This window comes from Arvicola amphibius, chromosome 11, assembly GCF_903992535.2.
Source record: "Arvicola amphibius chromosome 11, mArvAmp1.2, whole genome shotgun sequence".
Lineage (NCBI taxonomy): Eukaryota > Metazoa > Chordata > Mammalia > Rodentia > Cricetidae > Arvicola > Arvicola amphibius.
In genome coordinates, this window is record NC_052057.2 from 44,289,826 (window position 1) to 44,360,465 (window position 70,640).

At 43.6% G+C, this 70,640-nt stretch overlaps 1 protein-coding gene and 1 long non-coding RNA gene across 2 annotated transcripts; both read right to left on the reverse strand.

Moving 5' to 3' along the window:
• Window positions 1-2,679: 2,679 nt before the first annotated feature.
• Window positions 2,680-14,530, reverse strand: LOC119826436. The gene is made up of 3 exons (XR_005287421.1): window positions 13,629-14,530; window positions 5,403-5,582; window positions 2,680-3,205 (listed from the first exon to the last, which is right to left on the reverse strand). It is a non-coding gene; the product is annotated as an uncharacterized LOC119826436 (long non-coding RNA).
• A 4,769-nt stretch (window positions 14,531-19,299) lies between these two features.
• On the reverse strand, window positions 19,300-60,200 carry Mccc1 (methylcrotonyl-CoA carboxylase subunit 1). Its single transcript, XM_038346911.1, is given in 18 exon segments — window positions 19,300-19,621; window positions 20,309-20,380; window positions 22,886-22,993; window positions 24,204-24,341; window positions 27,421-27,470; window positions 31,593-31,679; window positions 33,750-33,966; window positions 35,992-36,101; window positions 36,824-37,007; window positions 39,454-39,581; window positions 49,748-49,829; window positions 51,202-51,262; window positions 51,264-51,294; window positions 51,297-51,310; window positions 57,308-57,429; window positions 57,513-57,660; window positions 58,149-58,270; window positions 60,105-60,200. Coding segments are annotated over 18 exon segments (1,830 nt in total). The 5' UTR covers window positions 60,147-60,200; the 3' UTR covers window positions 19,300-19,507.
• Between the last annotated feature and the right edge of the window lie 10,440 nt (window positions 60,201-70,640).

The following is a 70,640-nucleotide window of genomic DNA, read 5'->3' on the forward strand; positions in this document are numbered from 1 at the left end:
CCATGCACACTAACTTCAGCCCAGTTGCTCTCTGTGGGAGCAGCTCCTGCCTTGGTTAGCTCAGGCCTGGGCAGTAGTTGGCCTGAAACAGATACTCAACAATCCTGGGAGGTTAGTATTCTTTTAAAATTATTATTATTAAGTTTTTAAATTTTTATTTTGTATGTTTGGGAGTTTTGTCTTCAAATGTGTCTGTGCACCGTGTGCATCTAGTACCCTTAGAGGTAGAGATAGGTGCTGACTCTCCTGGGACTGGAGGTACAGACAGTTGTGAGCTGCCATGTGAGCACCAGGAATTGAACCCAGGTCCTCAGGAAGAGCATCCAGTGCTCTTAATCACTGAGCCATCTCTCCAGCCACAAAGTTTTTACCTTCACAAAATAAACAGAAATCAAAGTAAATCCGGAATATTTGTATGTAACCAGTAGAAAGCACAGAAATTTAGCACTTGGGAAGTTCTGACAGTTCAATTGGAGCCAAACTTTGGACAAGAGAGAAATAAAGTATAATAGAAATAAGCGTCTCAGAGCTACAGATGCAGCTCAGGTAATAAATGCTTGCCTACCACTGCCCCGGCTCTGGTTCAGTCCACCAGCAACCAGAAACCAGGTGTAGTGGCAGCCCTCCTGATACCATACTCAAGGAAGAGAAACCAGGTGTAGTGGCAGCCCTCCTGATACCCACACTCAGGGAAGAGAAACCAGGTGTAGTGGCAGCCCTCCTGATACCCGCACTCAGGGAAGAGAAACCAGGTGTAGTGACAGCCCTCCTGATACCCGCACTCAGGGTAGGCAGAGGAGTCAAATGTTTATTGTCACTGGGTGTATCCTTAATCGAGGACAGGCTGGGCTATCTGAGAGTCTGTCTCAAATGTGTTTGTGTGTGTGCATCTATACGTCTGCCTTGAATACGTGTTTTTATATGTATAGCAAATTAGGAAGACCACATACACAAAACTTATTTTGAGGTAGTGGGAATTGAACCTAAGGTCTGTGTCCAGACAAACAAGCCCTCCATATCGAGCTACATTCCCAGTCCTCTCTTCACAGTTTAGTTCTGAGCAAGCCTCCTATGTTACCAGCCTGACTGGCCCCATCACAGTGGTAATAACTTCAGAGAAATTACTTAGGATTAATGAGAAGGGTTTCTAGAAAATTTTTCTTTGCAAATATTAGAAAACAGAGAAAATACCGATATCAGAGTCAGGTGAGCATAAATGAATGAGAATAATCAAAATAAGAATGTTTATATTATAAGATGATCATTTTGAGGGCATGTCTATACAAAAGGAATGCCAATGGAGAAATCAAAAGCAAAGTCCAGCTGCGTTAATGTGGTGTGAAAAACTAGGAGATCCTTTTAGGGCAGCTGAGCAAGGAAATGACTGGGCTGGATTCCTCTCGGGGATGTGAGACGGCAGCTTCTAACTGACCTCCTGCAGCACTGTGAGCTAAGGCTGCGACCACAGTTCGCTAGGTGGGACCCAAACCATGAATCTTAGAGAATTTGATGTTCAGAGGTTGTCTTTGCTTTTGTTTTCTGCACTCGTGGTTTTCTTGATAACCTTGACTACTCGGGATGGGCCAGGGTGGGTGTTGAGTGGGAAGGAAGGAAGCCTGAGGCCTGTGGCTGGGCAGGCCTGGTGAGCTCTGGGGTGTGGGGGGAATGACAGCAGGACTAACAGGTCAGGCCTAGCTGGAAGGAGCAGCCATTGGGAGGGGTCGAGAGAGTCCATCCATAGGACTCAGAGCACAGTTGTGGAGTAGGAGAACACCATGCTTGTCTATGCAACTGTGCTGGACTGCACATCTTGACTGAATTCAATGGCCCACATCCAGGCTCTTTGTTTACTAGCACTGAGGAAGGGGTTAAGTTGGCTGGTTTGGGGTCTGAGAGAGGCCTCCATTTCTTTCAGGTGGGGGGCTGATCTTCAGAACTAATAAACAGCTTTGATAGGCATAAAGTCACCGGCTGGAATTTTCCACAGCACCTCTGATATCTTAAGTTCAGATCCCTTAGTTTTTTAGTTTTGTTTTTTTTTACATTATTTTAAACAACTTACAAATTGGCATACAGCATCAGCTTTGCAACTTCTGACCCGAAAACAGTCATGGACAGAAAACATGTTCCATTTCATCACTGTGTGACTGGACAGATGCCACCTTCCCTCTTTGGTAGCAAAGTCTGTATTAACTACTTAGTTCCCTTCTGTGTCAGAGTCCCTGGATGGATAGCTGTTGTCAGTGAGTCACCTGTTGAACACAGAACCTGTGTGTCACTACACTTCAGAATGCTAGAAATACAAAACAGAACCAATCACAGTTCTGGAAGCCTTCCCATGCTACTCATCCCAGAGTTCTGTGTTAAGCCAAAGGGAATCTGTGAGAGGCGAGGTCTCTGAGGAAACTGCAAGTGCTGGGGCAGGGGGTGAGCGGCAAGCACAGGGCTAGGCTGGCTCAGCCACAGGAGAGGCAGCTCGAGTCACCCAAACTGGTCATTTCACTGTAGAGGTGGTAATGGCTTAGTTCCTAAACTCTCTGAGCCTCATCTATAAGAGGTCCACCGCATAGCCTGTATGACGGATAACGGAGACAGCACACATAGCACAAGAAGATAAGTAGCGGCTGCCCATTCTAGAAGAGGTGACATGTGAATTGAGGTTTGAAAAATGAACAGCAATGAATATCAAACTGAGGTGATTTTATTTTCAAGAACAAAGTTTTTGAAGTAACCTAATAAATTATATACCAAAATTTGGAAAGAATCAGTTCCTTCCAGAGGCCTTATATTTGTACAACACTACACCACACAAATTAACAGTAACCCAGATCAGTCATAATAACAAGTATCATGGAAGCATAAGGAAGTCAACAATGACTGGACAGTCTGATCCCTCAAAACAGCAGGCTGACATGTAGCTTCTTCTGACAGCTGACTGGCTCTTGGCATCTAGAGACACTAAACAGCAGAGTTAGCCAGTTGTTCATAAATATCTCTGTACATTATCACACATCTCCAGATCTCTAGAGAATGTGATCTCAGGATAAGAAGCTGTGACAACAATGGCCAGCGACAACTCAGGAAGTATCTTTTAATCACCCCATGATGCAGAAGAAATTAGGAAGCAGCACACTCCTCTCCTTTCTAGACAGTGGAGCTGATGCCGAGTACGAAGTCCTGGCATCTCATCTGCCGCTCTTCTTGTCTACAACAAGACACAATAAGAGACTCAAGACATGCCACACGGATTAGATGGTGGACAGACTGTTGAGTGAGATCTGGCTTATTCCTTAGCAGTAACTTGGGTTCAGACAGGGCACTCTAGCACACTACGTACTAGGTTCAATCCAGCCCCAGATGATGATGGTAGCCATTTGACTCACAGAGAGTGAAACATTACAATTTATAAATTATAGCAGTGAAAACTTGTTTACATGTCTGTGGAAGCATTGCCATACTAGGAGCCAAGAGCCCAAAATGAAAAGACAAATATGAAAATAAAACTAGAGACTAACATCCCTTTTAAATATACATGCAAAAAATAACTTGAGAAGTATTGGAAGACTGGCATGAGATGCATTCTTGGGCTCTAGTACTTGGAAGGCTGAGACAGGAGAATCACAAGTTCCAGACCAACCAAGTGACATAGAAGATCCTGTCTTGAAAATAATAGCAAACAGCTTAGAGTGTAGCTACTGGTGCTGGACATTTCTTTTTGTTGAGGTCTTGGACCGAATACCTAGCACGCACAAACTTGGCATATTGAATCTAATACTATATGAAACTATTTACACAGTAAGACCATGTACCCAGAAAATCAAAGTTGATTTTATCATTGAAAATCAACTGAGGTCATGAATGATTTTTTAATGGAATCAAAGACAAAACTTCATAATCATGCAGAAACAGCATTTAATAAAATCTAACACCTATTTAGAAAATTAGAACTGATGGAAAGAATATATATATTCTGTGTGGTGTGTGTCTGTGTGTGTGTGAGAAAGAGAGAGAGAGAGAGAGAGAGAGAGAGAGAGAGAGAGAGAGAGAGAGAGAGAGAGAGAGAGAGAGAGAGAACATATTAGAGATTTATTAGGGTGGCTTACAGGCAATGGTTTAGCTAGTCTGGCTGTCCCCTGACAGAAAGGAAAGAATCTAGTGGTTGATGGGTTCATGAGACTGGATGTCTCAGCTCAGCCTGTGCTGAAGCCCAGACCCGAGTGTGTTCTAACGGCAACAGAGTAAAGCCTTGACTGCAAGGAAGGTGAACTTGCCAGAGAGAGTGAGGGCAAGCAGGCAAAAAGCAAAAGCTTCCTTCTTCCATGTCCTTCTATGTAGGCTGCCAACAAAAGGTGTGGCCCAGATTTAGGGTGGGTCTTCTCACCTCAAATTATCCAATCAAGGAAATTTCTTCAGAAGCATTCCCAGCTGCTTGTGTTTTAGTTGACTGCAGATGAAGTCAAGCTGACAACCAAAATTAGCTGCCACAAGTCCACCCCTTGTCAGTTTGTCACATTTTGCCATGCCATGCATAATTTACAAATAGAAACAACAACCAGGCCATAATTACACCTAACATGATGTAACTCCCATGAACATTCACAAAGTACCCCATGTACATCTGCAAATGAATTATATATTTTAGAATAGGTGCCAGTGTCCCTTGAGGGACATTCTTTAAGTGTCTTATAACTTAAATATGGCAGCCATTGCTATTATATCAATTGATGTTACACTACATGATAAAGAAATAGAGAGGAAAACCCCACAAATATATGGTTTGTTTGTGTGTGTGTGTGTGTGTGTGTGATACACTCAGCATGTCTTGGATTTTAGAGGCTTGACCCATCCCTTCATTCCTTTAGAGTCTGAGTTCTTTGTCAGCTAGCTTGGATCGCATTGTTGCAATTTCCCATTGACTTTAATCTCAGGATATTTTAACACCAAGAGAGACTCCCTGATGGACCACCTTCATTCTAAACATAATCTTCCTTACCTTCTTTGTGGAGAAGCAATCCAGTTCCTCCCAGAAGTCTGAATCAATCACCCCATCCTAACACTGATACTCCTTTTTTAGCCCAAAGTGACTAGGGGGATGTCTGAGCTTCCAGTTCAATGAAATGTTTAGTGTGTCTCCAGGCAGGAGTGCTCACCCATCCAGAGCTAAACTTCCAGGCCATCCAAACTCAAGATCATGGAAACAAGAAGCAAAAAGTTTCATGCTGGGTCACTGGGGTAATAGTGAGTGCAATGAACCCCATTTTCACCCCTGCATCCCTGGACCCCATGAGTCCTGACTAGAAGGAAAACTATACTGTATATTGGACGTTGATTCAAAGAATATACAGCCTGCTTGAGACCCTGCCACAGCCCTCCAGGCCACTGCCACCTAAATGGTGCTGTACCTGTGTTTTCCAAAGGTCATTCCACTGTTGTATCAAGCCAGCTGCTTTCAGATGCTGGGGAATATGGTAAGCAGGAGATTCCACGAGCGAGGGTTCACTGTGGCGCTTCTCTGGCTGTGAAGTGAGTTCCTCGGTCAGAAGCAATACCGTCTGGGATACCATGATGATGGAAGAAACATTCTGTAAGTACACAGATGGTGGTTTAGGCAGAAGTAGGACATGCAGTAAAGGCAAATCAACAATCAGAAGAAATTGTCTACTCCAGTAAGGACAGAGCATTGTCCTTTCCACAGAGGAAATGCTCCAATGTAGTCAACTTGCCACCAGGTCACTGGCTGGTCACCCCAGGGAATGATGCCATATTTGAGGTTCAGTGCTGGTGTCTGTTCTTGGCAGATCTGGCGCTTAGCAGCAGCTGTAGCTAGGCCAGCCTTGCTGAGTGAGTGTTGTCCATGTTGTTGAGCCCACGCATAACCTCCATCTGCCACCATGACCACTTTGTTCATGGGCAACTGGGAAATTGTGACTAAGGTGACCAGGGAAGAGACTGGCTGTCCAAAGAAGGGGTCATCCTATCTACTTGATTACTGAACTCCGCCTCAGCAGGTCACCTTTTAATGAGCATTTAAATGGCACATAATCATCTTCACATCCTTTGCCCATTGAGAGAGATCTGTCCACATACTGTTTCCCCAGATGTCTTTCTCACCCGTTTTCCATTCATGCTCTTTCCAAGTCTCTGGCCATCCCCCCAGCCAGTCCATTGACTACAGCCCATGAATCAGTAAACAGTCACACATCTGGCCATTTCCTCTTCCAAGAGAAACATACAGCCATGTGTACTGCCTAAAGTTCTGCCCACTGCAAAGGTTTCCCTTCGCTGGTGTCTTTCAGAGTTGTCCCAGAAATGGTTTGTAATACTGCAGCTGTCCACTTCTGAATGGTGCCTGCATAGCATGCAGAACCATCAATAAAACAGACCCTAGCCTTTTTTCCCCCCTCAGACAACCCCTGAAACCTAAGGTGCATAGTTGGGAGCAGAAGGCCCTGTAACAGGAGTAGAACCCATAGGTGTCGGAACATGGTCCAAGAATGTAGTGGGAGATTTCTGAGTGCTTGTGAGAATACTCCAAGAAAACAAGAGTCTTAGGACCTCAATTTCTTTAAAAACATGAAATTGTTTCTTGTATTGTGCTTTCATGTCCCCCCCCCCTCCAGGTGTAGCAGATAGGAGTGAGTCTACTTCAGATTATTCATTACAGCTGGGTGTGGTTATTTGTTTACATGCCTCTGCGGGAGAACATGTTATTAGTCAGCTTGCCCTTGTGATTGTACTTATGTGACTTACGTGACTCTTTATCCTTAAAGTGTATATTGTCTGATGTTCTGAATAAAGTTGGCTATTGCATGAGACTTTAGTCCGCCTCATTTCTTGCTTCCATTCTCCCAGGCCCCACCACTTCTGAGTGCTAGATAGTAGGCATTTGGGCAATAGATTCATGTAACTTTCTTTTTCCCTCAGGATCACATATATACCACTTCAATTTAATAACAGATTGCTGCTGTGTATATCCTACTTTATGGCTTGGTAGGTCGGATAATACCCAGCTTGGGTTGCAGAATAACTTGGTGGCCCATTGGCAAACGTTCAGTTTCCACTAAGGCCCAAGTGCAACCAAGAGCTGTCTCTCAAAGTGGGACTAGTTGTCTCCAGATGATGGTAGAGCCTTGCTCCAAAATTCCAAAGGTCTCTAATGTGATTCATCTATAGGAGCCTTCCAAAGGCTCCAAACAGCATCTTTATCTGCCATCGACACTTATAATACCACTGAATCTACTGGACCGTATTGTTCAAGTGTTAGAGCAGTCTGCACAGTGCTTGGACTTTTTGAAGAGCCTTCTCCTGTTCCAGGCCCCACACAAAGCTAGTAACTTTTTGAGTCACTTGGTTTATAGGCCAGAGTAACACACCCAAGTGTGGAATGTGCTGCCTCCAGATCAAAATGAGCCTAAATATTCTGTGTCTTTCTTGATAGTGGGAGGTGCCGAGTGCAATAACTTTTTCTTCTCCTTAGAAGGAATATCTCTCATGTCCCACACAACTGGACTAAGAACTTACTTAGGATGAAGGCTCTTGAATTTTGGTTGGATTTATTTCCCATTCTCTGATTGTCATATGTGTTACCAACAACTCTAAAGTTGTTACTACCTCCTGCTCATATAGACCATTCGTCATAATGTCATCAATACGGTGGACCAGTGTGATATTTGTGGGAGAGACAGAGACCATAACTATCCCTTCAAGCTGTGTTATGACACAGGGCCAGAGAGTTAATATAGCATTGAAGTAAAACTATAAAGGTATAAAGCAAATTGCTTCTGGTGGTCTGTACAAACAGGTATAGAGAAAAAGGCATTTTCTAGACCAGTAGTTGTATGTCATGTTGTCTTTTGGGGGGGGGGGGGGCTGCCATCCAGCTTCCAAAAAATTCACACAGTCTTATTATTATAAATGCCTGGCCTTTGCTTGGCTTGTTTCTAGCCTGCTTATTTATTTATTTATTATGTATACAATATTCTGTCAGTGTGTGTGCCTGCAGGCCAGAAGAGGGCACCAGACCTCATTACAGATGGTTGTGAGCCACCATGTGGTTACCGAGAATTGAACTCAGGACCTTTGGAAGAGCAGGCAGTGCTCTTAACCGCTGAGCCATCTCTCCAGCCCCTAGCCTGCTTTTCTTAAATTACCCCATCTACCTTTTGCCTCTGGACTTTTCCCTTTTCTTACTTCTGTAATCTGACTTTCACTCTTACTCTGTGGCTGACTCCTTTTCTCTCTCCTTGATCTCTCTTGTTCTCTCTTGCTCCTTCTTCTTTTCCTGCCAGATTTCTCCTTTATTCTCTCTACTGCAGCCCTGACTCTCCTTTCTCCTGCCTCACTATTGGCCATTCATCTTTTTATTAGGACCATCAGGTGATTTAGGCAGGCAAAGAACCACAGCTTCACAGAGTTAAACAAATGCAACATAAGAGAATGCAACACATCTGCATCATTAAAACAGATTTTCCACAGCATAAACTAATGTAATACATCTTACTCTTCCACAATATCGTGTACCTGGAAATGGGTTAATTTGCTCAATGTAGATACCACATCTGGTAGCAGTTAAGAGTTGCTGCCTATGTTTGTGATGATCAGCTGTCCCTCGCCACGGCCCATTTATATCCTGCACAGGCCAGTCGGACAGCAGAAGGGGCATGTGCTGGGAACCACCATCCCTGCAGCTTTCAAGTCTTTGATGCGGCACTCATCTCTACAATTCCTCCAGGTTCAATATAGTCTATGGCTCACTCTTTTCCCTAGTAGAGGGAATTCAGATGGCTTCCGGTCTTTCCAACCACAATAGCCCTTACTTCACCCCACAGGCCAGGGAACCGGTGTGGGAATTTTGCCAACTCGTAGTTCTATCCATTTCAATTATATATTCTGAAATTGGGGAATAACCGCAGGCTTAGCTCTGAGACCCACTGGAACCAAAACTCCTCTAAACACTGGACCTCCTTAAGCCCCCCTTCAGCTGGAGCGTCCCGGTGCTGCTTAAGGTTTCCCCGAATCAGCAGTTTCAAACCAGTGTCCAGTAGACCCCGGAAAACAATTGCTGCCTTTCCCCAAGTGTACGGCTCTCCTTGTAAAGGTCCTAGGTCCCTACAGGGAAGGATGGGAGAGAGGCTAACAATAAAAATCCTTTTGGAGTTGGGAGTAGAGAGCTTTTGAGACAGAGTTTCTCTATGTATTGCTGGCTGTCCTGGAACTCACTCTGTAGACCAGGCTGGCCTTGAACTCACAGAGATCCTCCTGCCTCTGCCTCCCAAATTCTGGGATTAAAGGTGTGCACCGCCACCATCTGGCTAATGATAAAACTCTTAGAGATTTTAGCAAGGTCTTTCCTCAGGCAGACCTGGCCATCCCTTCACTTAGGGAGTTTTGGGTCTGCAGACTGGCCCAAGTCTGGAAATTGGCTTACAGGCCAAATTCTTTCATACTATGATCCAGTGTAGTCTTCTTCCATTTGCTCCAGAATTTTTCTGCTTATAAAATTAAACAAAAATGTAGTGGACTTACCTGTTTGGCTCTTGGAAACACCATGACTTATTAGCCAACACCAAAGGTCCATACAAATCATGCCACCATAAATAGTACTCTGCCTGTGCTGCCTATTAAGATAAATACAGTCACCTTGCCTTTGACAACGCATTGCTGCCACCCTGCTACGCTGGACCCAATTAACCCATCATATGTATTTAATTCATCCATCTGAGCACCGGCATCTCTAACCCTCAGGTCCGGCACAAGGAAAAGCGCCACCAGAAAGAAGCTCTTGCGATGTGCTGATGCCCCCTCACTATTTGGGTCTTATAGGATTGGTGAAGGGAATGCTTGTGGGCCTTCTCATGGTGGGCGGTAAGGTTTCACACACCACACCCACGTTGTCACTGTTGTTTCCTGGAGCTTTCAAATCCCTTCATCAGTCCTAAACCAAGCCACATCAGGCATCTCCAGCTCCCATTCAATAGGCCGTCTTTTGATAAATGCTTCAACCAACCAATAACTCAAACCTTTGGACACCTTAAAAAAAAACTGATCAATCTTCTATATTAAACTGAGAATCTCCACTCAGTGTGATGGCCAATCTTGGTTGTCAACTTGACTCCATCTGAAATCATCTAAAGCATGCACCTGAGGAACTTTCTTTATTGGATTTTTTGAGGTAAGAGGAACAACCCTAAATCTGGACCACACAGAAGGACATGGAAGGGGAAAACTTTCCAGTTTTATCTGCTTCCCCGCGCCCCCTCACTGCCACGTTCATCTATCGTGCTGCTGAGACATTACTTCTGGGCATTGGAACCTCCTTCGTTGAGATTTCAACACAGACCGAAGAACAAGTAAGACTTTGAGTCCTGTAAACTGAACAGCGACTGGATTATTGGCATCTCCTTTGGGAGTCGGTCATTGCTGAACTAGCTGGATTGTGCAGCCTGTGAGTCACTCTCATAGCTCCCCAGCCCCCGTCTGTGTGTATTCAGTTAGTGCCAATCCTCCAGAGAACCCTGACTAATGCTGATTGTGGTACCAGAAGTGGGGTGGGTCTTCTCACCTCAAATGATTCAATCAAGAAACCATAGTGTGGCAGCCGCTTGTGTTTTTGGTTGATTCCAAATGTAACCAGCTTGACAACCAAGATTAGCCATCACAGCTACTTTTTACAGTAAAAATGATAATAAAAGGAAACGCCATGCTTTACAAAGGGCACTAAGAAAAGTCCTAGCACCAACATCACACTTCCTGGTGGATGAAACCACAAAACCACACCACAAACCTGAGTGCATCTCCCTACAGCGGCAAGAAGAAGAGGATGTCTGGTACCACCCTTTGTGTTCATCTAGTTCCCACTGCTGTAACAATAGAGTTAAGGTTAGCGTATTAAGGTTCTCTAGAGAAAAAGAACGAATAGAACAACTCTATATATTAAAGTACTGAGGAACAAATTTAACAAATTAAGTGCAAGACTTATAATCTGACAATGAAAAAAATTGCTAGAAGTTAAGGGTGATGCAGGCCAATGTTATCCCACACTCATGAATACGCAATGTTGCTGACATAGTTCATTCCCCCCAGATTAATTTTCTGGCTCGATATAGTTTCCTACCAATATCTTAGTATGATTTCTAGAAATTGATAAGGTGAATCTATGAAAGGTTTATATGAAAATTTGAAGGACCTGAACTAGCCAACACAACTTGGAAAAACTCTAACCGAGTTCGATGACTTATGTTTCCATATCGTGGATCTTATTAATAAAGCTGTAGTGACCCAAACATTTTAGTAATATAAAGACAGACAAGAATCAATTGCCCATAACTGAGAATTCCCAAATAAACTTTTACATTTATGTTTAATTGATTTTCAACAAAAGGATCCAGGCAACTCAGTGGGAAAAATAACATTCAACAAATGTTGCTGGGACAACTGGATTTCAAAGAATTAATTCAATTTTTCTTTGTGCTTTAATAAAATAAATAAAATATGGATTACAGGCTGAAGGTAAGAGCTAAATCTATGAAACATTAGGAGAAAACAGAAGCATTTGCTCATAGTTTGGTGAGTTCTTAGAAATGACACAGAATCACAATTTATATAAAAAAGACTTACCAAAATTTAAAAAAAAAAATACACACACACTTCCAAAGAGAGCAGTAGCTCAATGAAAAGATGAGTCACTGAGCACAGGAAGCACCTCCCTTGAGTTATCTCTATCCTGTTAGATAAAGGATGCCCAGACTATGTAAAGAATTCTTGCAGGCAAAAGGTTAGAGACTCAGCCTTTAAATGGACAGGAGTTGAGTAGACATTTCACCAAGAAAGGTACCTGAGTGGCTAACAGGATATGAAAAAGTGTTCATCATTAGTTGCTAAGGAATAAAATCCCCATAAGACTCCATTACTTGCCCATCAGAAGGGCTGTGGAGAACATTCCTTGTTCTGTGAAGGGAGGGAGTTAGACTGCATTGTTACCTGCTTTGTGAGTGTAATGAAGTGCCCGGATACACAAGAAACAATAGTGCTTAACTGCTGATGGAGGTGGAACTGGGTGGGTGGATTATTCCCTACACTTATTTAATTTCAAATGATATTTTCATTCTTTGAGAATTTGTATATGTGTACCATGTATTTTGAACATATCCACCCCCTCTGCCCATTTGAACTTTCCCTGGATCCCTTTCCACCACATCTTCTCAACTCCATTATCACCTCCTAGTCCTCCTCCACCTTCTCCTCCCAACCCAGTGTGCCCATCAGTGCTGCCTACATGCACGTGTGTGGAGCCATCCACTGGCACATGGGCAATCTGTCAGTAAACAGACGTCCTCAAAGTGGGATGCTCCCTCCCAGAGCACCACCCACTGCCAGTAGCTTATCAGCCCGTGGTGAGGTCTCTGGAGCCCCTCCCTAGCCTTGCTGTTGTTCCGCTGCCTCACGTGTGCAGGCAACTACGGCTGTGGTAAGGTAAGCTTGTGAACGCAGCTGTCACATCATGTCTACCAGGCACCATTTTACACAATTTCCCCCACCCTTTAGCTCTTAGGCTTCCCTCCCTCTCTTCCATGATGTTTTCTGACCTTGTAGGACAGAGTTGATATAAACGATCCATTTAGGATTAATCACTCGGTCACTTATTCTCAGCACTCCGACAGTTATGAGTCTCTGCATTAACTATTACCCCCTATAAAACACTTCTCTCACAGAGGCCGAGAGCAGAACAGATCTATGGGTATAAGCATAAATATTAAAAGGTAGTTTGACAGTATGACCATTTAGCAAAACAAAGTGGTGAGTCCTCCCCTAGAGCCTATGATTTCCCCAGCCATACACGGCATTTTGTCCAGCTTTACTGATATAAGCGAGGGCCATCTGGGAAGAAAGAATTTTAATTAAGAGAATGTCTCTATAGCATTGGCCTATAGGCAAGTCTACAGGGAATTTTCTTGATTAATATTTGATGTAGGAGGGCCCAGATCATTGTGAGCAGTTACACCCCTGGGCAGGTGGTTTTGGGGTATAGAAAAAAAACTGATAGCCAGGCGGTGGTGGCACACGCCTTTAATCCCAGCACTCAGGAGGCAGAGGCAGGCGGCTCTCTGTGAATTTGAGGCCAGCCTGGTCTTCGAGAGCTAGTTCCAGGACAGGCCCAAAGCTTGACCTCTGCATCAGTTCTTGCTTCCAAATTCTTCCCTTGAGTTCCTACCCTGAGTCCTCCAGATGATGTGGTGACAAGCTATACAATGAAATAAACCCCTTTCTCCCCAACTTGGTTTCGGTCATGGTGTTTTATCACAGAACTAGAAACCCTAAGACAGTACCAGGCATGAATCTTCTTTTGTAGGACAGGCCTTAACTCTTTAAAAAAAAAAAAAGATGATTATGCTCTAATCATTGCCATTCCTATAAATCGTTGTGCCTCTGTTTTATCAGAAGGTATTGCCTGGCATATCAGTGTTGTGGCACAGAGGGTCCAGCTCTGGGTAAGATGATTTTTTTTTCTTCCCATGGTCTTCGGACCTTATGAAAGCTAGCCAGGAAGGAAGAGGCTTTCTGATCATTTCTAGATGAATTTCTCTGTCCTGAAACCAAAACGTGTGTTAGCTTCAATTATAGGATCTTACCCTCTGGTTCTGGTGGGCAGCCAAGAGCAATGACCATAGCGTGTGCTGATTTGGAAGTCTCTAGGGCCTCCTTGATCTACAGCTTGCAAGGCGTGTCCCATGTCTGCTGATGAGGTTGTCTTTTGGGGACAGTATCGTCCACTCATGCTGTGTACTATCATTCAAGTTCCCTTTTTAAAAATATTTTTATTAGCTTATGATGTTGTGTGTTTCCATATAGCTTTTCATATATTCTTTCTCCCTTAAATTACTTTTATTTGGGTATTTTAAAATAGCAATAGGAAAATAGCTAACACAGGGTTTGTGTTAGGGATTAACCCCGGACCATACACAGACTAACCACATACTCTCCTACTGAGCTACACTACCTAACTCCTCGAGAAATATTTCCAACCTAATCTAAAGGCTTAATAATGCAATGATGAGGGTTGTTATGTATGAATAATTGAGTTGACTATAAGGGAAAGATGGCATTTACATTATCGCCCGAGTGCATACTGTGGTAACTAAGGCACTCTAATTCCTGAAGCCGTGAGACAAATGTCTGGTGATGAAGGTAGACTGGGAATCCCATAGCCCAGAGGAACAGTGCCCTCTGAGACATTTTCCCAGGACATTGCAGGGTCCTGGGGAAAGGGCAAGATGCCTCCACACAGCCAATGGATTAGAGCTTTGAGCAGGGCTGCCAGGGGGCTCTGCGGGACTTAAAAGTCTACTATCATGGCTGTAACCTGTGAGCAAAAGTGTGTTCAGCAGGAGAGGAGTGTTGTGCGAAGGCCACCTGTTTGTTCCCAGCTGCTCAGCCCTGAAATAATCACACAGAAACCATCTTATTTGCAATATTGTTTGGCCAATAGCTATAAGCGTATTTCTGGCTAACTCATATCTTAAATTAACCCATCTCCATTGATCTGTATAGCGCCACGAGGCTGTGACTTACCAGGTAAAAGTTCTGGCATCTGTCTCCAGTGGCCTACATGGCTTCTCCCTGACTCTGCCTTCTTTCTCCCAGCATTCAGCTTAGTTTTCCCTGCCTACCTAAATTCTGTCTTGTGTAGGCCTAAGACAGTTTCTTTATTAACCAGTGGTATCCACAGCTTACAGAGATGAATCCCACATCTGAGGAGTCATGACCAAAGGTTCCTTCCTTGCACTGGGCATTGTGGCAGTTTGGGAAGGGTTAGGTGTGTCCTTGTTAGAGAAGGTGTGTTTCTTGGGTTGGGCTTTGGTTTCAAATGACCCTCACGATTTCAGTACTCACTCTGCCTCTTGCATGCTGACCAAAAGATGAACTCTCAGCTGCTGCGCCTGCAACCATGTCTACCTGCCTGCTGCCATGCTCCCCAGCATGATGGCCATGGCCTCTATTCCTCTGAAACTCTAAGACCCATATAACTTTTCTTTTTATGTTGTGTTGGCCATGGTGTTTATTACAGCCAGAGAGAAGTATCTAATGCAGGCACAAAGCAAAGCACCTGGAGGCCTCCATCTCTTCTCCTCTCGCACGTAATTCAAACCACATTTTCCGTCTTCCTGAAAATTGTAAGCACTGTATAAAAATCTAGAAGTGCTTCTTGAGGTCCTCTGATGAAAGGTGCAACACAAGCCAAGCGTTGTTATGAACCTTGCAAGCAGGTCAGGGAGCGAGTGATGCTACCACTTCTGACATCCCCGAGGGTTTTGTTTTGAGGGTTAAGCACAGCATGTGTACAAGAGCAGGAAGAGCTGACAGTGAGAAAAGGCAATGAGTTCAGCTACAAGCCAGCCCTACTCTGTTGTCCAGAGAAAGGATTGATGTCCCCACACTGAAGCCAGACACAACAGCTTCCCTCCCATGACAGCTATGGGTGTGCTACAGCTAACAGGCAGATAGAACAAATCCAGGCCCAGTCTTCAGGCCAGAGATGAGCTGCCCTTGGTGTCGACATACTGAGATCCCTTTAGCTCACAGATTCCAGTGACATGCCAGCCTAGCAAACATTGGAGGCTTTTATACAGAGTCATCTAATCTCCTGTGATTGACAGGTGTCATGGTGTCACTGGAATAGACTAGAGACAAAGGGGGAAGAGAAGGAACTGGCTGATGCATGTTTAACCAAGGCTCATCATCACCCAAGAACCTGATGCTTGCAAGAGCAACCAGCCAGGCTGAACTTAGCTCCCTTTTCCAGCCCTGACCCTTCTTTCCTCTCTTTGTGTGGGCCCCAGAGCCTTGTTCATGCTGGGCTAGCATTCTACCCATGAAAAACACCTCTAACCCAGAAGAACTTTTAAATTAAGGACATGTAGCTGGGTATTGTGTTTCAAGCCTGTAATCCCAGCATTTGGGAGACTGAAGTAGAAGAACTGCTATGAGTTCAAGGCCAGCCTGGGGTACAACAGAGAGATCCTGTCACAAAACAAATACAAGAATAGTAGCTCATACTTGTAATCTTGACCCTTGGGTGCAGAGACAGAGGACTGCTGCAATTTCAAGGCCACTTGGTCTGTGTTGTGTAACAGTTTCCTTCCAGATTGAAGCATTCTGACCTCCGGGGAATCTCCTTAAACAGGGAGGTTGCATAACTCAAAGTGGCTTCAGGAAGTTCCTGAAACTGACCAGATTCACAAGGCCCCTTCCTGCCAGAGTAAGCAATAAAAGCTGAGAGTTACTCTCAGACTGTCTAATTTAAACTGCAAAGTCTGTCAAACAAGCCAGTGTGCTAAGAAAACAATGACATCAGAACTGTTGCCTAAAAACAAACAAAACAAACAAAAAACCAGAAGTCAGCCTGGGAGAGCTTTAGACTAGAGTCATTTGGAAAGGACACCCTCCAACCTGTTGAGCTCTATGTAGACTGTGCAGAGTGCTTCAGGTTCCTAGTTTTTGTGGTCTGGGAAGGGCCTTGATGATGCAGCTGTCTTTGCGTCATTTCTGCTCCTGGAAGTAACCCCTCACCATACTTCTATAACCCCTGTAAAACTCATTGGTTCACCAAGTCTGACTTTGGTGGTCTCTGTGCTTTGGTCTGTACTGGGATTCCTATCTAGAGTGAGCAGCTGTGTAAGCTGCATCCCCCAGGAAGTATTTTGCCACACAACAGTTTACACAGTGAGTTCAGGCCAGCAAGGACAACAAAGCAAGACCCCGTCAAGATGTGTATATACCAACGTTTGTCTTCCCGACTCAGCCCCCAACCTTAGGCCCTGCCTCTGGTCTCCTCTGGACAGCCTCCACATTCTCCAAGGTGAACTTGGAATTGTGCACAACTATAGAACTTGTAAACTGTAAGCTGTTAGGAAGTCTCCAGCAGCCCCCAGCACCAGGTACAGATGGAGGCACAAGAAGCGTTTGCCTCCGTGGGCAGCAGCTTCCTTGTCTGTTGTCCAGTCTGTGCTGGAGCACTCTTCCCCAAACACTGTGCTTTCCTGTTTTCTCCTAGCTTCAGCTAGTCCCGATGCCTGGTGTCCTGATACTACCTGCCATCTCTTTTCTCTGTGCGGCAAGTGGCTGGCCTTTAAAGCTCAGTCAAAATGTTACTCCTTCTCTCACAGTCTTGGTCTCCACAGTAAATAAACTTATTCTGTAAAATACAGTATAATGGCCCCTGCCTTCAAAATGGAGTCAGGCAGGTTCCTCAATTCATTGCTTAAAAAGTAATTCTATATAATTCTATACAATCACTGTAATGGTCTGTCCTGTCCCTTTAAGAGACAAGCCCTCCCCCCTCCACTTAGGCAAGCCTGAGTTCCTTCAACAGTATTCAACAATTCAGAGAGCATAATACCATACAGTATCCAGACTCTCCATGTATTTTTCATCTTTGCATGGCTTTATTTTAACCTCTATTTCTTTTATTTTAATTTTTGGCTTTTTGAGACAGTGTTTCTCTGTATATCTTTGGCTGTCCTGGAACTCCCTCTGTAGACCAGGCTGTCCTTGAACTCACAGAGATCTGCCTCCCTCTGTCTCCCAAGCATTGGGGGGGATTAAAGGCATGTGCTACCACACCTTGAATTCACAGAGATCTGTCTGCCTCTGCCTCCCAACTGTTTGGGGGGATTAAAGGCGTGTGCCACCACACCCAACTACTCCTTTTTTTATTTTAAGGACTTTAACCTTTTTATTTTCTCTCCCAAACCTGCATATATTTTTAACATACTGTAAAACATTTAAAAGTTTTCTTTGTCTTTGAATCTCACTTTACTGTATCTCTCTCTCTTTTTCTGACCATGTGAGTCTTTAATTTGCTAAGCAATAAAGAGAGGATTAAAGCCGTGGCTTTGACAGCTGGATCTAGCCCATTCCTTAGCTTTCTGAGATTCCAGCCTCATGGCAGAGGTACTGGCTGTAGCAATGTTTATTACCACAACTCTATGGTGTTTCCAGGTCCCTGCTAGCAAGCAAGCTGTAGCAGCCTGCTCACAAACCACACTCAAATGCTCTGTAGCCAGGCCTCCTGCCTGAAAGAGTCAGAGTTTGCACTGGAAGGATGGCCCAGAAAGCCCACATTTTAAAATGGCATGGCTTTTTTCCTGCTACAGCTGAAAACCAAAAAACATGCGGTCAGCTTTTCATCAACACCATTTAAGTGTTTCATGGCAGGACCTCTTAAAAGGGCTGCAAGGTTTTACAACTAAAGCTGAGTCAGGAAGCTTCTATTAAATGAGAGCACTTGCCTCTAACAAGCAGAGCCCACGCAAGAAAGTGCTTAACTCTATTATTTTATGTCTAGAATTACTTCCCATCTCTCAGGCTTTATGTGGATGCAGTTGTCCATGTGGGTGCCATTTGTTGACTAAGTTTGTTGTAAAGAGGTGCCCACTTGTGCCTCTGAGTTGCTTGGAAGGTTTGTTCCGGCCGCCCAGCTAGCTTAGCCCTGAAATAACCACACAGAAATTATATTAATTAAATCACTGCTTGGCCCATTATTTCTAGCCTCTTATTGGTTAACTCTTATATCTTGATTTAACCCATTTCTATTAATCTATATGTCGCCACGTGGCAGTGGCTTACCGGGAAAGATTCTAACCAGTGTTCATCTAAGGTGGAGGATCCATGGATCTGCTTTCTTCCTCCCAGCATTCAGTTCTGTTTTCCTCACCTACCTAAGTTCTGCCCTATCAAAAGGCCAAGGCAGTTTTGAAAGCAACACATTAACAGAAGGACCTCCTACACCAGGTAGAAGGCTAGGTGGACAGTTTTTGCACACAGGATCAATATACTGCACAGGAAACAGAAATTCCTTTGAGCCTCACTCCCTACCCCCCCCCCCAAAAGGGGAATCTCAAGATGGGGGAGTGAGTGCCATTTTCCTTGAGTCTAAGGCTAAGGTCCTTGACCTGGCTGTGCACAGGTCAACAGCACACATTTAGTCAAGACTTTCACTCACTCGGGGTTCCCCAGACTCCCCACAAATACAATAAAGACAGAAGACTCTAAAGAGATACGTTCCAAATACAAGGTCTAGAAACAAATAATGCTCATGTCTTAAACTATTCAAGGTACCCTTGGCTGAGTTCAGCTCGGGAGCCCTGCCTCTGAAGGGTGTTTCTGTGTTTTCATCAGGGTAACTGGAGCCATTCATTTACATGACTTTTCCTTCTGACTCCTCTCTTGATCAAGCTGACCTCTACCCTAGTCTTAAAAGAGTAAACATGTAAGATTTAAGGCAAACATTAGTTCCCAAAATAAAAAAAAAAATACAGCTCAGTTTTATTTCTAAGAAATCTTTTGAGATAACTTGTGAGTACGAAAGGGCTTTCATCCAATCCCATCATCTTATTTAATAAAGCTCCTCTTTCCGGGATTTAGACTGAAGAGGCACTTGCTGTATCCAGGCATCTGAGATGCTGTGCAGCCGGCTCTCTGTGATGGACACAGTTCATTATGGCGTGCGTCAGTCTGATTCCTCCTCCTCGAACTCCACTAATGGTGCATGTCTGCTGGCCTGGGCCCCTTCTCTGAAGAACACCTTTTTTATCTTGCCGTCCTGTGGAGCTTTTATGGTGTGCTGTAGAGACACAAACAGCCACGGTAGTCATGTCAGCGGGGGCCAGGAGTGGGAGGAAAAAAAGTGAAAACACAGCTAATACCTTCAATGCTGTGTTGTTTCCCAGTTTGTTTATACACATCCCCATCCACAGAGAAAATGGAAACACTTGAATGTGACCCGGAATCTCGTCTAATGATCAATCTCAACCAGGTTATACACCACACTTTCATGTGAGAAGCTTACATGAAGTACTAGGACTTGCGGTGCCAGTGAGTGTACCCCACTAGCTGCAGAGCCCTGGGATCAATCCCAGCATTACAACTAGGCCTTCCTGCTGGAGGTCCCAGTTCAATTTGTCTCCAGAAGCAGGTCTACAAAGCTTCCAGAGTGAATGTAGTATTTGCCTAGGGCCAGGAGCTGCTAGCCTACAGTCTAACTAACTGTCATTGTAATTCAACTCAAGGAAACAGCAACAGGGAGTGTTCAGTGAGGATACTTCAGTAAGTTTACAAAGGCAGGGATGGCTTCACAAGACAAAAATGTATTTACCAGAAAGATTGTTGCTTTAGCTTCTTGAGATTAATACTTAGCCAGTTCCTGACGCTTAGTATTTAAAATATTATTACCCATCAAATAAAGCAAAGAACATCTAGGCTGGGCTGCTCTGGAGGCTTACTCGGCACCTGGACCTGGGGCTCCACCCACCTCCATCTTCATGGCGATCATAACCAGCAGAGAGTCTCCGGCTCTTACTCTGTCTCCAGCTTTCACCAACACCTAGAGATTGAGGGACGCATTAAAACGCAGGTCCTTCTTGCTCTCCAGAAATGGTATGTGAACAAATGGAACAGAAGAAGCACATGCCTACATGTCTGTGTGTTTGCCAAGGGCAGATGTAGCAGGTAAACTGGAGACCACCAGTTCCACCCGGCACTGCCAGCGCTGTTGGCTGTATATGCTTAGTCTCTTAGGTTATGGCCTAGCTTTGTCTGATTCAGATGAATGGGTTTTACATAACTTGGTGCAGCTGTTTTGTTTTTCATACATATAATCAGGACAGACCTGGATGTCTGATACAGGAAAATGTACACATAAATGACACAGGCAAAGACGGATACCCGTAAATGTCTCATACAGGGGAGAGGATGAGGCTCTTGACTACTTCTCTAGTTTGGGAGTTGCTGAGTCTGTGTTACAAATGTGTAAATAGTTCTCACATGAGAATGGAACAATTAGCAACACCAACAGGCACCCCTCTCCAGTTCTCCAAGACTAATGAGCGAGTATAGGCCAAGTGTCTCCTTAGTTAATAGTTACCAAATGTCTGTATAGGCATCGCTGGGAGAGTTAGACCTCACAGTCATAGGCAACACGCATCTCTGGATGCTCCAAAGATCACCCAGTCATTGGTGATACTTCTTCAGGACAGCCACCCAAAGCCACTGTGTGCCCGTCTTCAGATGGAAGATGAATATTCTCTGCAGGCATCCCTCACTGTGGCAGGCTTGAGGGAACTGAGATTGAGCTAAATCTGTCAGCTCACACAGTAAAAAACAGTGGGAGACTATTCTCTCTCTCTCTCTCTCTCTCTCTCTCTCTCTCTCTCTCTCTCTCTCTCTCTCTCTCGTTCCAAGAATGTACAGCTGGACTTTGTTTTTGTAGTCTGGTGAATGAACCCAGGACTTCACCCTATGTGAGGAAGGCTTTACTCTCTCAGCCAGTCTTCAGCCACAGTGGGGTTGCTATGACTTAATGTCCCGGGGAGACCAGATATCCATCCCCATAGAGATTAGATTGTCCTGGGCCACCATCTGAAGTCTGTGTCCTGCTGAAATTCATGTTGAAATATTAAACCCAAGGTTTAGAGCTAGGGTTTTTCGAGGCTGATTAACTAGGTCACTGGGGGTTGGTGCCCTCACAGAGAAAGCCCAAGAGAGGTCCTGTACCCTTCGACCATGGGGGGCACTGGGAGGAGATGGTGTGTCCACCGTAACACCAACAAGCCGGCTTCTCACCAGCCAGTGATCTGAGATTCTCCCAACCTTCAGAACCTTGAAGAAAAAACTTACGTAGTTTCAATTCCTCAGAGTATGGAAGTCGGTGCTGGCAGTCAAGTGGGCTAAGAGAACGAATGCCCTGCACTATTCTCAGACTGCTCGGACCATGTGGTTTGCTGGCTGTGGAGGTGTGTGCTTGAGCAAGACAAGTGCTCTAAGTCTGAGCGCAGCCCGGCTACATAATGAAACCCTGTCTCAAAACCACAAAAACAAACAGCTTCCTCTCCAAGCTGTACCCCACCCTGAGCCACGTGGATCCCCCAATACCAGCCTTCCAAACTCATTGTAACACATAGGCGATACGTCATTATTTCATGACAAAACTGTATGATGTCAAACTTCATATTACAACATGGACTTTAGATAATCTTTGGTGAACACTCCATTTTCATTCTTAAAACTACATTCCGAGTTGGGTGTGGTGGCACCTGAGAAGGTGAGGGAGGAGGATCGCCTTGGCCCAGGAGTTCAAGAGCAGCCTGGGAAACGTGACACCGTGAAAAGGAAAAATGCGCTTTAATTCACCCTCCTAGCTCTCTTTCTTTTCCTTAGCCCTGGAGATTGGAGCCAAGTCCGGCACCGGCTCTGCCGCTGAGTCTCCGAGAAGCTGAGCACCGGCTCTGCCGCTGAGTCTCCGAGAAGCTGAGCACCGGCTCTGCCACTGAGCTATACTCCCCAGTCAGCATTAACTGCACTTCTGTTGTGACAGAGCCCTGCTATGTTTGCTGTGCAGGCTGGGCTCGAATTCAGGTGACCGTTATGCCTCAATTTGCTGTGGCCAACGCCCTCTCCTGGCCTCTGTGAGCACTGCACACATGTGGCACACAGACATGCAGGCACCCCACACATAAATAAAATTAAAATTAGGAAACAAACAACCCTCCCCCAGAAGTCATGGGTGGAGCTTGGGTATAGAGTTCTCAACATGTCTGAGGCTCTAGATTTGAACTCAGGCCCATACATGTAGCACACATGTATATACACAGCCCAGAACAAAACCACAGTAATCTTTATAAAAAAAAAAAAAAAAAAAATTGGGACTTTTATGTACACTGACAAATGAACCACTACACTTCAGTCTTCTTATTTTTTTTAAGTGAGTGCTTTCCAATGAGCAAGATAAAGGAGGGTAAAAAGAATAGAGAAAGAAAGGAAACACCAAAGTCCAAAAAGGCATTTACTAGCCATTTCTGGCATCATTTTATAGATGTGCCCTGATTATTACCTTTTCAATGGTTCCAGTCATAGGAGCGATGGCACCTCCCTGAGTTCCTTCTGAGCTCACAGAAGACAAGTACTTGGGTACTGGAATGCCAATTTCAGTGCTGCCTTCCTATACAAAACAATGAACATAGAATCAAGGTCTCATCTCTTTATTTTTACTAGTACACCCGAGAGATCGACAGCTGTCAAGCTATTGGTGAGAATTAGGTGCCATCAACACCCGGGTTCTAATGAAGCCTGGTGATCCAAGGCCTCACTCAGTCTCATCTCCCATGACACAGTAATGGTACAGATGCCTAGCCAGGGGCTGAGAATTAAAGGACAGGACTGTAGATGACATGACGGATACTTGTAGAAGTGATCTTTAGTAGCACCCTTACTATGGGGAAGATACTCTAAGTAAGAACTAAAGCCATTTTGCCATAAACATTGTAGTCTTGATATGGCCCCATCTCTCTGACGGACAATCTACTCTCCATCTTCATATAGCCCCGTCTCTCTGATGGACCGTCTACTCTCCATCTTCACGTGGCCCCGTCTCTCTGATGGACACAGTCTACTCTCCATCTTGATGTGGCCCCATCTCTGATGATGGACCGTCTACTCTCCATCTTGATTTGGTCCATCTCTGATGATGGACCGTCTACTCTCCATCTTGATGTGGCCCCATCTCTGATGATGGACCGTCTACTCTCCATCTTGATGTGGCCCCATCTCTGATGATGGACCGTCTACTCTCCATTGTCCAGAAGCTGAGGACTCACTGGCCATCAGGCTCTACACCGAAGCCAAGCCAAGCTCGCTCTGGCTCTCTTCTGAATGCCAAGTCATCACCACTAACCCATTCGCTTCCCTATTACCAGAAGCATCTGGTCCAGACTGCTTTCCCAGTGGTCACCTCTATCCCAACCCCAGATTCCAAGTGTCAGGGAGACGAGTCCGGGTAAAGTATGAGAGAATGCCAGCACTGAGGGCAGAGGCTCTCAAGGAGAGTGCAAGCTCCATTTCTGAATTCAGAGAAGAAAACTGTCGTGTCTAACAATGAGACTTTGCGGGATCAAAACAGATAAATGGAACTAGAAACGTAGGACTGTGGCAACGAAATACGGAGGGGAAACATGACCTCAGTAGCTGATGTGAAATGCTTCTGGTTAATCAATTCCATCCCAACTCCAAGAGGGACGTCATCAAACCCAGACATGGTAGCCTACACCTAATCTACACTCGGGAAACTACGGCAGGAGGATTGCCATGAGTCCTAGCCTAGCTTAGGCTGCAGACTGATACCTCATCAAAACAAGACAAGAGTGAGACATCACCATGGAAAACAGATAGATGGTGTTGTCCAGGACGATGAACTTGGATTTACTGGCTACTCCGTTAACAGAAGACTTCAAGTAGGTGCAGCCTCCCTCACTGCAAAGATCACCAAGGACTCGGAAGGTCTGATCTCCAATCTGGGGGAAAAAAAAGTCTTTAAAATAAATGACCATGTAGAGTTAATAAAATCAAGTATCAAGGTCAGCAATGACAGAAAGCGAAGCTAGACCGCGGAGAGGGCATTCCTCCACATACAAGGCTGACTCCACGGGCTTTGGCTGTGAGGTGAAAGGACAGGGACAGGTTACAGTTGTCTTGCTTGCAGAGGCTGTGTCAGAAGAGAACTTAGGTCTCAAGGCAGCTGGCAAAGGGACACATTTTCCTGTTTCCAAGAGTGTTCTCATGAATAACACGCAAGAGAAAACTTCCCTCACACACAGAAAATCCATTTAAATCTATGTTTTTCTTTTCGATTCCTATCATATTAGAATAGAGTCTGTGTCTATTCTTTGCAAATTCTTTGGGCTAAAGTGAAGTAGGTCACATGGCAGAATTTGGATTTATTCTCATCTCCCTTAAGTTAAACATGACATTTGTTCCTTCCTGCAAGCTACTAAAACAGCTATTTGAATATCTGTGAAATCTCAGGGTATAAAAGTTTTGTCTAAAAATTCACAAATGTACATTTATTCCCATAAACCAACAGGACAACTGTCAATTAACTAATCAAGGAACAAGAAAGGATCCCAAACCAGAGGCGCCAATATGAAGGAAGCATGGTGCATGCATCCAAAGTGGGTGACTTCCTGCGGCTGGTGCGAAGACAGAGAAAACTGCTGGGTCTCAAAGCGCTGGGAACTCTAACACATGTAACTGGGAAATCCATTCAGAATTTGAAACTGTTCAGTTCATATTAAACGTGATATATTTACTGAACTTGTAGCTCAGTTCCAACTTTTGACACCTTCTTACGGAGCTAGGCAAGAAGGTCCAGTGTACAGTGCCTGATGACCTGATGATTCCCAGGACTCATAGGAAACAGAGAACCGACTTCTGTGAACTGTCCTCTGACTTCCACATGGATTCTAGATTCATGAGTGAGACCCACATAAAAGAATAAATAACAATAAAAACCTTCTTAGCATTTCATTTTGCAAATAGAGTTATTTTAATTAAGGGCTAGCCTAAGCTTTACCCTGGAGCGACATCATTTAGATTCCTTGCGTTTTTCCAACAGCCATTTAGAGAAACTGTAAAATCAACCTTTTCATAATAGGACCAAGATTCTATCTGCCTTTTAAAGCATTTTCCCCCTCTTGAATATGGAGCAGAATTCTCTAGAAGCCATTGGACCTGTGAGAATGTAACACTTACAATGATTAATGCATTGAGTACTTATGTGATATTAGATTTTATATTTGTTCTAGTTTCCCCACAACGCAACAGCAACAAAATAACTGCATTAAAATATAGATACGCAAAAGTCACAGAGAGAAATTTCTCCCAAGAAGACATACCAATGGCCAGAAAGTACTAAAAAACAAACAAACAAACAAACAACAAACCATCATCCTTAACTCATCTAAAATCAGCGCTTCACACCTGACCACTTGTACCCATGAGGATGGCTGTTATGAAATAAGATGGGGTGAAAACCCTGTGGCCAGGCCACAGAAAATGTCGTGTGCACTCTGGTGAGAATGCAGAATGCCGCCACTGCTCCAGGGAACATGTGGCAGTTCCCCAAAAATGAAAAACAGAATTAGTGCATGATGCAGCAGTTCCACTTTTGGACATGTACGCAAAAAACTAAGTGACTTTGCAGAACTACTGTGCAGCCGTTCCTGGTGGCATTTTTGCAAAAGCTGCACCTGCACAAGGCCTGCATAAGACTGGTCTCGTCAACATTTTGTCATGGATGTAGAGAGGCCCACAAGTCCCCAGGCCTTCCAAGGGAGGAAGGGGAGGAAGAGGAGGAAGAGGGAGGGAGCGATTGGCAGTTAATGGTTACTGGGAAAGGGGCATCATTTTCTTAAGTGGTATAAGCAACAACGGTGAGTTGCCTATGGGCGGGCAAAAAGCTCTCTACCCATGCTTTCATAAGCAACCCTAACTAACTCAGTGGATTAAAAATGAAGTCAGGACAGTTGGAGGGGGCTAGTTGGGGAAAGAAAAGTCTTGTGGATGGGGGAGGAATAAGAAAGGGCAATGGGGGCTGGAGAGATGGCTCAGAGGTTAAGAGCACTGGCTGCTCTTCCAGAGGTTCAATTCCCAGCAACCACATGGTTTCTCACAACCATCTGTACTGAGATCTGGCGCCCTCCTCTGGCGTGAGGGCATACATCGAGGCAGAATGTTGTATACATAATAAATAAATCTTTAAAAAAAAAAGAAATTAAAAAAAAGAAAGGGCAATGGAAGAGGTGTTCACAATACATTGTATTTATGATGGAAATTGTCAAAAAATAGAGGAACGAGTTAGGGGAGGTTTTGGTTTTGTTTTATCCGTTGATGGGTGGTGGCAATGGTTCCACAGCGACACGAATGTATCTGCGCCACTACACTGTACATCTGATTTTCTTAAGTTTTCTAATAGTTCTCTGTACATCTGACCTATCAATAATTTTTTTTTTGGTTTTTTTTTTTTTTTTTTTTTTTTTTTTTTTTTTCGAGACAGGGTTTCTCTGTAGCTTTGGAGCCTGTCCTGGAACTAGCTCTTGTAGACCAGGCTGGCCTCAAACTCACAGAGATCCGCCTGCCTCTGCCTCCCGAGTGCTGGGATTAAAGGCGTGAGCCACCGCCGCCCGGCAATAATTTTTAAGTGTATATAGGATTTCTAAGCCCAAAAATCTGAGCACTGCTATTTTGGTGAAATGTGTGCACATATCTGAGGGGCTTATGAGCTGTTCAGTTCAAGGCTATTCTTCTATTTTTGGTTGTGAGCCTAGCCTTTACCGGCTGAGGCATCTCTGCAGCCCAAGGCTATTCTTTTTTGCTAGGTTTTTATGCTTAGGGAAATCATAGCCAAACCGAGTAAACAAGTTGGAAACAATACAGGGTGAGTCCCTCAAACTGCTCTGAAATAAAAGCACACAACATTCTCATTATAGTCACAGTGGTCAAAGGCTTAAGGGGAATTTGAGAAAATCAACCCTACTTAGAATGAGAAAGATAGGCTTTGGCTCTGAGCTACAGACCAGAACCAACAAGGCTTACCTGCATGTCATATGACCCATCACGGTTATACGTCACAGCTATGACTGTATCTTTATGGAACAAGGGGGAAATTGAAAAAAAAAAAGACATTATGTAAACAATGGAGATGACAAAATTCTCCCTCTCAGCTTTAAGTTACTTAGCTAGTCCAAGAAAAGACAACATCTTAACTCCAGGGGATACAATATTTTTCTTAGCAAAGTCTCTGATCGGGTTCAGCACAGGTGGATTGGCAAACCTATCTCTTTTGAAAATGGATTTTGACTACTTGACATATTTTCACCTGGACACAAAAAGCTGCAGTGATAGTCAGAAAATGCCGTCAACTAGTGTCAGACCACAGAAGGGCTGCTTTGAGACCCAAATCTCCCATCTGCCTACCTCTGTGGTCTTGGCTCAGCTACTCTCTCATTGTTCCTTCACGGTCCGCCACTAAGTGGGTGTGGGAATGCTAGCAACGACTAAGGTGACAGTGCTTTAAAACTGTACCAGACCATAAGAGTATAAGGAGTTATTATTCAAGGTGTACATGAATATGGGATTGGGTGAAGACCATTCTCCAAGTTGGAAATCAATTTTATGTGAGTGTTTTGATGCAGTATCTGCAAGGCCCTGGGTTCAATTCCTAGCAACAAGCATTTTTGTGATCAGAGCTGTACACATTAACACCATTTCATGGACCGGATGTCCTGGCCATCATTGGATGCTGCCAACTTGGGTGTTTTCGTCTTGATGTCCTCTAGAACTCTGATCAGTTATGCCCAGCTGGGTGCCGCTGGCACTGAAATGAACGTCTTTGTTCTAGCACTGTCCCTCACGACTCATAAGCTCCAGACGGGCACAGCTGATCTGGCATCTGGCTTGAAGCTTTTCACCCTCGCCTTATGCTATGTCTTCTATGTCCACTGGGCAGCACTTGGCTGTCAAGTTCTTTCCTTCCAGAATCTGTCCTGTGTCTCATCCTTGCCTTCCCGATACTCTCCCTGACCTGGGCTGACTGGCTCTGAGGGCCACTTGGGGCCCCCCTGCTTCCTATCTCAGCCCTCTCATTTCCATATTCAAGTTACTTTAATGGTAATTTGCAATTACCAGGAATTTTGAATTACAAAAATAATTCAAGCCAGAGTTAGACTCCACGCCCTGAGGAATGTATGCTAATATCACACTACGCCCTGCTAAATTGCCATGCCTTATTAAATGTGTAACAAGCTGTTTAAGATTCTCTGGTAGGAAACAAAATAACTGGGGCAGGGAATAACAATTCACTCTGTGAAATTATAAGCAAACCTTTACTATAACTCTACTTGCATCCATGACACTAAAACACTTTGAATGTTTTGTAATGGGAAGAAAATTGAAATGGTGTAATCGGAGGCATTTTCTTTAAAAAATTTAAATTCATAATATGTAAGGTCTAAAGCTCTCAGCTTTGTTTTCTTCCTGTCCCCTATGTGTGGCTCAGCTCTGAGCAAAGGGGAAAATGGTCGAGTTGATATTTCCAGATGCCTCTTGGCTCACGGTTGCTCCTTCCCCATACTATTTACACCAGATTCACAGTCCTTGGAGAGCATCTTTAGGTCTCTGAACTCACTCTTTTGAACATAAATAGACTTCTACTATAAACTATAAAACATTTATGATTCTCTCTTCAATCCAATCTATCAGAAACTTTTCTCACAAAAAAACCCCAAAAAACAAAAAATAAACACTGAAAAACCGAAACAAACTGCTCACAAAAAAACACAATGCCTTCCACCTTCAAGTGCTACAACGCCACATTCCAACCATATACAATCCTAGCAGCAAAAATCTTACACACATGTGTCATGAACATGAACACACACCACACACACACACACACACCACACACACACACTGGGTGGGTAAAAATTCTCCACCCTATATATTTATAAACATGCCTTACATTTTTTTAAAGAATATGCCTCCGATTACACCAGATCAATTTTCTTCCCATTACAAAACATTCAAAGTGTTTTAGTATCATGGATGCAAGTAGAGTTATAGTCAAGGTTTGCTTATAATTTCACAGAGTGAATTGTTATTCCCTGCCCAGTTATTTTGTTTCCTACCAGAGAATCTTAAACAGCTTGTTACACACTTAATAAGGCATGGCAATTTAGTGGGGTGTAGTGTTACGTTAAGTACGCATTCCTCAGGATGTGGGGTCGAACTCTGGCTTGAATTATTTTTCTATGGCCTTTGGAAAATTACTGATATCCAAGCTTTGCCCTTGGCCAAGAAAGACTAGTTGTTGATAATAAGGAGGGGGGTGTTAAATGATAATAGCAGAATCTCATTGGCCTGTTCTGAAAAATGCAATGAGATAATCTCTGGGAAATGTGTAACACTGTATCTGAGAACATTACATAAATTTGAGCTATTATTATTATTCTTCCTGAAACCACACGGGGGTTCTGTGAAACACGGCCAATAGTACCAAGATAATATATAAAAATTCAAGTCATAAACATAGCACTGAAACACTTGGTCATTTTCATTAAGAAAACTAAAATTGGTTTTCCTTTAGTCTCCTAAGTATGCTGGGCCTCCTGCCTGGGATACCTTCCTGGTCACTGCTCATCAGCAGTTTCTGAGAGACCGCCTCAGAACCCTTCCAGTGAGCCACCGTCAGAATCAGACTGTCTTTGTGGAACGGGCTAAGAGTACAGAGCGAACAGGAATCATGCTGGCTTTCCAGTTACATACTTACTCATTTGTAACTTAAAACATTTTTAATTCGAATAAAGCTCAGCACAATTCAGAATACCCCTCAGTGGTTTAATGAAGACCCATACCAAAGAGCAGCAGTTGCCCTCATCTGAGTTACAGGAGACCATGGGATTTGTCTGTTAATTTAGGTTTCAAAGGCCACTGTAATTTTTCTGACTGCTCCATGCATTCAGCATGCAGGAGTTGCTAATAAGACATCCTCAGATTCTGGACGGCTGCTTTACAGAGTGATATGAGTAAACCCTCCCCGCCCAGGACGCACGGGCAACCAGTTATGCTACGGAGTAGAGCCATGCCTGCAAACTTCCTTTGTAGAGGCTCAGAGATCACCCAGTGTGGTTCAGCAACGTCCACCTAGGCTGAGGGTGGCATGATATCACAATGCAGTCACTCTGTTTCCCACACAATAGCAAGGGCTGTGATATCTAGAGTCAAAAGGTCATGCTCTACTCAGAGAAGACTGCTGGTCTGTGGGCAGGGAGCTACTCCAACTAGAATGCCTGCGTTTTATGCGAGGCTGCTGTAGTTCAGGGCTATCTCACGTCCTATGTCCAGCCTACTTCACCTACACTGACTGTCCTGTAGGCAGAAGGGACGGTCACATGGCTGTCACAAGGATTATGACCCTCTGTCATAATCTGCCTGGTCATGATTTATTAACCTCTTCTCCGCCTTAGGTGCCACCGGCTTCTAACTTTAAAGTGAGTTAGTCTTACTTTGAGCCTTCCCTAAGTAGTACAGTTAAAAAATTAAAAACAAAACTACCTAACTGAAAAGTATTAGAAAAACCATGGAGTCGGTATGAAAAGGAGTGGGCATCATAACACTGTGCCCAGGCTGGCTTTCCCCGCTTTATCTTCAGCACATCCGAAACATGAGCAGTGACTCCCTAGTTCCTTATTAATTGCTGTTGAAGACAGCCGTTCATGTGATGAGACACATACTAAATGACAACTCTGATGACCCATTCCACGTGGATTTCAAGGCACAGCCTGAGCAAAGGGTAACCCTCTGCCCCTGGCAGTTTTGAACACCTGTTTTCTTAATCTAAAAGCAGTGTTCTTAGAGCAGAAAACCTGCAAGCAATACAGAGAACAATGAGCCAAGGAAGAAAGGCCTTGCCCCCAGGCTCCTCAGAAAGCCCGTGCCTCGGGTCATGGCCCCGGGCTCCTCAGAATACTTTGTCATATTCTGCTTCAGTTGTTTGCCGAGGTGTGTCTTACAGAATATTTCAGAACACTTAACAGCACAGGACTGGGGAGAAAATGTGCACCATTAGCCCCGTGATCCTGAGCCGATCAACTCCAACTCGGCCATCTAAAAACTGAGAGCTGACTGAGCGTGACCTGGCTGGAGGTGGTTTCGGTTTAATGTGCTGTGCTTCTACACTCTGCATTCTCTTATGATGGAACGCTACTCACCAGTTTTACCAGCTCTCAGAGTCATGTTTCTGGTGTAAGAGATATTCAGTCTTCTCCCACGCTGAGAGTAAAACGGAGAGAATTGATCTAGAAAAAATTTAAAATGCAACAACAAAATTACAAGTATCGAGCCCCCAAAAATGCATACTCTACAAAAAGCGAAGATAAACCCCGGGTCCTCGATTGGCAGCTCAGCTCTGATTGCTTTAAATTTAAGGAAGATACCCTGACTTATATCTCAGGGACTTACGTATGAGAAGTCCCAGCTTCTAAGGACGAACCTGAGTGTTTGTCAGCCAGCTCTCACCCTGCCCCAGTCTCTGGGTCTCCTTGTCACTGGCCCAGCGCTATGTGCTGAGGTGGACGTGCTCTGCTGGACACACCCACAGGATGGAACTAAACTGAAGCCTCTGGCGTGGAGCCTGCTACTGCGACACTCATAAATTTAAAGAATAAAGGAACAAAGTGGAAACAGAGCAAACAAATCTAAAGATACAGTTGTATTCTTTAAGCTTTCAATAGAATGATCTTGAAAAAAAATCTAAAATCAAAGATGCTAACAACAATACTATAGTAGGCAGGGACACAGAATGACCCTGGGGCAAAAGAAATGGCTTAGTGGTTAAAAGCCGCTGCTCCTCCACAGGGCCCAGGCTTGAGTCCCAGATAAAGGGAGGTTTACAACCATTAAGTCTGGTCCTAGGGAAGCTGATGCCCTCTTCTGGCCCTGATGAGCACTGCATGCATATGGAGCACAGACCCAGATACAGGCAAACACCCATGTTCATAAAACACAAGTAAACTAAACACAAAAATTTAATATAATAATTCTAACGATAAAAAACAAGTAGACTTAAATTATGTTTAATCTGCCATGTGGTAGTGGCACACACCTTTAACGTCAGCATTAGGGAGGCAGAGGCAGGTGGATTTCTATGAGTTTGAGGCCAGTCTGTCCTGTTCCTTTAAGAGACAAGCCCCGCCCACTCCCCTTCCCTTCCCCCAAGGCAAGCAGATCTTCCTTCTGCTTCTAGCCTGTGAGCTTTCCTTTCTATCTCTCCAAGAGGTACCTTCTCTTCTCCTCTCCTCCATCTCTGTTTCTCTTTCTCTCTCTCTCCCTCCCTCTCCCCTTTCCTCTTCCCTTCCATAATGCACTAAGTAAATACCCACTTTCTCCGCATGATGTGATAGGCTGTCGAGGTCTCTCACCCACCTTGCAGCTCCCTGCCTGGGACCCACAGCCCCTCGTGGCTCTCTGCCTGCTGTTCCCCCTTGGGGAATGGTACTGTTTTATTTTTACCATTACAATTACGTTTAATTCAATGTTTAACATCCTGAGTAAGTATGGGGGGGGGGGAGTTTGAGAGTTCAGATTTTGTATTAGGTATTTTTGTGTGGGGGAAACCTTTCAATGCAGAGCTGACTGAGGCTATAATATGCTAGCCTGTGAGGTAAGCAGTTGCCAGGAAGAGGTTGGGTAAGCACCTACAGCACGCTGGAGGAGGAAAGCCTGTGTGGTAACCAGAACGGACCCTTCCACGGTGCATTCTCTGACAGCCTCAAGGACCCAAATATCCGGACAGAAACTGAATTACAGGACAGGAAAAAAACCACAATAATAAAATATGGCTAGTGGAAAGGACTCTGAGTCTCCCGTGGCCTAGATGCTGGGCCACAGGGGCACTGCCGCAGGTACGGTGGACACGAGGGCACTGCCATGGGCACAAAGGGTAGTGCTGTAGATACTGTGGGCACGAGCACACTGACGAAGGTACAGCGGGCACGAGGGCAGTGTTGTAGGTACAGCGGGCACGAAGGCACTGCTATAGGTACGATGGGCACAAAGATGCAAGCCACAAGGGGTGGTGGATGCACAAAGTCAATAGGGCTCAGCACAAGACAGAAAGAACTAGCACTTGGTAGAAAAAGACCGGTTTCTACAGTGTTAAACAGGCATTAGTTGAGCTACAGTCACTGCACTCAATAGTGCTTATGTGTGCACTTGGGATATATGAAGAGTTCTTTTCCACACTGAAAAACATCTGCAGTAATTGGATCAGTCATTGGCAGCAGAAAAGGCAAGAATGAAACACAGAAAGAGAAGCACGGTGCCTGCTGATTCAGAGGACACAGCAAGGGAAGAGGTGTGCTCTGTACCTTGGGTGTGCACTTTGAAAGCGCTGGTCATAGCTTTCTCTTTGAGGATGAGCCCCAGAGCTGCCTGGCACACAGACTCTTTGGCTATGACGCTGTGAGAGGGCAGCAGTGTCTTGTGGTGTTGAGGGATGAAGTCAGTGTGCACATTCCCAGCTTCGAACTCTGGGTGGCCAGACAGCCGGAGCAGGAAGTCCACATTGGTGCGCAAGCCGACAATCTAGGGAGAGAAGCAAACCCGGGTCCTGCTGAATATGGAAAGCAACATATTCAGAAAAGCATCTGATCGGTGACCCAATAAGGTGTCACGTGGAGAAGGGTCACACTCACGGGCCCCAGATGTATCACTGCACATCTGGACTTACACTTCAAAATCCAGCTCAGGAGAGAGACAAGACGTAGGACGTAGTACAGCAGGGCTGTCTACCTGGCTCGGGTTAGGAAAATGATGAACGTTTTAAAACAGACACGAAATGTATTTTCAAGAGATGGGAGTTGTTATTTAGAAGATTCCACGGAATAGGATGACTGCAAATTCAGGCACGAGTGTGATACTGGCAAGGGAACAAGAATTATAGGCTGGAAAGAACTTCCTTCCAACACTAAAATCCAAAGTTTACACATGGATATAAAAATTTTAAAAAAGGAATAACAACAACCCTAGTTTACTGCTCCTCAAAAACAAGCAAACAAACAAACAGATTAAAGGATTAAAGATAACGGTAACTATGGCTTTGGGTTCATGAATGCATTCCCTCAATCATCCATTCCTTATTTCATTTACTGAGCAGTTTTAGGTGCCAGGATCTGACACAGGCTCTGGGGACAGGGAGAGGCTGTGTCAGAGACTGAGGCTGGCCAAGGTGACAGAGAACATCAAAGTGTCCTTTTCTAAATGGGACAACTAGAAATAGAGTAAGGAAGTAAGCAGGGCTGAGGACAGTCAGCAGGTAAAGACGCCCTACAGGGGCGGTAAGAGCACGTCCCCATGCTGCGGCCCTGAAGGGATTACAAGTAGAACCACAGTGCTGAGAGCCACAGAAATTGACGCAGGTTAGTAACACAATAATTTTAAAATCATGTGTTACAAATCCTTCTATGAAGGGAAATTAAGGTGTTTGGGATTTTTGCACCAAGAAAATTAATGTGATGGGGGGACGGGGAGAGGGGAAAGGGATGGGGAGAAAGGAAAGTGGCAGGGGAGGGAAGAAGCAGAGAGGGGAGAAGGACATGAGGAATTGGAAGTTCAAGTTGGGGGAAGAACAGAGAGGAAGAGCAAGAAAAGAGATATCTTGATAGAGGGAGCCATTATAGAGTTAGTGAGAAACCTGGCACTAGGGAAATTCCCCTGGAATTTACAAGGATGACCCCAGCTAAGAATCTAGGCAATGGTAAGGAGGGTGCCTGAACTGCCCTTCCCCTGTAATCAAACTGATGATGGCCTTAATTGTCATCATAGAACCTTCATCCAGTAACTGATGGAAGCAGAGGCAGAGATCCACAGGCCTGGGTCGAGCTCCTGGAGTCCAGTCGTAGAGAGGGAGGAGCGATAATAAGAGCAAAGGGGTCAAGATCATGATGGGGAAACCCACAGAAACATCTGACTCTGGACTGACAGCAGGGGAATCAGCAGAGGACTGAACTAGACCTTCTGAATGTGGGTGACAGTTATGTGGCTTGGGCACTTTGTGGGGCCACTGGCAGTGGAACCAGTATTGATGTCTAGTGTATAAACTGGGTTTTTGGAGCCCATTCTCTATTGAATACCTCGCTCAGCCTAGATACAGGGAGAAGGGCCTTGGTCCTGCCTCAAGTGATGTGATCAACTTTGCTGACTCCCAATGGGAGACCTCACCCTCTCTGAGGAATGGATAGGGGGTGGGGTGGGAGAAAGGTGGAAGGAGCAGGAAAAGGGAGGGAGAGGGAACTGGGATTGGTATTTAAAGTAAAAAGATTGTTTAAAAAGGAAATTAGTGTGATAGAGAAAAAAAACTGTCAAATGAAGAATAATTTTTTTAAGAAAACTGACTGCACTCACTCATACAGCTGGCCTGATTGACAGACAACTATAATTTCACTAACGTGAATAGTTTATCTCTGCAATCTTTTCCCTCCTGACCGAAACAAAGCGCACTCAAACCTACACTGGGCCTTGGGGCCTTGCCCGGGAGGAACTGTTTTGTGTCTGATAATGTGAGCCTCTGGGGATGACAAAGGACTTCGGAATTGGCTTCCGCTCACTCACGTTGTACTGATGAAGGCTGTACCTCAGTTTCGACAGGGCTGATGGACGATCCACAGCCCATACCACGAGCTTTGCGATCATGGGGTCGTAATGCACCGAGACTTCATCTCCTAGAATCGAGGGATACTGTCACTGCCAATGTCACAACCCTGAGGGATGAAGCAGGCAGAGCAAGACATTCTTAGAATGTCTTGCCACTTCCGGCACATCCTCACCAGCCCTGCCCGGCAGGTGCCCTAAGCAGTTTTATTTTCCCAGAAACCAAGGCTTAGATGGACTTAAAAACTTGCCCATCTTGTCCTTAAAAGGATTAGCCATGGAGAATACCAGGCTTTATTGTGTGATTCAGTGATACCGAGCTGGTTTTCTCGGGTCTATCTTCCTTTCCTTTCTCTCTTTGGAGGTCAAGGCAAAGCCGGACTCCCTCACATGAAACCTGTTTCCACTCTCAGCTCCCACGCTTTCACAGTCCCCAGGTCCATAAGGTAAGAGAAACCATTCCTGTATGTTGTCCTGGGGCTTCCACATGCACACGTACACCAAACCACCAAACCCCACAGATAATTAAATAAAATATGAAACAACAACAACAACAACAACAACACACACACACACACACACACACACACACACACGCAATGATAATGCAGTCTAATCTGGGTATTACGGTGAGATATATTATTCTAGCTTATTGGCAGGAAAGGCAGGATACTCAATTGAGCCCAGGAGTTTAAGCCCAGTCTGGGCCACACAGTCTGGCCTCATCTGAGAGAAAAGTAACTTATTGCGAGTTTAATTAGACTGATAGCTTTGATCCCATTTAATGTTTTACCTTGCCGTACTCCAGTTTCAATCCTTGTAGTCATGTCTGCCTGAGGGGTAGAGAGGTGAACCAACGGTCCGGCCCCTGGCATGAAGTTATTATCAGGGTCTTCTGCATATATTCTAGCTTCAAAGGCGTGGCCACGCAGAGGGATTTCTTCCTGGCTCAAGGGAATCTTCTCTCCTGCTGCAATCTGGTAACAAAATAGTGCTCCTCATGAAAACGAGCGTTAGAGTCACTAGCAAAGTCCTATCTATGTTCTAGGATATAATCTGATTTCTTATTATACAGACCATTTTCAAACTGGCTTATCTTTACTGCCCTCCCCCCCCCCTTTTCTGAGGTGACTGGCTTTCATCTGAGTTCAAGAGAGTGGCCCTAGCTACACATTCAGGCTGGGAGTTCTGTGCCATTTTCCCTCTCAGAGAGACACGAAGCATCCGAAAGCCTTGAGGATTTCCCTAGTATCCCAAGCCCTCCTGGCCCTGCACTGTAATCCCATCTCAGCTGTGTGAGCCACTGAACCCTTATTTTAAGAAGTGTTTGATTCTAGAGGCAGGCCTGAAGCTCGAATTCTTGACTCATCAAATGTCAAGGTCCCTTACTTCACATATGCATGATTCCAGGGCACCTCATGCTCACGTCAGGCCCCAGTTCCTTCATGTCTGCAATGTGTCCTTGGATGACTAAAGCTAGCTTACTTTTTGGAAGCTCCTGCAATTTCCTGAGATCCAGAAATAAAAACATCCCTGGTTTTCTTTCTCATTCCTAAAGGCTCAGGAACACAATTCCTCCACGATTAAAAAGTCCTGTCAGGTGTCCAGCATTTTCACAGTGAGATATGATGCTGTCACCTACAAAGTTCATGCCTGAGAACTCCACAACAATGTTAGAATAAAAACAGCAGCACCAACAACCCCTCACGATGCCTTAAGTAACTACAACTTTTTGCTGGGCCACACTCATAAGTGTCTTCAGTTGCAAGGAGCCTGCGGGATCACTTGGTTATTGCTTCAGGGGAAAAAATACCTTTTCTTGATTCTAGAAACAAACACACTTATCAGTTTTATCTGACACTATTAATGCTTAGTAGCTCAGTGTGCCTGGTTTTCTCTAGATTCCAAGGTCCCTAAGAAGCTCTTGGCTCAATCTGAACCACCAATCATTCACCAAAGAAACATGACATTATTGTCCACAGAAGTTTTGAAAAGACAAAGTTATCCAAATGTCATGAGTTCATCATCAAAGTATGGAAAAAAATAACTTAGACTCGGTACATAAAATGAACCAAGAATCCTACAAAAATCAAGAATATTCATATTAAATACTTTCATATTTTTACATAGTTACAGATCTAGCGTGTTGTGTGTGTGTGTGTATGTGTATATGGTGTGTAGTAGACACATCAACAGTGCCAAAGACTACAACACTGAACATTGGCTGTGAATGGGTACTACAAAAGAACACTTACTCATGGGCTGACAGCAGTCTGCAAATAAACTTTATACATGGATCATTCTGTTGCTAGAAGATCATGCCCCTAGCTCTTCACTCCCAGCTCCCTAGTCATTTCATCTTGGCCAGCATGTCTCACCTCTAAACTCTAACAGTGCCCTGGGCCAGAACGTTGTGACCTTAGATAGATCAAGAGGCTTGGCCATGGGATCAGGACAAGATACAATGATACAGCTCACCTGCCTGCAGTCCAGGGCCTATGGGGTCAGTTACCTAAGATGAAGGGAATTGATAATTTGGAATCTGTGTTCCTACAGTGCCAATAACATTGCAGCCTCAGATGCAGTTCTTTGTTTCCTTTTCAAGACAGGGTTTCTCTGTGCAGTCACGTGTAACCCCGCCGGCAGGGTCAGCTATTCAGGGTTCTCTGAAGGGGCGCTAACCTGCAAGACATGAGCTGAAAAGAGGAAGGAAACCAAGCAAGATTCTATTGTCAAGGTCTCCGTTTATTGGGGTGAAAGTTACAGCTTATATACCCTTGAATGGGGTGGAGGTAGGGGTAGGCAGGAACTCTGCCGGGGTAACTGAAGGTCATCAGCCAGCACCTGGTGTAAGCCGAAGCATGTGATTCATTAACATTGGAGTAAGGGGCAGGTTCCGTTAACAGATGTGATCCATTAGCATTGGAGTAAGGGGTGGGTTCCGTTAACGGATAGCTCTCAAGATAGTAGGATGAGGGGTGGGTTCTCTGTAAACATCCTTAGGGCAATGACCTCTGCTATCCCTGTAAGGACAATGGTCCCTGACAAATCTATCCTTAGGAAAATGGTCCCTGACAGTCACGGTTGCCCCGAACCTGCTTTATAGATCAGGCTGGCCTTGAACTCAGAGATCTGTCTACCTCTGCCTCCTAGGATTAAAGGTGTGCACCACCACTGCCTAGTCAGTTTTTTTTTTTTTTTAAATCTTACATTTTCCTGTCCTTATCCCAACCCCAGAAGTGAGCGATACCCTAAGTAGCATAAAAGTAGTTTACAACGTAATGTATTCTCAGCACTGACCTTATTTCCGGTAGTGCTGGGGACTGGGCCCAGGCATCACTCACCACTCACGCTAGGCAAGAACTCTACCACTGAGCTCCACCCATAGCCCAAGACTGCTCGTCACTAGGCAAACCTTCTCACCCTGAACTGCCACTCCACCAAGTCAGTTCCGGTGATCATTTCGGTGACAGGATGCTCCACTTGCAGCCTTGTGTTCATCTCCATGAAATAAAAATTGTGCTCTGCGTCCATAATGAATTCCACAGTTCCTAGCGGGTAAGATGCAGCTGTCACACGTCAGCGGTTCAGAGGCAGCAGCAAGGCAAGAGTTCCTAGGATGGGAGCTGGAAAGAGCTGAGCAGCGAAGAGCACTCGGCCCTCCTCCATAGGCTCAGTTCCCACTCGGGGACCGACTGACATCTGATGCATCCTTCTGGCCTCCACGGGAAAGGTACACAGGCACACATACAGGTAAAACACCCACGCACACAGAAAAATTAAAATATAATTTTAAAAGATTTTCTACGATGCAGCACATTGAGTTTTACTGCTGCAGACTTCATTCATGGGATAGGATTTGTATTTCGTGAGGAAAATGCCATATTTTGCAGCACAAATGAGTTTTTCTTTAAAATAGAGAACTTTACGAAATGTAGCAATAGAAAATATTTTTGGAATTCTGAGCAAATGCTGAGCCCAAATTATGCACCAGTCTTATCTGCTGTAGTAATGAGAACGTGTTTGGACTATGAATTACTGTCCCAACATACCTAACCCAGAAGCCTTGTGCTGTGACGTTCCACTTCACGTGAACTCTGGATAAGGCATAACTCCCCCCGCCTTGATTCCGTGGTTCCCTCTTAAAGTCCTCGTGAGGAACAGTGCTGTAGCTGCATGGTAGATCGTTTATCTCAGAGGCACTAGGCCCTAAATTCAGTCTTCAATATTGTCCCTTATTCCCAGTTAGAAAAGTCCTTGTTAGTGACACACTGAGAGACTTTTTTAAGCTGCAGACCACTCCAAGTCTATTGGTAATCTATCAAGATCTACAATATTTCCCCAAGTTTTTTCTTAGCGTTTCTGGGAATGGGCCCCAGACCCTAGTGCATAGTAAACAAACATCCCTCAGGTTTATTAGGCTTAATTTTACACAATACTTTAATTATCTTAAGTATAGGTGAGCTGATTTTTGTCAAATGAATACAGTCATTATGCTAGATTTGTAAGAAATACATGTCTATATAAAGGAAGACCATCAGAAAATAAATAGGAAAAGTAGAATGAACTCCTAATTTTGCTTTAATTGCTTGCTAGTTGATTTAATGAACAGTTTAAAATAACAGAAACAGTGAATGTGATTATGCATTTCTCCATATATGTGCTTATATAAAAATAAAGAGTATGATAGCAATAACAAAAGGGATAAAGATATATTAGAGATATATAATTGTTATTATAAAGTACCTGTACTTATGACATGAGATGATAATACTTTTTAAAAAGTTTTCAAACTTTACTTGTGTGTGTCTATCATTGTGTGTCTATGAGTGGGGGCACATACATGCCATGGCGCACATGGGGAGGTCAGAGGACAGCTTCCGGTAGTCAGTTCTCCCCTTCTACTGTGGATTCTGGGGACTGAGCTCAGATGGTCAGATGTGCAGGACAAGTGCCTCTTGCTGGCCCGAGGCTGTCATTTGATAGTGGGCTAGGATTAACCTGAATGCATATTATGAGTCTTGGGGCTACTAACTGATGTGTTAATGGAAAAATGGAAATCATATAAAATGCTCAATTAAAACCATGGAAGTAACAGAACTGATCAGGAAAAATATGAATGGAAGAAAATGAGTAGCAGACAAAAGAATGAAGAACAGAGGGGACAAATGAAGACAATGGAAAGCATGGCAGACATCTGAACTACAGTAGCAACCAGTTTAAATTTCTGTAGTTCCATACCAAATAAGACAGAAATTGTATAAGATTCAGAAATAGATCCCAACTGTCTATTGTCTACAAGAAACTCAATTTTAATCTAAAGACTTAACTGATTTAAATGAAAAGTGTAGAAGAATGATACAAACGATAAAGAGAGAAGTAGCTATTTCAGACACAGAATGTTATCACGGATGAATAATAACATAAGGATGACAATATAAACATGATAAGGAGGTCAATTCTGCAAAAATGCACAATTATAAAACTGAGAACAAGGAGGAAGAGATGACTTGGTCACAGTCGATAAAAAATGGTAGTATTCTATCAGATTAGGCGGGCAGATAATTAGTAAGGATGTACTTAGCTCAACTGCACCGTCCACCAACTAGATTGTTGTCGATGGACCATAACAGAGTCCATCCTCAACCTCGCAAGGATTAGTCACCTAGAATGGCCACGCTCTGGGCTACAGGAAACTCCTTAACAATTTTTAAGAAACAGCCCATAATCTCCCACTTCTCTAGGGAATATAGTCAAAACAACCAGGGAGCAGATATTCTTGGAGCTGTGACTCGGGGAAGGTGATGAAGTTTAGTTGTGAACAGATAACTTGACAAAACCCAGAGGCTTTAAAGGGTGAAGGCTGAGAGAAAGCGAGAAAGCGCTTCAGGCAAACACGCCACAGTGCATGGGGGAGGGTGGAGGTGAAGAGTGAAGGGCAGACCAAGAAAGCAGAGTCACACGGGCCTCAGCACCGGGAGGGAAGGCAGCCTCCACACACTTGAGACCTAGGGTGGCAGGAGACGGGAAAATTAGGCAGCTCGGTATCACTAGGGCTGTCTTGAGACTATCTTGTCTGAGTTTCCTGGCTTAAGAGTCGGAGGTTCTAACATCTCTCTGTATGAAGGAACTTATAGCAAGGGTTGTGTACATACTGGGCACAGCCTTCAGAGCTACCTTGAGAACAGGGGAAAGATTCGGAAGGGAAATTGCCGAGAGCTCTGTGCTGGGGAAAGCTGGTCTGGACTGGAAGGGAACAAAGGTGGGGAGAGGCAGGACAAAAAATGGGAGCTGCGTTTGGAATACCAGATTTGGGTGAGAGCTCTTGTGAACCCCGCTCAGCCCTTACTCCCCATCAGCCATGGCTGACTGTGACCCAATCCCATCCCAGCATGGAGTCTCCCACCCCATCTGTACCAATTACTGATAAAACACCTCGACCAAGGACCTTACAAAGAAAGGGCTTGTCAGGTTTATGGTCCCAGAGGACGACTGCAGCAGGAAGCCGCAGGCTCCCATCTGGAACCACGGCGAGAAACATGGAGTGCACATGGAATGGCCCAAGGCCTGGACACTTGAAAGCCTGTCCTCCATGACACACTTCCTCCAGCAAGGCCACATTTTCTAGTCAAATAGTACTGCTAAATGACTAGGAACTAAATGTCTGAGCCTATGGGAGACAATCTCATTCAAACCCTCAAAGAAGGAGCCAGACAGGTCAGCGCTGCCTTACAGTGAAGCGCTGCCTTACAGTGAACAGAGAAAATAAGATTGATCACTAACTAGACCACTTCGCAAATCAGCCCGTGATTGCAGGGGGAGGTGGTGGTGAGCAAAACTCAAGAAAGGGCCTGTGCTCTCCCCAGAGATCACTAAAAGATCTACTCAGCAAAGGCTGAAAACATTTACTTTACTTCTGATTTCTCAGCTGACCACTTGGGACTCTTATTAGTGTGTGTGTGTGTGTGTGTGTGTGTGTGTGTAAATTCTCCTCGCCCTCACTGCTTACCAGAAAGAGTCTAGAGTCACCGGGAGACAGGGGCTCTGGGTATGCCTGGGGGGATTACTTTGGCTATAATGAATTGAGGTGGGGAGGCTTGCCCATTGTATGTGGCAGCATTTCATGACTACCATCCTAGACCACATGAGCAAAGAAAGGGAACTGCCTGGCAGCATTCATTCATTATTGCCTACTTCCTGTTTGTATATTTAAAGTGACCAGCTGGACTCCTGCTCCTGTAACTTCCCGGCCACAGGGGACAGTACTCTTGAAGTGTGAGCCGGAATGAATCCTCTCTTAAGTAACTTTTGTTAGGTTCCGTCACAGTAACAGGGAAAGAAACGCTGGCATCCCTGTTTAGTTTGGCACATAAATTATATTATATATAAACAAAGACATGCTATGTGTACTATACGAACACACATGGAGAATATTCTCTTACTGCATAGTTACTAAGAAACCGGTGAAACCCAGGCTCTGGAGGTTAGCGACACTGCATTCTGGACTTTCTCAACACAGTTACTGTCACGGTCGTGACCTCAGCCGGAACTCCAGCTCTTGATGCCTCCGTCCATCCCTGCACCGCTATTCCTTGAAATGCCAAGGCCAGCGGTGTGGGAAACCTTGGAGAGAAGGTGGCCGTGGCCTGTGTGGGAAGAACTCGATGTTCTGTGATGCAGACAGCAACCCCACGCCACAGGCAGGCTGGCGCTGCGCAGGCTTCAATTCTGCTCACCCTTTCTCTCTTTAGTGTATAATTTTGCCTCTAAAATGTTTTTAACTGGATCTTTCCTGCTTATTTCCCTTTTATTATTGTCTTTCCTTCTCTTTGGGATACTAAGGATTAGGCCAAGGCTAACACATATCTACAGTGTACTTAAGTTGATCTTCTCTCTCTCTTTTTTCAATTAGCACAAATTTCTAAATTCTAAAATTTTATTTTCTAGCCTTATATACCTTTAATCCCAGAACCTGGGAGGCAGGGGCAGGCAGATTTCTGTGAGCTGGAGATTAGCCTGGTCTACTTCTGTCTCAGTTATGGTTTCTATTACTGTGGAGAAACACCATGACAACTCTTATAAGGAAAGCATTTAATTGTGGTGGCTTACAGTTTAGTTATCATCCTGGTGAGAAGCAAGTCAGCATGCAGGCAGACATGGTGCTGGAAGGTAGCTGAGAGTTTTGCATCTGACTCATAGGCAACAGGAAGTGGGCTGTCTCGCTGGGTATGGCTAGAGCATATACGGGACCTCAAAGCCTGCCTCCACAGTGACTCATTTCCTCCAACAAAGCCACACCTCCTCATAGTGCCACTCCCTCTAGGTGTCATTTTCTTTCAAATCAGGACAACACAGTAAGCTCCAGGCCAGTCAGAGCTACACCGTGAGACCCTGTTCTAAAAACAAACTTTTCCTACATTTTTCATTCCCTTTTAAATATTTTGATTTATTATTCTTTTGTTATTCCTCTTTTGTTACTAGTAAATGTTTTTAATTAGTTGTTGCAGTGTTTCTGTATCTGGATGTAATACATTGTTGCTGTTACTATTGTTTTCTTCTCTCTCAATGCTGAGAGCTATACCCTGGTGCCTTGAGGACAATGAATGGATGTTATGATACAGAGCTATATTCCAGCCCAGTTTTAAAAACTATGCCTCTGGCTGGAGAGATGGCTCAGAGGTTAAGAGCATTGCCTGCTCTTCCAAAGGTCCTGAGTTCAGTTCCCAGCAACCACATGGTGGCTTACAACCATCTGTAATGGGGTCTGCTGCCCTCTTCTGGTCTGGAGGCATACACACAGACAAAATATTATATACATAATAAATAAATAAATATTTAAAAAAAACTATGCCTCAACCCAACCATGACATAGTTGTCCCTGAATCTTGATGTGTCATTACTTTCCTTCTTGCTGTGACAAAATCCTTCATCAAACCATCAGAGGGTTTATTTTGGCTCAGGGCTCAGGGGACAGTCTGTCATGGCAGTTAAGGTACGGTGGGTGACAAGACTGTCATATTTTGTCCAGAGGCAGGAAAAAGAGAGCAATGAATGCTAGTCTCTCTGGTAACTCTAGATCCTGTCAAATTGATAATTAATGGTAACCATCATGCTCAGCAATACTTTAACTTAACAAGGGATTGATCATACACCAAGCCCCCAACTGATGACCAAGCCACAGTGAGACACACACACACACACACACACACACACACACACACCCCTGAAATACACCTGAAAACTAAAGAAAACTTTTTATTTTATATTAAATGAAAACGCAATTAAAATGAATGGCTGTAGCAGAGACAGTGAGACAGTGCTTATAGATTTATAACAGCAAATGTATAAGAAAGGAAGAAAGAGAATATCAAATTAAATTCAATAATCCAGTAACAGACATTGATGTGGGATGTCCTTCTGTATATGTGTTGCTTTTGTTGGTCGATGAATAAAGCTGTTCTGGCCAATGGCTTAGCAAAGTAAAGCTAGGCAGGAGGTCCAAACAAAGATACAGAGAAAGTGTAGGCAAACTCAAGGAGATGCCATGTAACCGCCAAAGGAGAAAGAGGTCGGAACATTATTGGCAAGCCACGAGCCTCATGGTAAAATATAAACTATTTGAAATGGGTTAATTTATAGTTAGAGCTAGCCAGTAAGAGACCTAAGTCATTGACCAAACAATTATATTTAATATATTAGCCTCTGAGTGATTATTCCATAGCGGCTGTAGAGACCCGGCAGGCAGGAAAGAAACTGGCCCAGTGGGACTGGGTGAGCATCTATCCGGTTATAAATGTCAAAAAAACCCAGCTAAGACTCTAAACAATAGTGGAGAGGGTGTCCAAACTGGCCTTGCCCTGTAGTCAGATCGATGACTATCTTAAATGTCACCAGCAACTGACGAAAACAGAGACAGAGACCTGCAGTGGAGCACGGGACTGAACTCCCAAAGTCCAGCTGAAGGGTGGGAGGAGTGAGAATATGAGCAAAGAGGTCAAGACCATGATGGGGACACCCACTGAAACAGTTTAGCTGAGCTAATGGGAGCTCACCAACTCCAGCTGGACAGGGAAGGAACCAGCATAGTGTAGGCCCATATTTCTATATGGTGTGGCAGCCAGGCTCCAAAGCCATAGGCCCACCTGAGACGGTCACGTAGACCTGCAGACAGCCTCAGCAACAGCCAGGACGTGCTGCTCCTTCTCTTTTGTTATAAATGTAAATCACCTGGGGAGAGGTGTTGGCTGAAACTGAAGACTTAATGGTCAGGATGTTTGGTGCTCCTTCCTTTGTAATTTGGAGGATGTCTTATAGAGATGCTAATTCAGGCCTGTGTGACAGCTAGCATACTCGGCAAACAGGTAGATGCGGATGTGACTAAAGGCCATTCACCTGGTTACCTAGGAGACAGCCTAATGTATTCCCCACCCCCACCCCCCCACCCCCATCCCCACACACCCCCCCCCTCAGTTTATGTGTTGGTATAAAAGTTGGCAGGAGAAAGACCCTGAGATGATCTTCCATGATGACCATGTAAGTTGTGTCTGATTATTCCTTGCGGCTCAGTACCAGTCCAGTTAGGGAAGATAATTTTCTGTGTTGGAGCCACACGGGCTCCAACAGCATAGGACCAAACTGGACCCTCTGAATGTGGTTGATGGTTGCATGGCTGGGGCAGACTGGGGGACCACTGGCGGCACCAGGATTTATCCCTACTGCTTGTATTGGCTTTTTGGGATTCTGTTCTCTTTGGATGGATACCTGGCTCAGCCTAGTCACAGTAGGGAGGGCCTTGGACTTCCCCAAAGCAATGTGCCTTACCCTCTCTGAGGAGTGGATGGAGGGTGGTGTGGAGGGGAGAAGGTGGAGGGGATGGGAAGAGGGGAGGGAGTAGGGACTGGTATTAGTATGTAAAGTAAAAAAAGATAGTTTGTTTTCTTTAAAAAAAACAAAAATTAGGAATCAAACAATACATATTGCAACAAAGGACTGGAGAGATGGCTCAGAAGGCTTGCTGCCAAGCATGATGACCCTAGTTGAATCCCATGGTGGAAGAGAGAACTGACTCCCAAACACCATCCCTGATCTCCTGTGTGCTGTGGCACACTTGTGTGCATGTGAGCACACAGGTACAACTATCTGCTTAGCTGTGCTCACAATAGCCAAGCTAAGGAATCAGACGAGCGGCTAAGGGAAAGACGGAGGCTGGGGAAAGGGAAATCCAAACATGGTAGGGTTTCTAGTTCACCCCAGTTAGACTTCTAAGGAAAAAACAAAAAAAAAAAAACAAAAAAAGGGCACACACGTATACAGAAAATAAATACGCAACAAAAGACCCGCATGGCAGATCATGGCCACCTGTAACCCCAGTTCCAGAGGATTAACGTGACCTTCTGGCCACTGCAAGCACCACACACACACTGTGCACACATACACGCAGGCAAAATATTCATGCACATAAAAATCAATTGTTGAGTTAACAATACAGGAAAATAGCAAGGATGAAGGAATAACAGTACTCGACTTTAAGACTTACTATAAAGGCTAAAGTTAAAACAAGAGTATATGGTATTGCAAAACGAGATGAACGAATCAATGGACTAGACCCACATCAATATACTAACCTATGGCAAAGGGGCACAGGCAATACAATTGCACAGTCTCTCTATATTGTTGAGTTAGCTATTTGGGGTCCTTTGCCTCTTAATATAAACGTTAGGGTCAGTTTACTGATATCACAAATAACTTGCTGGGATGAAGGTACTGGAACAAAAACATTCCGAAGAAAAACGAGGAACCTAAACACAGATTGTATATTTTTCATAAGCATTAATTCAAAACAGATAATATGTCTAAATGAAAACTGCAAAACCACAGCCCTAGAAAATAACCTACAAGATAAGCTGGGGTTTATCTAGGCAAACTGGGGTACAGCAATGACATTTACGCACACACAACAAAGGTGCAGCCCATGGAAGAGCTGACAGGTAAGATTTCATCACAATTGAAAACACACACTCTCCAAAAGACGCTTTGAATAACGTGAGAGGCCAAGTACAGACTGAGTATCTATAAAACAAATATAAAAAAGACTAAAAAAATGGACGAAAGACTCTGAAACGTTATCAAAGTAGATATAGAGATGGCAAATAACGATGAGATGCTTCATAAATAACTCAGGAGGGAAATAAAAATTCAAACAATGCGGGATGAGATGTAGTTCATTGGTACAGCACCTGCCTGGCACGCTCAAGGCTCTGTGGTCTATCCCCAGAATGCAAGATGAATGAATCAACAAATGAAACAATGGGATAAGAAGTGGCCGACGACCCACAGCACTGCTACCCTAGCTTGCTCAAATGTAGCTTGGGGGAGGGTTTAATTCATCTTAAGGCTAGCTTACAGCCCATCACCGAGGGAAGCCAGGACAGCAGCTCCAGGCAGGAACCTAGAGGCGGGAAATCAAGCCGTGCAGCTTACCAGCTCACTCGTAGCCGGCTCACTTGCTCTTTTATATAACCCAGGATTGGTTTGCTCTGGGACGGTACCACCCACAGAGGGCTGGGCTCACCTACATCAGTCATTAATCCAGAAAATGTCCACAGACTGCCCTTGGGACAATCCGATGGAGGCAGTCCCTCCAGGTGACTCTAGTTTGTGACACCATGACAAAAGGAGCAGCACAACCAGCAACACAAATGCTGCAGGAGCGCTGCAGCAGGAGCCTTCGTTGTTAGTGGGAAGGCGACACTTAGAACAATAGGAAACGAGTATCAAGCTGTGAGATGGCGCGGACACAAGGGAAACACAGAGCGAGCACTAGGAGGAAGGCGTCATCTGAAGAGGCTTCGCACTGGATGACTTCACTACAGAAACTCTCACACAGGTAAGCCATGAGGGCAGCCAGGGAACAGCAGAGAGGATATTATGTCGGTGAAACTATTCTGTAGCATGCTATTAATGCAAGAGTAGGTACATATCATTACACATTCATCAAAACTCATAGATGGGTAATACCAGGACTAAGTCCTGAACCAGTTGTTCTGAACCTGTGAGTGGTGACCCCTTTGTGACCCCTTTGGGGTTGGAACCACCCTTTCCCAGGAGTCACATGTCAGTTGTCCTGCATAGCATACATTTATATTATTAGCCATAACACTAGCAAAATTACAGTTATGAAGTAACGACGAGATGCTGGGCCAACACCACATGAAGAACTGTATTAAGGGGTTGCAGTATTAGGAAGACAGACCCACTGCCCTAAGCTATGACCGGTGGCCTAGGGTAGGGCGTGAGCCCTGCAGGACCCTGGAGGCTGGCGGGGCAGGGGGTGCAGAAGTACAGCTCTGGCTTCGCTCAGCTTTGCTGTGGCCTGAGAAATGCTCTTAAAGACTTTTGGGTGCATCTCCATGGTAAAGCTATTGCCTGGCACATGAGGCCCTGGCAAAGTCCTTAGCTCTGTAAAGAAACAAATAGGAACTACGCTCTGAAAATAAAACTTGATCATTTTAAATGAGAAAAAGAATTTATTCATTTTATTTTGAAATAGAAGTACCAGACTTCCACATATCTGATTAGGCCAAGTGCTGGTTCAGAAATGTTTGTTCCTTAAGAGTGTATTTCTTACTGCAGATACAGTAAAAACATCTAGGAGCCTGATGCATATCCTTCTTGTCTCCTGAAATGAGATCATTTTTGCGAGGAAGTTTTGACATACCTGCTCCCACGTACTTGACAGCTTGAGCAGCCCTGACCGCAGCCTCTCCCAGACTTCTTCTTACTTCAGGATTAATACCAGGCTACAGGGAGATAGTAAAATTAATTTCCACTAGTACTTGGTCTCTATACATTTCCACCAGAATGTAAAAACAATTAAAATGTACGTTAGATAATAGTGTATATTAAATAACTGCATTAAAAGCTAATATACCAATCTGTCTGTCAATATACCAAAACTGAATGCTTCTGCTAGAATTGTCTATGAATCACACATATTACCAGTACAATTACATATCTTTATCCTGGTGTTTGCATAACAACCTTCATAACTCCATGTAAGATGACAAGGATCGGGCTGGGAAGATGGGTCAGCAGTTGAGAGTATGTACTGCTCCTGCAGAGGCTTAGAGTCTGATTTCCAGAACACACAGCTCACAACCTGTAGGGGGCCCGACGGAATCTGACGCCACTACTTCTACAGGCACTGTTTCCAACAATGTTCTGCACGCAGACATTCAAGTAATCACTGCTTAAAACTAAGCCTTCAGCTGGGCGGCGGTGGTGCACGCCTTTAATCCCAGCACTCGGGAGGCAAAGGCAGGCGGATCTCTGTGAGTTCGAGACCATCCTGGTCTACAAGAGCTAGTTCCAGGACAGGCTCCAAAGTTACAGAGAAACCCTGTCTCAAAAAACAAAAAACAAAAAAACAAAAAACAAAAAAAAAACCACTAAGCCTTCCTGAAGCTGTTGACACGTGCTTCAAATATATAACATATTTTGCAACAAAAATTCTATTTTGAGCAGGGTAAGAGCTGGTTAACTAGAAAACACTGGTGTTTCAGCAATACAAACAACATATATCTCACCAATGGCATTTGTAAGCTCCACAGAATTATAATCATCAAAATAGGAAGCCCTGGCTTTGACCCTCTTGGCAACCTGAACCAACTCAGGGATAGAAACAGTATGAAGGGAAAGTTGTCAAATAGAGACTACATTTCCTCCACAATGTAACTGTTGGGCAAGAAGATGACTAACACAGTTGGGGAACATGCTGAAACGGGTTAAAACAAGAGTCTTCTCCATGAAAATGATGTCCAACTGACCAGATCATTCCATTTTATTCACACAATCAGTCCTAATTAATTAATTACAGTTTAAACTGCGTACTCACATCACTGCCCAGTTGCTAACTCTTGGTCATACACTTGCACCGAGGTAGATCTTTCTGGACTGTGTCCACAGGAGCAGGGCTCACCTGTGTCTGATCCCAGAACAGTAGCCCACCCATCACTCCCCAACTCTATGGATCCTCAGCTTTGCACCGAAGTCTTACAATGCATTACTAGTCAGACGCTAGGGATGAGAGACGTTGTCTTTACAGACATGAAAATAAGACTGAACAAGGTTTGTGGTCCAGAGAACCCTGGAAATGTCATTTAAGTTCCTTACCGCTGGGGCCTCCTCAATGATCTTCTGATGGCGCCGCTGCACACTGCAGTCTCTTTCAACAGTACACTGCGTTGCCATGATGATCACCAAACACCTGACTTCCACATGCCTATTTCAAAAAGAAACCAATGTGTTAACATACTTCACTAGGTTTCAGAGAGTTTATATTTATCAACCCAAACTGTTGACCAAAAATGACCAAGATTTGCTCATTTTCTCTGAGAAAGAAATGATCTTCTAGACTCCATGTTGAGGTTATAGATTTAAAAAGAGCTACAATGTTGTAAAGTCCAAGTAATATGGTTTCTACTTGTATGATAGACACTACAGAAAACAGAATGTATGTATATGAAAATGACTGGTAGGTAAGAAATTCAGGAGACCCAAGATAGGTATTAATTACAAAGGGAAAGAAAATCAAAAGACTGATAAAATTGTTTACAAAAATTTACTACAAACTATAATTCATAAAAACACCAATAATAACCATGCTTTAAAAATAACAAAAAACTTTTGCAGTCAGATTTTATAACAATGAAGACTGAAATCAAAAACGTCTCATCTATAAAAGACTAAAAATAATTAAAATAAATATAGATCATTAGTATTTTCAAGAACGTACTAGCATTGAAATCATGAAAAAAATTAAAAAGGCACTTTAATAATGAGTTTTAAATAACTATCAAAAATTCTGACAGGCATACTGAGAGTGAACATACGTAATGCCTATACAAATGAGGGCTCACACATCACTGGTCCTAGCTGACTACCCAGGGCTGGTGAAGTCATGGGTCTTGAAGAAGAGCCACAAGCACAGCTTTACTAAACCAGCATGATCCCTAACAACAAACTAAAGAACTGGCCTCATATCCACAGGTAAGCGGTCGTCTTACCCTTCATCAGAAACTTCTCTTTGCAACAGATGGAGACCATCACAGAAAACCACAACCAACCCATATACAGACCTGTGGAGTCTATTCCCAATGGGTACATCTACAAAGGCATCCGCCATCTCAGACTTAGGGAACACTGTAGAAATGGGGTAGGGATGATTATAGGGGTAGAGCATCAAGGAGTTTGCATCTCCTGTAACATCAGAAGCTACATCCATAAAGTCTCACAAACTGACTGCCTAACATGAGCTGACAATGACAACAGACATGCCAAAGGGATGGTGGAAAGGACACAGGCCCCAATTTACACAAAGAACTATGGGAAAACTAAAGAGTGCTGGAGAAAGGGAGACATAGTCTCCCCAGGGAACAACACACCAATTGGTTGTCAATAAATAGTAAAGTGGTTGGCTCTGAGAACATACATATAAGTAACATTATACAGAATGACCATATTTAGGTGTAACATATATATGTATGTATGTATACACACACACATATATATGCGTAATATAATTTTTAAAAGGCCATGAATTTGAACAGAATAATGGGGTATGTAGGAGGGTTTGGAGAGATGAAAGGGAATGGATAAATGCTGTACTTATAATAATTGAAAATTAGAAATAAACAATAATTTAAAAAAATAAATACTAAAAGAGAAAGAGTATTGTCCACTGTTTGTGATCCATGATTACTGGGGATTAATCAATAACCATTGGCCTTGCTACCCTGGGCCTTTGACAGCTCAGCAGGTGGAAGGGCACAGCAGAGCCAGTATATCCCAAAGCTAAGAAAGGAAAAGTAAGGGGCAGGTAATCATTGTCTCTCCCAGGGCACATCCTCGCAGGACTGAAATATCTCAGACCAGGCGTCTCTTCTTCCAGTGAATGTCAAACTAGGATCTAAGCCTTCACACACACACAAGGTCTTTGGGGGTGGGCATTTCAGATCCCAGACTCTAGCAGCTTTCCGCCCCATGGCTCTTCTACTTGCCTTTCGTGTTAAATTTCACAGACACATGACTAGATGCGTTTAGCTATTTATCCAGATAAGTTGGTCATTCATCCTATTACTTTATTTTTTACTTTTTGGATTTTCAAGACAGGGTTTCTCTGGTGTAAGAGCCCTAGCTGTCCTGGAAGTCACAGACATGTGCCTGCCTCTGCCTCCCATGTTCTGGGGATTAAAGACGTGCGCCACCATCACCACACAGCCTCTTTGTCCTACTTCCATGGCTGGGTGACTGTCACTAATTTTGGAAAATGCTTAGCAATACCTACTTCAAATTATTTCTTCTTCCTTTCTTCTTCTTTCTGTAGTGAAATAACATAGAATACCTTTAAAATACTTCAGTTGTGGGTTTTATTTTTAATTTTCCTTGTAACAATTTGTGCCTGGGGAGTTGGTCGCTGCCATATGTTCCCATCAGTATCTCTTTCCTTTGCTGCTCATATCCAGGCTGCTGAAAACCCATCCAATGTGTTCACTTTACTACAGTGTTTTCGTTCTTAGCATTTTCTTTTTATTCTCTTTTTCCACATCTCTGATTCTCATTCTCCTTTGTTTTGCCATGTTTTCTGTTTGCCAGATCAAAGCCTGTAATGAATTAATAAGTTACTTTAAATTTCCTATTTGGTAGAGCTTAAATTGAGACTCAGTTCGCTTACTTTGTTTCTTCAGGAAAAGCTTTTTCTGGCTTCAGAAATCTTTTTTTTTTTTTTTTTTGTCAGAACTAGGACATGATGCATCGGTGATAGATCTGAGGTAAAAAGAACCTCACTGAGGTCTTAGATCAGCCCGGGGCAAGGGAGACCATGTCAAAGCCGTGGGCCCCACAGCTGTGTTTTCCTCTTGTGTCTTCATTTCCCTTTCGCTGTTCTTGCCTGACCGTCCCGCGGTTTCCCAGCCTTCTCCAGATGAGCCTGCACTGCAGGCCTCTGGGACGATGCACTGTCAATACACTGAAGCTGGAGACATGTCCTGGTTGTTTCTGGCTGCTATTGCAAATAGTCTTATGCTGAGAAATTTATAGACGACAAAAATTTATTCTTACAGCACCAGAGGGTGAGAAGTAAAAATGGACACACTTCAACTCCGGAGCCTGTGAGATCCTGCCTCTTCATAGACGTAGACACTGAGTAATAAGGAGATGGCTCCCTGAAGCCTTCTAGATGGACACGAATTCCACTCAGGGCAAACCCTCACGACCACAAACACATCCACAAGGGCCCCAACCTCTCTAAAATGCTTTCTTAGTCCTGGGGGGTTAAACCCAAAGCCTTGCAAAGGACAGGCAAGCGCTCTGCCACTGAGCTACAACCAAGGTGTTGTGGCCATTCTGGCTTGTGTAACTCTCTCACAGACACACTTGAGCACAGCTACACGGCCAAAAAAGCTACTGCAGCATTCAATTAAATCGGTTACTCTACAGTCCGTGCTGTTGCTGTGCCCTCATGGGTGTCTCCCTTGTTCTTTTCTTCCCTTAGGTACAAAAGTGGACTAGCTGGTGCCTCTTACTGAATAGGCTTGAGCATGGTTTCTTGGGAAAATATGTTTGTTAAAGAGAATAGAATATTCTAGGCCTGCTATAAAATACTCCTCCCCCCAACCCCCTTTCCTCCAAATCACGAGGTAAGATTTTGATTTTCCATGAATGGTGGTACATACACCCCAGGGAAGCTGTTCCTTCAAGCTGGTTGATGCTTAAGTCGCCAGACGCTTGTCGAGATCCCTACCAAGTCTCAGGGCTACAGCAGCTGCTGCTTCAGGTGAGTGGATCCCAGCAGTTCTTGAGTTTGATCCCAGTAGAACTTGAGTTCCCCGGCCAGCCCAGATTTCAGTGTGGTCTGTTCTGTGCTTCAGCTCTCTGATGGGTCTAAATGGGTCGTCATGTTCAGTTTTTGTTTGTTTTCCTTGCTTTTTGTGGTGTCCAACCTCTTTACACAACAGAGAAGAAATGTGTTTATCAGGCTCATTGCCTTGCTCACGCTTTCAGTACTCCATGGAAGGAGACACTCTAGTACAGACTCTGGGATATGAAGGGAACATGGGGGACCTAGCCACCCACACAGCTCTTCTGAGTTCCAGAAGTGGGAAATACCTTTCCTGCGGTACTTAAAATATAAGAGAAGCTCAAAAGACACAGGTTCTGCTATGGTCTCTGCAGTCACCTGGTGGCTCCCATTTTCTTCTTTCTCAGTGACCTTCCCTTGTGCTAATATAGAGGTTCTAGAGCCCAGGGCACAGATGAATCTGATCAGAAGCTTCAATTTAACCACTATGAGAAATACACACTGCTGGAGAGTACAGGAACACCAGGATATTGTCAAAGAACAGAAGAATACTATTTTCTTATGTATGTTTATACACTATCTAGAATATGTGTTGGGTATAAATGAAGAAGGAATCTGTTTTTTTTTTCTCTCTAAAATAATACACTTTAGAGATGGTTTACCATCCTAGTCTCTCAGAAAAACAATAATTCTGATCAGATTTATTAGCACTACCATGAATTCTCTGGAACTCTATTCAGCAGGTTATAAAAACACACTGATGACTAAAATAGCCAATATTCAAGTATTTTCACTAGAAACCACTGAACAGAAATGCTAATCTTACTTGAGGAAGCTGGTGTGGTAGTGTCTGCCAGTAAGCCCAACCCTGGGGCGGCAGAGGTGGGGGGACCATGGGTTCAAGGGCTCCGCATAGTGAGCTCCAGGTCAGCGTGTGGCCAGGGCTACATGGGGAGGCCCTGTATCAGATAATCAGTGTTCCCTGCAGTGAGTCACACTCACGGGGATGTCCAGCAAGTGCCCCTAGAGTTCTCACAGAAGAGGACACTCATCTGCATGGTTCTTTATTTTCTTTTGAAAGCTATTACAAAAAGACATCTTCATTTCTGCCTTCCCACTAAGGAAGCATATGCTGTGCTCTCCTAATTATTGACCTGTTTTAAACTGATTTATTTTTTAACTATCAAACTGCAATTAAATTTCATTTATTGTATCACATTTGGGTATGGCTCCACTGATTATTTTAAAAAAAGATTTACTTATTTTTGTTTTGCCTGTATGTATGTCTGTGCATCACATACATGCCTGACGTCTGGCCCGCAGAAGCCAGAAGAGGCCTGGAGCTGGAGCTACAGATGAGCTGCTGGGAATTAAACCTAGATCCTCTGCAAGAGCGGCCAGTGCTCTAACCTGCTGAGACTGCTCCCTCCAGCCCTACAGTTCCACCTTTTATACAGCATAAGACAAACACCAAAACAACTCAGGGCCCTGTTAAAGACAGTCCTTCCTGGGCTCCTTTTAAGGAAAGAACTTAGAGCTTCAAGTTCGTTGTTTGCAAGGTAAAGCCTTTCTATGCATGGTTCACAAATGGATTGTTCTTTCCACTTGACTTAAAGGTTTTACATATATATATTTATATCTAATATATGTATATATTTGTGTGTATATTAACAATATATATGAACTCTGAACTCAAATTCCGGATTTACAACATAGTAGCTGGGCAACCACAGGCAGCAACAATCACTCTACTGCTTGGTGCCCTGATGCACAAACTGAAACCTGGGGGGAGGGGCTTTCGGATTAGGACGATAAGACTACCTAAAATGTGAAAACATAGAATCTGGCACATGTTAGAGTCCCGTGTTAGCGAGGAGGGCTACTACCTGCTAACACAGAATGATGACAAAAATCTTCATAACTGGCTCTAGTTAACTAACAAGTTCTATTGTTTTAAATCCCTCAACTAATGCTTGCAGCTCTGTAACTACACTGATTCTTAGAATATATTTATACTGGAAGAAAATACTCAGTTTCACCAGTAATAAACGGACTCTGGCACATCACTGTCTCAGGGCCATTCCACCTTGAACAAAGGCACTAAGACAGAGTTAGTGTTTACTGATACGGGAAGATGCCTGGAAGTATAATATTACTGAATAACATTATGTTATAAATTATTCTATCCACTGTTATCCTGAGCATATTTTGATTCTTATGTGTTTACACATGAGTTTTCTAATAACATACAAGAAAGTATTTAGATGAAAATATACTGTCCTCTAACTCATGATTACAGAGGCAGAGCTGGGGAACTCTATATACAAAATTATATCTAGTATTACAACACCATAGCTTACAGACTACACATGCATTGCACACATGCACCCCAAAGCCAAAAACCCCAAACCAGCAGTTAACCTTGGTGTGTCCACGAACTTCTCGATTAGCATAGCGTCGTCATTGAAGGACTTCTTAGCTTCTCTCCTGGCTGATTCTAACTGCTCTTGGAATTCTTTTTCGGATCTAATGATCCTCATGCCCTAAGAAAGAAAGAATTGTGTGTCCACAACATAAATGCAGACCTCTAGCCAGAAACGGCAAGGACAGGTACCCACAACCTTACTTTTCCTCCTCCACCACGGACGGCTTTGATCATAACAGGGTACCCAATTTTCCCAGCATGCTCTTTCAGGCACTGGTCAGATTGATCCTCGCCATGGTAACCTTCCACAACAGGAACTCCAGCAGCCGCCATGATGGACTTGGATGTGCTGTAGAGTAAAAATACCAAGACGTCCCAATTCCGTGGTATCAATAAGTCACAACTCCTTAAAGAATCATCACACAAGTAAAGGAAGGACTACAGGCTGAGACCAATATTACAGCATACACTGAAAGTCCTTGTTACACAGTGGTCCTGATTTCACGTGGTAGCTCATCCCACCATCTTCTAACCCCGACAGCTAATATATATCTTAAAACACTAATTACTTCTATATTTTCCATAGTTCAGTGGAGTTTTCCTACACACCAGAAGAGCAGCAATGAGAGTATAGTTCAGAATGCCTATTAATGGAGCTGGCCAGATGGCTCAGTAGGCAAAATGCTTGCCCTGCGAGCCTTGAATTTGGTCCTCAGAACCCATGTAAAGGTGGGATGTTTGCATGTGCACATGCACAAACACACACAAGTAACAATTAATTAAAAAAATACCTGTTGTAATAAAATAGACTACTTCAATTTGTCTTATAACGCTTACCTCTTTATTCCCATATCTCTAATTGCAGATGAAGGAGGACCTATAAAAATAATGCCCTCTTGCTTACAGAGTTCAGCAAATTCCATATTTTCTGAAAGAAACCCGTATCCTGGATGGATGGCCTACAAAGGAGAGAAAGCACAGCCAACTTACTGGCTAGCAAAGCTTTGGTGCTGGCATTGCGCCCTCCTCTGGGGAGATCCAGATGTGGCCCACAAGACACAAAGGCCTCTGTTATGACATGCTCCCACAAAGATGTCTAGAACATTCACGCTGAAATTTTGAAGCCTGTTTCACACCATGAAAGCTTATTTCTTTTCTCACTTGATGCTGCCTCGCGTGTGTCAGGCAAGGTGTCTACCATGGAGCTTACCCGCAGCCTTGAACCTTTTGTTACAGAAATAAGTCACAGCTCAGGAGGTGCCAGTTCCAGCAACTCTAAGCACATGATTCACAACGAGGATGCCCTCCTACTGTCATCATCACCTGTCTCCAAAACCTTACCACCGTCCCAGACATAAGGAACGAGCAGCCGTGATTTTTCTTTTTATTTCTATGAACTTACAAGTCTAGATCTCTTCTGCTGATGGAGTTCTTGTCTGACTGTGGCTTATTTAACTTAGCTGGTTTCACATCCATGTGTCAACTTGTACCAGAATTTCATTCATTTTTAGTGCTAATATTTCATTACATATATATTCCAGATTTGATCATCCACAATTCTGTTGTGAATTGTTTCTACTTTTTTATTGTCTAAAATAACATGACTGTGAACTTTGGTGGACAGGTATGAGCCCTTAGTATAAATTCTTCTATATATACCTAGAAGTACAATTAATAGGGTAGTGAGATATTTCAGTGGGTAAAGTGCCCACCGAAAGCAAACACCTGAGTTTGAGTCTGGAAGTCATAAAACGGTAAGAGAAAACTGACCCTGCAAAGTTGTTCTCGGACCTTCACATTCACAAGTTTCCACCCCTACATCAGACACACACACACACACACACACACACACACACACACACACACACACGCACACAGGCACACACATACACACACATTTACAGACATATATATATGTATATATATATATATATATATATATACATATATATATACACAAAAACACATAAAAATTTAAAGTGGAATTAATGAATTGTATGGTCATCTCTAGAACAATATTTACATACACATTAAAAATTTTTTACCTTTACACAAACTTTTTTAAAGTTTTAATAACTGAACTTTAAAAATGCTTAAATCAAGAAGTGGCTATTACTCAATATAAATTAAATTTAGAAACACAATTAAGACATAGCTTTCCTTTTTTAATTTAAGGCAAATATTTGGTTAAAAAAGTAATAGTTATTAAACAGTTGTTATTGCATCTTTTGCTGTGTGTGTGTATATGTGTGTATGTGTGGTGAGGCATGCATGTGGAGGTCAGAGGACAATTTAGAGGAATCAGTTCTGTCCTTCCACTGAACTCAGGCTGACAGGCTTGGTAGCAAGTGCCTTTACCTGATGAGCCACATCATCCACCCTAGAACAACCCACACACTTTGATTCAGAACAGCGGTGCTATTAAGGACAGCAAAGGCTTGTAGCCTGGGAAAAGGGATTTGTTTATTGTTTCTGTGCAAAACTGACCTAAACCCAAACATCTCATGTTCAAAGCACCTGAATTTTGAGGAAGAAGAGCCCAATTCTTCCTCAATTCTAATTTATGATTTAGATTCTCCCTCCATCTACTTCCCAAAAGAATTCAAGTGCAGAGGACCCAGTAAAAGGCTGAGGAAGAAGAATGTATACAGAAATGTATACAGTTTCCAAAGATAACTCAATAATCACACATTAACACTGGCTGGAAAGAGAAAATATCTATACAGAAGTAACTTTACATAAACTATACAAAATTTATTTGCTTTGCTTTGTAAACTTTTTCACAGTTCTTACCTGTGCTGCAGAGCTCTTGGCCACTTGAATGATTTTTTCCATTGCAAGGTAGCTCTGCTGAGATGGAGCAGGGCCAATGAAATACGCTTCATCCGCCTGTTAAAGACAGCATGTACTACCTCAGTTACTTTGTTTAGCTAGCAAAAACATGCTACATTTGTTTATGTTCTAGAATATTACTTTAATAACTATGTGAAGGTGTTTTACATTTGCTTCTGCTGCCTTTGTTAACAATGTAAAGATGTGTTGAATTTGTTACCCCTTGCCTGCCTAAGGCATCTGATTGGTCTAATAAAAAGCTGAATGGTCAATAGTTGAACGAGAGAAGGATAGGTGGGGCTGGTGGGCAAAGCAAATAAGTAGGAGGAGAAATCTAGGCAAAGGGAAAGAGAAGAAGAGAAGGAGGGGGAAAGAGAGGGAAATGCCCAGGACTAGAAGACAGGAAGCCGCCAGCCAGCCACGAAAAGCAATGAAAGTAAGATATGCAAGAAGGAAGGAAGGAAGGAACGAACAAACGAACGAAGGAGAAAGGAAGGAAGGGAGGGAGGAAGGGAGGGAGGGAGGGAGGGAGGAAGGAAAAGAGAAAGAGAGAGTGGGGAAGGGAAGGAGGGAGGGAGGGAGGGAGGGAGGGAGGAAAGAAGAAAGGTAAAAATCCCTGAGACAAACTGCAGATAAAAAGAAACAGATTAAAATAAGAGCTAAGGGCAAGTATTCATAATTAATAGTAAGTTAATAAGTCTCCATGTCATGATTTTGGAGCTCATTAACGACCCAAAAGAAAAATCCTGATATAGTTACTATTTAAAATAAAAACACTGGGCACAACAGACAATGACATGAATAATGTAAGATGAAGAAGCAGAAGCATCCAGTTTGTGGCTCACTCCTGCATGTAAGGAGAGTCAAAATTCAATTTTCCCAAATAAACCACATTCTAGATTTAATCACAGCATTATAATGATCTTAAATGTACTTAGTGCCTAAAGTTATATTCTAAACAGACACAAAATACATGAACAGAACTATGTAGCAAGGAAACATTAAAAGTTCATATAATCTCTCATGATTTGTGCATCGTTCTGCAGTACCCTTTACATTTCTCATACAACCAAAGCATCCTTTGCAGTAGACCAAACAGGAAGCATGTATCTACTTATGCACATGTGCTAAATGTCTACGTGTGCCAGGCTTTGAGCTGGGAAGCGTCCCTTACAGAGGGAAGACAGCCATTAAACCTTCACACACAAATGGAAACTGTGACAAAGGCCCTAAAGGAGGAGGCAGGGTCTGAGGGTGGCAGGGAGAGCCAGCAGGGGCGGTCAGGGATGCTCATTGCTGTTGGTGAGGATTTGGCCTGGGGATGGATGAAAAAATGGACGTAGGAAAGGGATTGGAGAGATTCCATGGAGAGAACACACATATGTGAAGGTCCAGAGGTGGACAGAAAGAAACCTTGTCTGTGTAAGCAACCAAGGATAACTCATGTGGCTGGGTCATAGTAAGTGAGTGGTCAAGGGACCTGTGATACAGATTTCATGAGGCCTCTGGGAAGTAAAAATATTTGGATTTTTTCCTATTAAAACTCATAATGAGATTGGGGGGAGAGGATACAAAAGGCAAAATAAAGGCCCCAAATCATATTTTAACTTCACAAAACACAAGTTCATTCTCATTCTGAAAAACATGGACAAAAATACAATGGCAAATTGGCCTTGGGTACCAGCCTTTCTTCATTAAAGTCCTCTCCAGACCTATTTTCCACTAGAACTAATTTGGAACATTTTTTCATAGCCATATTTTTATTTGTTCATATAAACATCAACACACACAGTCTTAGTTGTATACAAATAGAATCACACTATTTGCCTATCTTCTGGAATTGTTTTTGGGGTGCCTCTTTGCTAGCACATACAAGTACAGCTGTGCAGAATGGAGGTGCCACTGCTCATTTAATCACAAGCCTCTCCCCTTGAATTTGGGTTGTAGTGGCACAGCACTGGACACAGGCAAGGCTAAAAATTCTTTATATAACTCTGTGCACTTTTATGTGAATGTGCCCCCTCCACCTTGGAGCCACAGACCAGGCAGAATGCTTGCAGGACAGGGTCACACATGTGTGCATTTTAAAGTTCCTGGTTCATCAGCACTGGGGTTTCACTAACAAACATCTCCATCAACACACCAATTCTACCTAGCCTCACCAACACCAAGAATTAGCTGTCTGTCTCTTAAAGTTTTCCTAACTTGATGGATCATAATGTAATTAAACTATGTGAACAATTTTGGTTCAGAACTTGGTCTGGCTGACATGCAAGAAAGAGATCCTAAGAGGACCAGGAGGGAACAGGAAGAAGGCTCAGAAGGCAATGGCACTCTCCAGTCAAGACAAGACAGTGGCCTGATTTCTGGTGCAGGTAAGAGAGGGCAGGAGGAAGTGGGAGGAGCGTCTGGGAAGCAGAAGTAGCAGCCCTTAGTGTCTGTAAATAGTGAGGGATGGTGTGTACAAAGTGGGAAGCGGAGGGACCTTTAAACAGACCCGGTCTCCGCATCATTATTTGCATCAGCAGAGGTGTTGGCACTGGGAAGGGAAATGTAGAAGGCCATCAAGCTGCGTGTAGATAAGATAGCCAGAATTCAGTGTCAGCTCATACCGGTTTGCTGTTTGACAAATGGGCAGCTCGGTGTCCCTGGACACCTGTGTTCAAAAGGAAGGCTGAGCTACAGACAGAAATCTGGGAGTTTTCCACAAAGTCAAAGGGATAGGTCAAATGATCAAGAATAAAGAACGCAGCGAGAAGAAGGAGGAGGGTCAAGACAAGTCTCGATATCAGAACTTTTAACAGTAATGGTCGAATTCATACAAGTGTGTGGGGTCCAGAAAGGACACTGAAAAAGGAGAAAGTTTCAGAGACCTGAAAGGCAGGAGGAAAACTTATTTTCTAACAAGACAGAGTAGTTTACTATGATAAAAACAAACAACACAAACAAGCAAAACAAAAAACAAAACCAAAAAAGACACTCTGAAGCTGGTCCAGGAAGTTGGAACCTACCTAAAGGAACCTAGTTAACACTTGCAATCAACAACTGCCCCCGTAAAGAACTGGAACCACAAAGGCAGATACAGGCAATCACCAATAAGATTTTGTTCCCAGCTTTAACAGCGTAACCATATCTACATGCATGGAGTTCCTGTCGGCCCTCACTGTAAACAGCCACAGACTGTATGCCCATCCTTTGGCTGTTCGCATCACCTGCAAGCAATTTTCTCCTCTGTTTGCAATGAGGACCTTGCATGCTCTTCCTGTTAAGACAAGCCGTGAAGCCAGACACAAGTGATATTAGGAAAGGAGAAATTAAAATATGTTACTAGTCAGCTCTTAAAGGCTTTGACGAAACTGGTACACTGAAGCTCAAATCCACCCGTAGTATTAGACAATGAATTCCTTTTCTGTTCACTAAAGTATAATATCTTTATTAATCAAACTCAGCTACTCAGTAAAAGTTACATAAAGCTTAAAAAAAAAAAAAAAACAGACTGTATGATCTTCATATAGAGAGTTCAGGACACTGACATCCAGAAACACATGTGAAGGAGACATGACTTGGTTCTCAGTTTTTCTTCTTACTGTGTCATGTGTCCATGCTGTTACTTTCAAATGCCACCCCTTCTATGTGGGTAACATCTGGCTCTCAGCGGCTCCAGCTTGTTCATGTTCTAGCTCTCCACAGTCAATTTCACTCAGCCACCCTCCCCAGAGAGCTGCTCTCATCCAGTCAGATCAACAGGCTTCTCAAGGCGTTTCCTAGGCTACTGCCTGAAATGGTGCTGGTTTTTATCCCTTCCCAGTAACTAGACTCCAGTCTAAAACCTAATCAAGACACGCGTTCCAAACGTGTCCAACAGCACAAGCCACTTGTTTGTCAATCTGCATAGCTCTTCCCCAATTTATTTCTTAAAAAGCTATTTATAATGATTATGTGTTTACACGCTTATGATTCATCCATAAGATAAACACTTATGTAATCACATTTATAAAGAAATGATACAGTATAGTGGGCAACGATTCCTGCAGTATCGCCCTGCACAGTCACCCGATGGTTTATATTTAATTCTGAGTGCCGAAGAGATTCACTATTTCCTTTTGTTTCAACCATGGTAATAAAATTGTATGATCTAGAAAAAATATTAATGATAACATTTCTATCATCATAAAGTGAGATAAATGCTGACAGTTTAAAATAAGGTTTTTTCGTTAAAAAAATATGGTTTTTGGCCAGGCAGTGTAGTGCATTCCTTTAATCCCAGCACTCCAGGAGGCAGAGGCATGAAGATCTCTGTGAGTTCAAGCCCAGCTTGGTCTACATAGTGAGTTCTGGATAGCCAGGTCTATGTAGGGAGACCATGTCTTAAAAAAAAATAAACAAACAAAAAATTGAAAATGTTGTCCATCATTACACATCAAATTCAAAACCCAATAACAAAAAGGATCTAACATAAAAGGCAAAATTGGGTGACTGAAGTAATTAATAAGAAAGTTATCAAGAAAAATACAAAAGTATGAAGGCTTGTTTATGAGAGGCTATTCTACTGTGCACAAATTAAAGATTACGTATTTCTTTTCTTGGCTCACATCCTAAAGCAATGCTAAACGAAGTCTGTCAGTACCTGGGTTGTCCCATACTTCATGGTTCTCTGCTTCCAAGCCCATTCCCTATAAAATAAACCCAAATGGAATATAATTAATCAGAATATACTAGATCAGCTACTGCTCTTCAAAACTTACAAACAAGTCCAGATATGGTGGAAGGTTAACCTTAAGCCCATTAGCAAGGTGATTTATTAGACTCTCCATGGAAAAAGAACCTATCTAGAACCTGGGAGGGCTGAGTGCTGGCCAGGTTCCCTGTGTGTCAAGGTCTTTGAATGAGTCACCTATCCTGTCTAACATCTGAAGCTGTCTAACATGCCAGAGAGACAATTAGAAGGCTAAGGCGCTTCAGAATCATCTACCTCGGCTGTTTAAAAACCTTTTGTTTGACTGTAAGTAATAGTAAAATGTAGGGATAATTTTGTTTTATGTTTTAACAAATAATGCTTGCCTGAAGATCACCCAGAATACACACACATACGCACACACACAACTCAACACACATACACACACACACACACTCACACACATACACACATACACACACACACACTCACACACATACACACACGCACGCACACACACACATACACACACGCACGCACACACCTACACACACACACACACTTATCAAGGAAGATTACTCTCACTCTGTCACTTTCTTATCTGTTCTATTTTATTGAATCAAATATGCTAATCAAACTACAGTTTGAAAAAAACAAATTGAATACAAACCCTGATAAGACAGTTTTGATATAAAGCTAGATGAATTAAAGAAGGGCAACCGAGCAAGGATAACAGAAAACAGAAATTGCTGGACGGGCCTACTCCCCACCACTTCTCTTCAGCACTGCTTGCCACAGTCAGATCACTACTAATACCCTCCCAATGAGAAACTTAAATAGTAAGGAATAATTTTACAAATAGATGAATTTGAGTGTTAGAGGGCCACAAACACCTGCTATCAAGTGCTTAACCTATAGCCACCCATTCCGTAAGAGGCCATCTTGAAGAGATTTCTCAGCTTTAAGTATACAACTTTCCAAGCAAAGCCATAGCTGTATATTGACTGATGAGCTTAGTTCCTTCATAAGCACAAAGATCACAGTATGCATTGATATTATTTAACTGCAACAATATGCATATACACTTTACATGTGAATATTCACCCATCAGGACTAGTATTCCCAGGGGTCACTTGAGGCACACTGATGTAGGAGGGTCATTTGTCTATGTGTTACTTTCACTGGTTAATAAAGAAACTGCCTTGCTTTTTGACAGGCAGAATTTAGATTGGTGGAGTAGACAGAACAGAATGCTGGGAGAAGGCAATGAGTCAGAAGCCATGGCTCTCCTCTCTGGTTAAACTCATACCGGTAAGCCACAGTCAAGTGGGATACAAATTATTAGAAATGGGTTAAAAGAATATGTAAGAGTTAGCCAATAAGAGGTTAGAACTAATGGGCCAGGCAGTGTTTAAATGAATACAGTTTCCGTGTAATTATTTCGGAGTATAAGCAGCTGGGAGCCAGGTGGTTGGGAATGCAGCTCGTGGCTCCTTTCACAACAGAACAGGTATACATTCACTGTCCTGGGAGGCACGCTGCTATGGATAATATTCTTGTAAAGGTTTGTTATTCGTATGGTTTAATAAACAACTGATTGACCAGTAGCCAGGCAGAAAAACATGGGCGGAGAGGGGAGGGGGCACTTAGAGTAGAAGAATTTTGGGAAGGGGAAAGGCCAGAGTCAGTCCACCAGCCAGATGCCAGAAGAAGCAAGATGAGAATGCCTTAACTGAGAAAAGCTACCAAGCCTAGTGACTAAACATAGTAAGAAATATGGGTTGAACTTAAGACATAAGAGCTAGTTACCAATAAGGTCTCAGCAATAGGCCAAACAGTTTACAATTAATATAAGCCCTCTGTGTGTTTCTTTGGGACTGAGCAGCTGTGGGACCAGGTGGGAAAGAAACTTTTGTCTACACACACTTAATCAAATGGTTGTCATTCTTGAAGCCTATTGGGAAGATAACATCTTTGGCATGAGAGCAGTTAGCCTCTCCAGGAGACTGGTGCTGTCGTAAATCTTTCCAATCCAACCCACCTCCCATTCTTGATCTCAAGAAGGAAGACATCTTTCCTGATCTTTATGAGACCTTTTCCAACTTGGAGCACTGACTTCCCTTTGACCTGTTCAGGTAAGTTAAGGTTTAAGGCCTTTCCAGGCAGTCATGTCTACAAAATGGCAACCATAATGGGACCACTGACAGCCCAAGGCATTTTCCTTTCAGCTAGTAAAGACTGAGACAGGACAGGCAGAAAGACATAGTCCTTAGAGAATCCTCTATCTTGACAATGTTCTGATTGCTCTATCCTATTATTTACAGTTATTTTTGCTACATCTTAAAACATTTAATCAAGATAAGTACATTGCTGGCCACGAGATAATGGCAACCGATTAAGACAGCGTCTATTATCATACCTAGAATCGTACTACTACGGATCCTTTTCTCTGAGATTAGCGGAATCATGACTATTCTAGAAACTATTAACAGGATGACAGCTACCAAAGATTTTTTTTATGACAATTAAGCAGACCTTGAGAGAAGAGAGAAGAGAATGAGTCAGAGGTGGTGCTTGGAAACTTAAGAAAAGGAAACAGCATTAGCACTAATTTCACCATCTTTCTTACCTAAAAAATTCTAGAAAAAAGAATTCACTGAAAAGTCAGGATATCTAACTCTGTTTGTTGAAGAGAAAAGCGTTGATTCTTCAAAGTCCTGTTTATGACTAAATCATATGGACTACATCTGGTTAAATTTTTATCCTCTTGTTAATTTGGAAGAAAGAGAGGACTAGTATCATATTAATATTATCGCCGCTAGATACGAGCACCATTACCTCCTCGTAGAAGAAACTGAAGCAAAGACATAATAAGATAACCTGGCCAAGTTCATACACACAGTGAGCCGCTGGGGGTGGGAGAGACCAGCCTTCTGTCCGCAGGGCAATCTTGCCCTCAGGTGGGTACTGGGAGGCTGCTATTCCAAAATGAGGGGAGGGATGGTAATGATGAAGCAATCTTCCTACACAAAGGGTTTTTCACTGCAGATGTTACTGTCCACGAAGCGTGGAACTTCATTGCCAAAAGTATCTGGGCTACAGTTAGTCATCTGACAGCTTTGTTCAAACATGTGAACTGCTTCTTCGACAAACTCCTCAGCCCTCTGCAAGGTGGCTCTCATTAATTTGATTCTTTCCAGCCATGAGAATCCCTTGAACTGCACTCAAGATGGGGGGAGCTGAGCTGAAAGGGACTTTGGGAAAGGGGTCCTGGCCCATCCCCTCCAGCTGTGCACTCTTGCGGTAGGAATAGCCACGCCGGGTGCCCAAACCCCGCAAGTTCAGAGCGCTACCCTCCCAAACGCCAGAGCAGAAACCAGCCAATGATAAGGGAACAGGGAACAGCCAACCGGCTGAAGTGGGACAGCGCCCACCAAAATCACCACAGACACTTCAAGGGTCGCTCACGTGGACCCGGCGTCCCCCGCAACCAGGGCCGCCACACGACCCGCCGTCCCCACCGTCACCTCGGCTGCAGCAGCAGGATCGGGACCCGCCGCAAACTGGTTCCTGTCCACCACAGCCAGCAAAGCGCCGCCGCCGGCCATCTCCGCACAGCCCCGGCCGGACACCAAAAGCTGCCCGGCGGTCCTCGTGAAAGCGCCCCTAGCCTCGTAAGCCTCTTGACCGCGGTCCGGCCACCGTTGCACAACCGAAGGCTAGGTGGGCGTCTTCGCGTGAGCCAATCACCAGAGCCGGTGTGTCTCAAAGGCACCGATTGGCCTGATTGGACCATGACCCCGGGGTGGCTGTGGATCGAGGGGCTGGGTTCACGCAGCCCTGCGCTATGGGCGGAGCCAGCTCGCCACCTTCCCTAGGAGGGAGCAGAGGAGAGCTGAAGACGTGGAGCCTTTCTAACCCCCACTCAAAAGGCAAGTGTGCTTCCTGAACATCAGAAAAGGGGGAAGTCGAAACTGAGTGGCAGAATATCTAGAAAATAAAGACAGTAAAAATATCTGTAGATGGGTTAATGGAGACAGCTGGGACAAGGTTCATGGGGGAACGAATACATTGTAAAACAGACAATTAAAGGGTTACAACAATTACAGAAAGAAACCGGGCCTAGTGTCACATATTTGCAAACCCAGAACTAAGAAGCAGAGGATTGTGGTGAATGGGGAGCATTGACTAGAAAGTGTTTGAGCAATACTTAAAGGCTGTCCTCAAAAACCAAAATAGGGAAAATGTAAAAATGAATGCAGAAGGAAAACAAGGGTAAAGACGAAAAAAATAATGGCTTCAGAGAACTAATACCTTTGGACTAACCCGGCGTTAGAGCCAAAGTTAAATTTTTGAGTTTTAATTTCTATGCCTAAGCGATCCACAAAACAAAAATGCTTCGGTTTGCACTCCCCTAAACACGTTTGCTTGACCCACCAACACCAGATTGTGCTTGATCACACATGGGAGGAAGACCTCAGCCGGGGAATATTTCAGGATGTATGATTGGAGCTGATGGAAAATACTTAAGCCCCTACGAACCATGTCCTGGGGCCATTTTCTGGAAACCAGTGATGGACTTGGCTAGAGGGTCCATTAACCTGGCCAGTATTTAATTAAAGCTTGCTTCAAACTCGACTTTAAACTGTGGTTATGGTCTTATTCTGACTGGTGGGTTTAACATCAGGAACTCAGAAAACAGTCAATCAGAAAAGAAGGGGGCCCACTGGAGGCAAAAGGATCAGGAGTTCAAGGCCATCCTCACCTACACAGCAAGTTCGAGGCCAGCCTGGGCTATGCCAGAACCTGCTTTAAAATTTAGGAATCTGTCCTGAAAGTTTCCAACTTTTAGACGCTCAGGATACAAATTGGCTTGCCTATGTTTTCAAAAAGAGTCCTAGTGATTAGGCCCGCCGGCCAGCACAAGAGCCCATTCCACTGTAACTCAGCAGTAATGAACTCACATGAAAGATGGTCATGAGTGGAGGACATCTTTGTTTTATTAATTTTTATTGAGCTCTACATTTTTCTCTGCTCCCCTCCCTGTCTCTCTCCTCCCCGTGGAAGGACATCTTTTGTTAAATAAGTTTAAACTTTTATCAGTAACGTCATCAGATAGTTCTAAAACCTCCCAGGGAATACTGTGCCGTTGCCTTTTGTGTATGGCTACATACCTTTTTTTTTTCCTACAGAGTTATAAGAACAATATGTATTCAGTTCCTTGTTGCTCAGATTTCCTTAGGTTTTAATTGATTTGTTTATTTTTATGCTGTTTTGGGTGTGAGGAGTCCCAGAATTTTAAAATAAATGACACACTGTTTTCCGGGGATGGGGAGAAATTGGTTCTATCTTTTACCCACAATTAATGTAAAATATATTAGAAACACTAAACCAAAGTGAACACGACCCTCAAATAAGCTAAATAAATAAATAAATAAATAAATAAATAAATAAATAAATGGAAAAAATCTCACTTGACGTTTCTTTCTTTGGTTTGACAGGGTCTCTCTTTATAGCCCTGGCTGTTCTGGAACTCACTATGTAGACCAGGCTGGCCTTTAACTCACAGAGATCCACCTGCCTCTGCCCTCTAAGGACTAGGACTGAATGTGTGTGCCACCACACCCAGCCTTGACATGATATTTTTAAAGTAGGAAAATCACATATATAGAAAATAATAGATCACTAAGAAACTAATTTCACTCAACTTTAAACAAACAGGAAACTAAATGGATGTTACAAGAAAATACGGTTTACTCAGATAGATTCCCAGAAATAGACGAAGTCTAAGCAAACCAGTAGCACAGGGAACTGGACTATAT